At 36.3% G+C, this 72,089-nt stretch overlaps 4 protein-coding genes across 7 annotated transcripts in view; 1 reads left to right on the forward strand and 3 right to left on the reverse strand.

Annotated features, from left to right (window-relative positions):
* The window catches only part of ebi3 (Epstein-Barr virus induced 3), a 5,423-nt gene extending 1,882 nt beyond the window's left edge, over positions 1-3,541 (reverse strand). The window contains 5 exon segments of the mRNA NM_001113508.1: positions 1,100-1,257; positions 1,674-1,852; positions 2,153-2,270; positions 3,057-3,260; positions 3,404-3,541. Of these exon segments, the coding sequence (NP_001106980.1) occupies positions 1,100-1,257; positions 1,674-1,852; positions 2,153-2,270; positions 3,057-3,260; positions 3,404-3,491 (747 nt within the window). The 5' untranslated portion in view covers positions 3,492-3,541.
* A 3,438-nt stretch (positions 3,542-6,979) lies between these two features.
* helz2b (helicase with zinc finger 2b) lies at positions 6,980-44,110 on the reverse strand. Its single transcript, XM_694159.10, has 19 exons — positions 44,019-44,110; positions 35,778-36,335; positions 33,603-33,710; positions 32,961-33,484; positions 27,802-28,452; positions 24,394-25,192; positions 23,601-23,676; positions 16,327-20,392; positions 15,074-15,159; positions 14,551-14,688; positions 14,113-14,268; positions 13,892-14,033; positions 13,599-13,718; positions 13,213-13,405; positions 11,151-11,285; positions 10,858-11,079; positions 10,439-10,595; positions 8,110-8,277; positions 6,980-7,929 (listed from the first exon to the last, which is right to left on the reverse strand). The coding sequence occupies exons 2-19, from the start codon at positions 36,267-36,269 to the stop codon at positions 7,817-7,819; spliced, it is 8,346 nt and encodes a 2,781-aa protein (XP_699251.3). The 5' UTR covers positions 36,270-36,335; positions 44,019-44,110; the 3' UTR covers positions 6,980-7,816.
* Positions 44,111-55,471: 11,361 nt separating this feature from the next.
* On the forward strand, positions 55,472-68,744 carry gbp2 (guanylate binding protein 2). Its single transcript, XM_694125.9, has 11 exons — positions 55,472-55,748; positions 55,885-56,093; positions 56,541-56,668; positions 57,144-57,253; positions 57,548-57,741; positions 58,849-59,091; positions 59,181-59,458; positions 62,033-62,245; positions 62,846-62,948; positions 63,183-63,376; positions 67,602-68,744. Exons 2-11 carry the CDS (start codon positions 55,901-55,903, stop codon positions 67,821-67,823), a joined length of 1,878 nt encoding a protein of 625 aa, XP_699217.3. The 5' UTR covers positions 55,472-55,748; positions 55,885-55,900; the 3' UTR covers positions 67,824-68,744.
* Positions 68,745-71,985: 3,241 nt separating this feature from the next.
* gbp1 (guanylate binding protein 1) overlaps positions 71,986-72,089 on the reverse strand; it is a 13,206-nt gene continuing 13,102 nt past the window's right edge. For all 4 annotated transcript variants that reach the window (XM_073915611.1, XM_005171375.6, XM_073915603.1 and 1 more), the window contains 1 exon segment: positions 71,986-72,089. This exon segment is cut by the window's right edge and continues 592 nt beyond it. The gene's annotated coding sequence lies outside the window, so the exon portion shown is untranslated.

The raw sequence follows: 72,089 nt of genomic DNA on the forward strand, positions 1-72,089 counted from the left end.
GGGTCATGACCGAAAGGACAAGATCTCGGATACAAGCAGCTGAAATTAGTTTCCTTTGCATAGTGGCAGGGCACATCCTTATAGATAGGGTGAGGAGCTCTGTCACCCGGGAGGAGCTCGGAGTAGAGCCGCTGCTCCTTCACATCGAGAGAAGTCAGCTGAGGTGGCTCAAGCATCTGTTTCAGATGCCTCCAGGACGCCTACCTATGGAGGTGTTCCAAGCATGTCCAACTGCGAGGAGGCCTCAGGGAAGACCCAGGACACGCTGGAGGGACTATGTCTTTCGGCTGACCTGGGAACGCCTCGGGATCCTACCGGAGGAGCTGGAGGAAGTGTCTGGGGAGAGGAAAGTCTGGGGTTCTCTACTAAGACTGAGCCCCTGTGACCCTGCCCCGGATAAGCGGATAAAAATGGCATGACATGACACACTAAACTGAACTTCAATTGTGAAAACTGGACTGAAGCAGTTCCTATTTACTAGAACATCTATGTTAAGCTGCTTTGACACAGACTACATTGTAGAAACGGTACATAAATTAAGATGAATTGAATATAGGAATCTAAAATTTTAAGTGGTTGGAAAATAACGGCATTATATAGATAAATCTGACTTTCTGATGCTGCTAGCAAATCTATTCACAACAGGCATTTGCATAATGCATTTTTAGTAAAAGTTGATAACTAGGTGAAGTGTTATTGAAAATCTGTTTATTTTTTCCCCAATTTCTGTTTAACGGAAAGTTTTTTTTACAACACATTTCTAAACAATGGTTTATTCTGTAGATGATCGGAAATAAAAAATATTGCTTAAGGGGGCTACTAATACTGACCTTAAAATTAAAAACTGCTTTTATTCTAGCTGAAATAATACAAATAAGACTTTCTCCAGATGAAAAAATATTACAGGATATACTGTGAAAAAAAGTCCTTGCTCTGTTAAACATTATTTAGGAAGTATTCGAAAAATAAATAAAAAAAATCACAGAAGGACTAATAACATAATAACAGTACATTTGACCTCTTGGCGGTTCTAGTGTTAAAGTTATGATTTTGCTGTCATTTTGGTTTTGCTACTTTAATGTTAACCCATGAAACTCACAGTTCTAGCAGTTTCCGGTTTGCCCCAGTGGAATCTGACTTTGTATCTAAGGAGAAAGTTGACAGGATCTGGCCATGTGTGCGGTGGACTCCACTGCACAGACACCTTCCTGCCTGGCATTATTATCCCGCTGACATTCTCTGGAGGATCAGGTTTCACTACAGACCAACAAAGCACAGGAATTAAAACACTCAATATGAGTGCAAGGCATACGCATCAAGATGTGAACATTGATAAGAGCTTGATAAGAAAAGCATCTCTTTTGTCACTACAATGTTTTCTGTTGTGACACAAACCACCCAAAGCTACTTAATTTATTTAATATGTTTTCATAATGGTGATATGATTAAAAATTCCTTGTATAATGTAGAAAGAAGTTAATATTACAAAAAAAAAAAACAAGTAAATCAGTTGACACTGTAAAAAAGATTGATTACCTTAAACTTGGGGTGAATTGAATTAACCTTTCAAGTCATTTTAATCAAAATGTCAAATGTGTGTTGTCATAATTTATGGATCATATAACTCTGTATGGTGAAAAAAAATGGTAGAAGAGGACTGTACAATTTCTCACCTATTTGCTCAAAAATAAATGGTTGGATTTGTGTTGCGCTACCGAGAGCATTAACCGCTGTGATGTTGATAAGAGTTGGTTCTCTCGCAAATATCTCCAGTTCCTCTAATACACATTGCCTGTCTTGGTCTCCCCATTTCTGGCATTGACGAGCACTTGAAACTGGGTCTGAAAAGTTCCTAAATATAAAAACAGAAAGACATCATTAAGTATTTTGCACTATAATGTTATATTTTAAAAATCCCAAATATGTCCAATGAAATAACTCTGATACTGTAGAAGTAAAAACTCCAAATGGTAGTTCTGTACTTTTAAGAAAGAAAAAAATCATAAACAAAGAAAATTTCAGTAAACACTTTATTAAAAGATATTTTTTTCTCTTATTGTGTAGAACATGAATGAAAGAAGAAACAGTGCAATTGTTGTTTTGGAACCTTTAATGCCAATGAAGAACCTTTAGTTGAGAAATTGTAAGATACCTGTATGTAGCAATATACTGGGTTGGAAGTATTGGGTCTGAAGTCAGTGTCCAAGAACAGATTGCCCTCTTAGGGTAACTTGGAGACCAACAATGCACATGCGGGGGAGATGGGGGATCTGAATAGAGCAAACATTACAGGTGAAATATCCGAGACAATGATTACCACGCTCTTAGAATAAAAGTCTCACCCTCCTTACTCTAGCTCTTATTTCACTAATAGTTTCCTTGCGAGTAGCACTCGTTTGTATTGCGTCTTCATGTTGATTTGCTGTTTACAAGTTGCATTGGACAAAAAGGTCTGCTAAATGACTAAATGTAAAAATAAAGGTTCCAAATTAGACTGTTAGAGGAACCACACTGTACAGAATCTCTAATATTCTTAGTGTGAAGAGAATTTTAATAGTCAAAAGCAGGGGTCATCAATCTCGGTCTTGGAGGGCCGGTGTCCCTGCAGGATTTAGCTCCAACTTGCCTCAACACACCTGCCTGGATGTTTCAAGTATACCTAGTAAGACCTTGATTAGCTTGTCCAGGTGTGTTTGATTAGGGTTGGAGCTAAAATCTGCAGGACACCGGCCCTCCAGGAACAAGTTTGGTGACCCCTGATCTAAAGAATCTTTTGTGATTCCACACAATTCCCTCATGTGGCCCCAACATAAATCCATTAAGTTAACTTAATTGTTTTTACAAATGTAAGTGGATTGAACATAAAATAATTCAGTTGTCCATAAAAAACTCAAGAATTTTGTTGATTCAGCTTATTTTAAATAAGCAATTTGAACAATGCTAAAATTCTTATGTATACATGTTCTATTGGTGTTCTTCATGGAACCTTTAATTATAAAAAAGCTTTGAATTTAACAGTGTGTACACAGAATTATATAAAATGTGCATAAACCTACATCCCAGATGTAGAGATACAGATTGCACCACATCTCCAGTCTGCTTTTGGCAGGTGTAGATGCCTTGGTCCTTCAAACTGGCGTTCTGTATGGAGATAACTGGGCTTGAGACAAGCACTGAGCTGTTAAATCTCCACTCCACCCCTTTTTCCTCTCCGTCAGTGCATGGTATCTTCACAGATGAACCCACTACTACAAACAGGTCTATTAAGGGAGGTGAGGAGGAAAGAGACAGGCTTGAACAGATCCAACACGCTGTGTATGTGTGTACAGTAAGAGAATACGTGTGTAGAGGTGTATGTATGTGCATGAGGGGAAAAAAGTATTTCTGAACAGATAAACCTTACCTCGAACCGCTGGCTGTAAAGCTGCCGTGCCTTGGCAAAAAACTCCACTTGTTATGACCAGTGCTCCAAAAATATATATTAAGCACATTGTTATACTCACAAATACATAGAGGTTCTTTTTAAAAAGAAGAAACTAAAATTGAACGTACTGTAGTCACACACTCATATTTAAAGGAGAACAGAAATGCTCTGTTGTTTGGAGTTTTGTTAATCATTAGTTGGTAAATAAGTTTGCGAAAGAAGGCAGGTCACCGTTTGGCACCATTGGGAAACTAAATACATGGAATTTGAAAAATTCATGTGCACTTTTGACAGTGACACAACAGGATCTAAAAAAAGAAAGGGAATATAAAACAACAAAAACACTTTTGTTGACAATCTAGGCATATGTGCATATGCAAAAAAAACAAATGTAATATTCTGTAATGTATTTTAAAATAAGCATAGATCATGTTGAACTCTACTTACAGACATTAAAAATAATATGTAATCTATAAAACCTGCAATACGTGTTTACTGGACAAAACTACAACATTGGATCGAGTTAAACAAATTTACACCTAAAAGAATGATATTTTTGCTAACTTAATTTATGAGAAGAAATGCACTAAATTAAGTTGAAATTGCTCCTTTTGTTTAGCTGTAACACGTTCAAATAATTTTGTTTTCAGTTGTAATAGGTGCACTCGTTCTAGTCATAATTTCAAAAATGTTTCCATATGATTTTTGAATAAAATGTCCATTCAAAACATTCAAGCCTGGATTATTAGCATTTGGAATTAATTCTGTAAATAGAAAATATTATAGGGTAATTCATTTCGCTGTGGCGACCCCTGATTAATAAAGGGACTAAGCTGATAAGAAAGAAAATGAAAAATATTATAGATGTCAACAGACCAAAAAAAAAAATGTAAACAAATAAATGAATCACTTGATAATAGAATTGAGTCAAAGAGTACAAATTCAATACCTCTGTATTCTATTTGACAACTCAGTGTTTACTGCATGGGTGCACCAACATGGTGCCCATGGGCACCAGGTAGCCCACGAAGATTACATGAGTTGCCCACAGACCTGTTCTAAAAATAGCTCACCATTGCACCACATACCAGTAAGCTGAATCTAGTATTTTTTGAAGCTATTTTTTTAAATCACACCTGCATTGGGTTCAAAATTTGGTAATGACATTAAGGTATATATATATATATATATATATATATATATATATATATATATATATATATATATATATATATATATATATATATAAACTAAAACTATTTCAGACAAATAAAGTGTTGCATATTGATATTTCTGTTTCTTGCCTTGTAAATTGCCATTGTAAATTGCCATTGTTGAGAACTATTGTAAGAAATCATGATCAGTGTCTTTACATAGATGAATATCATTAATCATTAATAATAACAACAAATAATTAAATGTTAATTGAGAAAAATTGTTATTTAAGAAGTGTGTATGTGGTAGCCCTTCACAATAATTGGTATCCAAGAAGTAGCTCTCAGTTTCAAAAAGGTTGGTGACCCCTGGTTTACTACAACTGGGCAAGTGGAAAAAAAAACACAAATACTACTTTAAAAGAGTAAGAAAAACTGACATAACAATTTCATCAATTTGTCAACAGGTCATTATTTTTATGCTTGCATAACAGAAAGAGCACACATTTGCAGTTAATTAAATGGATGCATTCAAAGATATTTTGACGATACAAAATCCTTGGCACATGCTCGATGACACCAGCACTATAAATCAAGGTGCACCTATAATGTTAAGTAGTGACTTATAATCCATAAAATATTTAATGCAGCCCATCAACTATAACTTAAACTAAGGGGAGGGGACAGAGTTTACATAATGCAGGATTCAGTGAGCAGTTTTAGCTACCATGTGGACTGTGATATGATGAGGTCAGAATCCTTCTGTAAACAGCACAATGTGCTTGTTTATTGAGTGTGTGGGACTGTTCATTCCTTCTTGTATTTTCACAATCCTGAGTGAAGACTTAATTCACATAAGCAATGAATGCGCAACATCTTTAAATGAAAACATTTTGAATTTGAGCTCTTTGGACGAGAATGAAAGAAGACTTATGAGTGATAACTGGGAACAATATTAAAATCATTTAGGACTGATAAAGGGAACATAATCAAGTTGTTTTGCGCCTTTACCACCCTCTGTTGTGCCTCTGTTGTGTTGATATCTCCTTTTCTACTGTACTATCTATCTGCATTTGTGTCCTTGTGCATTTTGGAGACTAAATGTTTGAAATTGGTGTTTGGAAAGTTAGTCAATTTTTGCACCACTGTCTGACATCAAATTAAGTCAGCAAAGTACATTTAGTTTTTTAGATATGGCACTTTAATATAAAGACAAACACATTTTCTTACAAGTTTAATTTCAATAATTTGGTACCCATTTCTCCCTATCACTTAAATAAAATTTGACTTGGAAGAGGCTGTAGTAAATATTTAATGTCTTTTTAAGGCTTTATCCATCTGTCTTCTCTTGTGTTCAAACTCCCAATCCCAAATGAGGTAACAAGTATCCACTGCCAGCAAACAAACAGTTTAACTTTGATTGTTGTCTTTGTAAGGGATAAGATGTTATCTATGAGCCTTATACAGAACTTTTAAATGATTAAAGACAGAAGCCTCTGGCTCTTTTGAGGAGCATTTGCTGTAATAGCAGCAGTGCTCAAAACTACATGAATCCGGATTATTATGTTCTTCACATTGATTTGAGTATTGCTTAAATTACTTAATAGTTTAAATCCCAGATTTTTAAAGATGCTTAAGATCTTAAAACCTTCCTGCATGGAAGACGCAAAAAGAGTAAATAAACTGAAGTCATTAGGCGCCATCTTGTGGTTGGTGGGGGTTATTGTTGCTAGATACATATCTTTTTTTCCGACACAGAAGCCTAACTTTCTGCCTAAATTTAAAGCATTTTTTACTTGAATCTTCAGTTATGTGACTCAATATCATTCGCTTTTCCGCCTTTGACGTGACATGCTACAAATGCTAAATCTATTTTGGCGCCAATTTTCTTACCGTGTGCGTGGCCACAGTGAATAGAGTGGTAAGCTACCTTCGGTAAAAAGATAATTAAATTTCTGTTTGCTTTCCCCCCAGAATCGTTACGCAAAACTTTTAAGTCATGTGGATACGAGGTAATGATATTTCCTTTCATCCATTAAATTTCACTCCCGACATTCTACACAATTTTTGTTTGTGTGGGTGTCCCACAGAAAATGATACAGGTATGGTACGAAAGGGGTTTATTGTCTGATATCATTGGCTTTTCGTCCCATTTTTTCTTTGAAATGGATCATCTAAAAAAATTGAGAAATTATCTCTAAATGTAAGTCGTCGTTCATTAGATGAGAGTTGTCTGAAATATTTGGCTAAAAATTCCTGTTCCTCAGCTTGACCTGTTCGTCTATGTTGACTTCTTTGGGTTAGTTATGGAGTGAATGTTTTACTTAATTGGTCAATGAAACAGTTAATAAAATGCAGGTAAGCGCAAGTACATAGATACTAAAACAGACAGACAATAATGTATTTTGCAGCTCAAATGTTTTATTTATTTATAAATGCACACAAATACAAATCGTTGATGATTAAATAAAAGTTCATTTCAACATGAATTTCATATAGCACCTTTAGAAAATAGCTGCTATGTATATTATAAAACACATATTAGGCACCAGCACCAGCCACTGCAACATTAAGGTTGTTTAGACTGCCATAATATGTTTCGTATCCACCTTTTATCCAGATTGGTTTGTGAATGTTTGTAAAACAATAAAAGAATTTTTTAGATCTACTGTATGTCAATTCTCATTTTTGATTTTACATTTTTGCATTACTTTTAACAGGACACACATCAGTATTTTAAAAAAATGCCTGAGCGAAGTCAGCTGTGACTATATGGAACATCAAAAATGTGATGCACTTCTTGCATCAGTTTTGTCACGTAAGTAAAGCTAAATTATTACAAAAGTAAAAATAGTGGTCAGTTTGCCTGAAAAGATTTGTCTGCAGCTTAAACATAGCCTTAAAAAGAGACAATTCAGACAATTTGTGGCTTTGTATTTTGTGGAAATGTATGAATAAAAACAAGCAATCAACAAGACGTCGTATAGTTATACGACGTATAACTATATAGGTAGCAAAATATATGCAATTTCATTTCTCAAGCTGCCATAGTTTAAATTGATTGAAAATTATATTAATGGCTACATTTTCACATATGTTTGTTCATTAAACCAATCGTACCTACATTGAAATAGGGGTGGAATGAAAAAAATTTGCAAAGGATTATTAAAAATACAAATGTAAAAAATATATATTTACACACTGATTGTAAAACGCTTCAAGATAAATCCAACTTGATTTAACGGACCCTGTGTACTGTTATCTGGTCTGCAGTGACCACACAGCCATGACCTGAATAATGTTTCAGTAGTTTCTGCCACGCTGGGCTGCAGTTCAGTACTGCCTGATTACCTAGAGTACAGAATAAATAAAAATTAGTATTTTATAACAGTCAGTAAACATTAAAAGTGACATTATTTTCAATTAAACATTGTGATATTAGGATGCTGATATGTGTATTATTCAGTCATTTATATGAATAAATCATTTGAAAATGTTCCTAGTATAATGTAATGTTCAGGTAAGGATTACCCAGAATGCACAGGCCGACTTGTGCTCTTGTGATGCCCACATTTATCTGGTTTTCATCGCCCACAAAACCAATGTGTTTGGAGAGCCATTCCCTTGAAGGCATAGGTTCAATCTCATCACTGGGACAGGAACGAACTATTGACAGTATCACATACTGCCATTCGCTACCTGCAAGCACATCATCAAAATACAAATAGTCGTCACCTTTTTTAAAGAAAGCAGGTTGAAGATTAACGGAAATAATGATTTAATTGAAAACAATCCCAAACAATGCTTAACTGAAAACTATTCAACAACCTATAACTACAAGATTTTAAGCCCGATTTGCAAATTAACAAGTTCATGTGTGAACTTCTGAATGACGCATTAAAGAGACTCATCGCTGACATCTCGCAGATGCAAATTTAATATCAAGCAGGCTAGATATTTCAGACCAGTTAGCTGACTCAACCCCACGTTTGATTACATTACCAATCAAACTACATTTGATTGGCGTTAAATGTAGCGATGAGCTACAGCCAATGAGAGCAAGTCATAAGCTGACTAGCTATTGTGTTCACACACTCAACAGAAATGTCTGTGATTGGCCAGTATGGTCATTGATGTACTCGCTTCACGCTGTATTTACAGACATAAGAGCAAATTAAATCCGCAACTATCAGCTGAACTATGCAGATATATGAGTGACATGTATATACATATTCATATGAATTATGAGCGATATATGATGCTTTTAGAGCGATTTTAAAAGCTGTGTGTCAGTAATGTCATCACACAAGCAGCCAATAGTGTTCAGCTCTGTATGACGGCTCCGCCCTCAACATTTTATTGGCTGTGATATGAGGTTTGTTGAGTGACAGAGTTGTTGTCATATCTTGTAGTGTGTGACCCCCTCCTGTGTGTCATTTACATAGTGTCGTGTAGTATGAACACATTAAAAGACACAATATCAAATCATGTAGTCTGAAGCAGGTCGCACACCAGAAGCGACGCTCGGCGGCGCGCCTCGCAGCGCCACGCAGCGCCATGTATTTTAGAATTCTAATCATAGGTTTCTATCAGGATACACACACCGGCGCCGCAAGTCGGCGGCTGTCGGCGGCGCCCGGCGACGGCTCAGGACGCAGTTCATTTTTCAGCCGCGTCACAGAGCGCCATCTGATTAGTTTCATGTTAAATATCATTCGAATGTGCGCGTCTGGTGTGCGATACTTTAATCTGTCATGTACGCGCCGTGTCGCGGCGCCGAGCGGCGCTTCTGGTGTGCGACCTGCTTGAGGGTGCTTTCACACCTGTGAATCGATTCAGTTGTTCCGAAACAGAGATTACAATTGTTACATTGTTGCTCTTTGCTTTCGAAGCGGTTCGCTTTCACACTGCAAAGTTTCTAATCGGACCAAAAGAGCTAAAACAAGTCACGTGCGAGTAAACTCTCCTTACATTGGTCAGAGTGTCAGGATTTATTTTGCAGCGTCCCGCTCAGCTGTCAGGAGAGGTGGTGGTTTGGTGGTGATTGACAGGGTGTGCGCGCGTGACGTGTCTGAGGAGAGACGCGGTGGGGAGGGGTGAGAAGGGTGCGCGACAATGCCTATTTGAGGAGAGAGACGTGAGATTACCCGGAGATCATCACTCGTTTGCGGGCATCCGGAGACTTGCGAAACTTCCCGCCCTACTCATAATTCTCTCTTCATTTAGTCGTAAGCCTATTACATGTCCATAAAACACTGTGATATAACCGCGCTCGGATCGCTTTCTCACTGCAATCGAACCGCTCCAGGGTTTGTTTCAATCGAGCCGAGACCACCTCATTCAAGCGATCTCGGAGCGATTACTTTGTCGCGGAACAGAGCGCGATTGCCCTGTTCACATATGCCAAACGAACCGCGCTAACTGGGCAAACGAGATACGTTCCGAAACTAAAGTGTAGGTGTGACAGCACCCTGAATGGCACAGTGATCTGCCAATGTTTAAAGTCATGTTTAAACTAGACATTAACAAAATTAAAAAGGGCATCAGTGGCGTAGTGAAAAATGCAGGGCCCCCCCTGCACGGATTATTGACGGGCCCCCTGGTTAGAAGTCGAGAGGGAGAACCATCTGAAACTGAAGAGCTGAAGGGAGCGATCTTCAATTTGGGTGAGGTTGTAGTTGGAGCTATATGAAACTGAAGAGGGGGGGTATGCGGAGTGGTGGGTGCCATCCGCTACGCCGCTAGAGGGCATACTCATTTACAATTATTTTGCCTACGCTTCAGCCTAACATTTGACCTCTGGTAATAAGCCTCACCAAAGAAAAAAAAACATTTAAACAAAGTTCTTTTTGAGTATGACCTTGGCTCTTTGTAATGGTGGTGACAGTGAATCCCTTCAATTCGAAATCAGACAGTCTCTCTCTGATCTGAGCCACCTGTGCATTATAGGGTGACAGAATGGCAATGTCCTCTGGTCTCACACGGCCCACTGTTACCAGCTGAATACAAATCTCAACCTGTGGGAGAACACAAAAACATCCCTTAAGCACATCTTGGCTTCTAACTCTAATATATCTCTAATATAAGGTGATATGTCAACCAACAAGGGTTAAAATATTTACAGTAACAATTAGGTCAATTTTGAGTTACACAATCACAGATGCCTTTGTGCTTTGCTATAGTGTTTGGTTTATATTTAGGGTATATATATATATATATATATATATATATATATATTTTTTTTTTTTTTTTATAGTATTTTTTTATGCTTTTACTTACCGCTTTCTTAACTTCATCAAAGTTAGCTTTTGAGTTCTCGTTTCCTCGTGCAGTTGAAACAACTAAACCGATTTCTTCTCCACGTATATCTCCAAACAGAATGCGCTTGCTTTGTCTTCTTCCCTCAGTTTCAGCATTTAGCACGCTTGTCCGTTCACGCACAACAGTTTTCAGCATATCGTTATAGTATGCCTCTGATGGGAATTTGCAGATCTCTTCATGCTAAAGGAAGAGTTTAATGTTAAAAATGAGTAGGTACATTTATATGTGAAGCATGAATGTTTGACTTGTACCATTCTGTACTGGGTGTCAAGCATTATTGCTCTGTCCATGTAGCGTTCAAACAGAGAGCGTGTCATGCCTAATCTCCGCACATGGTTATTCTTCACGATCGGGCGCAGCTGTTTGTGATCCCCCAACAGCACAACCTGCAGGATGAGTGTGTGAGACTGTTTAACAAGGAACTGAAAATCCTCATAGATGGTGGTGAATGAAAATTTCAATAGGCAAGATCAGAGAAGTGCACAGTATCAGCACTGCAAAAACAACAAATCTTTCTTAATGTATTTGGTCTTAATTCTAATCCAAATGTCAATTTGTCAATCAAGAAGCATTTCTATAAAATGAAAAATATTATCTTATTATAGTTTTACCTTAAAACAAGCTAAATAATTTGCCAGTGGGGTAAGTAAAATAATCTTATTTTTAAAATAAGATTATTTTAAATAACCAGCTATATAACTAACTAACTGTATAATTTTGCCTATTTTACTGTAAAACCTCATTTAAAAAAGAATTTTCTGAGAATTTTTTTTCTCGCCTAGAAAATGCTTTATGGTTTTTTGATCAGTGTTGCTAACTTAGCGACTTTTCAAATGTTCAAAAAAGCGACTAGCGACAAATCTAGTTTTTTTTTTTTGTGTGTGTGTTACTGGAAATTTTAATAGACTGTCTCTTGTCCGTACTGTACAGTCCCTACTCTTCTTAACGAGCTGCGGGTGATGCCACCGTCCCCTACCCCGCCTCAGAGCACTGACAGGCGGCCCAGTTCTCATACAGCAGCATCTCCCACCTGCAGCCTGACAGCAGATTACCTCTCTGTGTACCGACGGCAAATGATTTAGCACCAGCAGTGTAAAGGTATTTCCTTAGTACTGTCAAACCGATTTGCTTCTCCTTTATTTTAACAATTTAATTTGACCGTTCAATGTTTTCTTGTTCACAAACACAGATATTTTAGTGACAATTTCAGAACTTCTCTGAGTTTATTACGTCTGAGAGATTTCTGCAAAACCACATCTATAATAATATACTGTATTCCAACAGCAATAAATTTAGTTAAATTGGCATGCTTACATAAGCGTAGTACAAATATAAATACCCCTCTATTGATCATAGCCTGTTAAACAAACAGAAATGGCAGAACGTGATGACGTCAGAAATATGCAAATTAACGTATGACGTATTTTATTGACTTTTAGCGACGTTTTGGTCAGAGCTTGACGTCTTTTCATTGAAAATAGTTGACAACAGTGTTTTTGATATTTGAATTAGAAACAAGACAAACACTCTAAATAAGAAAGGCATTTTTTTACTATGAAGAAGTCTCTGGTGTCTGGTATCTTATGTTAGCTGACAAAGTTTGCATTTAGGATTTAAATATTATTTATTATTGCATGACAAAAACTTATTTTAGGTCTTAGGACACATGCCTTTAATTATCATATGCTATATTCTTTATTTTCCTTACTTTGTTGCATTTAAATTTATTTCTTTATAATTATAACCCTCTGGTGCTGCAATAGGTAGCAAGTTCGCCTCACAGCAAGAAGGTCACTAGTTCGAGCCCTAGCTGAGTTAGTTGGCATTCCTGTGTGGAGTTTGCATGTTCTCCTCATATTGGTGTTGGTTTCCTCTGGGTGCTCCGGGTTCCCCCACAAGTCCAACGGCGTGTGCTATAGGTGAATCGGGTAAGCTAAATTGGCTGTAGTGAATGAGCGTGTATGTGTTTGGAAGGGCATCTACTGCGTAAAACATATGCTGGATAAGTTGGCGGTTCATTCTGATGTGGCGACCCCTGATAATTAAAGAGACTAAGCCGAAAAGAAAATGAATGAATGAATTATAACCCTATTATAAATATATGTATAATGTACTTTATAAAATAACTGTATTATGAAATATTATGTACAAAATATATTCAAAATAATTAAATTTTTTCCATTTCTACTGTATTGTTTTCAAAGGTAAGCTGGTAGTATTCTCTCACTATGTCCATCAATATAAATCTGTCCATTTACTATTTAATAATTACCAAACTTGTTTGTTAAAGAAAGAGTCAAGGGTCATGCTGACCTTCTCAGGTTTGAAGCTGACCAATGGGACAAGCGTCTGGGGTTCTGTTGCCATTGCACACTCATCGATGAGGATCTGTCGTGCACTGAGCGTCTTTTTGAGATTTGGGGAGGCAGCAGCCGTGCAGGTACATAGAATAATATCATGCCTTTCCAGTTCATGCAAACGTGCATCGTTTAGCAGCTTCTTATATCTGAGGATACAGATAAGTGTCATGCAGACATACAGTACATTCACATTAAATCACACACTTGTATACTTTACATACTCTTAGATGCCAAAAAATGATTATGGTAATGAAGCTCAAGTTATGTAAAGATGTATTTGATGTTAAGGGTTTGTAAATGGGAGAAAGATTCATTAAAATAACAGAGGCTTCCACTTACTCTTCTATGTCCGTGTCTGTCAGTGAGTAAGGGTCACTCTTAATTCTGTCATCAAAGTCAGTTATTCTTTGAGAATAAAGGTTGTGTCCCATTCGAATTCTGTGATGAAGTGTTATAGCTCTAGAAACAAGACAGTGAAGATTTTAAGTACTGTACAGAACAGATAAACTGGTGATTACTGTTTACATGCCAGATAGGCTGCCATGCAAACAAATTGGATTTTCAAGAATGTATTTTAGCAATAAATCAGCTTGTACATCATCACGACATTAGCTTTGATTCAATGATAGTACCTGAGCTCAGGTTTAGAGCACTCCTGGCGTGATTTGTGTGATAACTGGAGGTTGCTGCCTGGGTAGGGATACTCCTGCATCTCCATCTGTCGACTATACACACGTAGTAGCTTCAGCTTCTCTCCAAACTTGAGCAAGTATTCTGTAAACACAAGTTGTAAATTTAGATTTATAAATACAAATTGCTGCACACAAATTCAAGTTCTTTAAAAGATACTTACCTGCAACTACATCCACAGACTTGTTTGAGGGCCCACAGTACAGAATAACCTCTCTCTTGTCTTTGTCTGTCGGGTCCTTCAGCCTCCAAAGATTCCTAGAGTTCAGCTGAGAGAACCAGTACACGATATATGCTCCTACAACAGTCTTTCCTGTTCCTATAAAGGTCAAACAAAAACAAGACTCCATTCAGTCATATTAACACTTTTTTAGGGGAAATACCATCTGACTATCATAACATAAACTGTGATCATTGATTTGTGATCTTTAAGGATAGTTGGGTTGGATAAATCTCTGCGCCAACAGCACTGACCAGTTGCAACAGACAACAGCGATATGAGTGATAATAACAGTGTTCTGACATACTAAAACAAATGTGTCTCTAGCCATTGGTCCATCTGTTGGTGCAATGTAAAAAAACAATATGCAGAATATATAACCTGGTGGTCCTTGAATGATGGTGAATTTGCCATTCAGAGCTTTTTCCAAAGCTTTAAACTGACTTTCATTCAGATGAGGCAGACCTGCTGGTGCTTCCTCTCTCATGAGCAAATATAGCGGTACATCTTGGTTTGAGCCTGTTGAGTGATAGAGCCAAACGTATCTTAGAACCCAGTTAACCAAAGTATATCACAGCACATTAAAAGTTTTCAAGTATTTTTCAGTGCAGTTTTATCTACTATAAAACTTTTTTTTTAAATGTAGACACATTATCATATTATTTTACAGTACAACATTTCACCCAGAATGTTTCTACTAAACATGTCAAATTAGCATAAAAACATAATCCCATTAAAGCGCTGGTGGAAGTTGAAATTTCCAAAGTCCAAAGCAGCACATAAACCTACATCCTATGCAGTACATAAACACAAAAAAGGCTATTAAACAACACAAACATGTGGGTTAAACCATGTCTTTATGGGCATTTAATAATGATGCAAATATAAACTCTTTATTGCTTACTTTGGTTCACGATCCGGTGTTTTAGTGCAATGTTCTGAACAAGTTCATTCGCTCCTTTTAGATTATTCACTGCACTTTCCTTCCGTCTGAATGAATCAAGCAGAAACAATACACACATCAGTGGAACTGGTTGTCATGTCTTTCAATTTTTATATTGAACAACATATATTTTTAAAGTTAAAGAGGTAGGACACCCAAAAATGGTCATTTACTCATTCTTCATCTGTTGAACTTTCTTCTGTTAAACACAAAAGAAGATATTGTATATTGAAGAAAGCTGGAAACCTGTAACTATTGACCTCAATAGTATTTGTAGTTCCTACAATGGACGTCAGGGGTCACAAGTTTTAGCATTTTTCAAAATATCTTCTTTAGTGTTCAGCAGAATAACTAACTAATAAAGGTGTGGAGTCTAACCACTTAGGCACAATCCCTATTCTATCCCTTAGCCCTTCCCCTTACCTCTACCCCTCGTTTTGCACATCTCCGTAAAGGGGTAGGGGTGTCCCAATTCTCTTTAGCTTTGAAGGCGTAGGGCTAAGGGGAAGGGGTAGATAGCCCTTCGAACTGAGGTTTTTCAGGACCACACTTGAAACCAAGGGGTAAGATATTTTCCCAGAATACACCAGCTAAAATGCTAAAATAAAAAACGCAAAATCTATAGTCCCTAATAATAACTCCTGTATAGCAGTCCCACAACATTCTGACACTCGATGACACTTGAATAGCCTGTCAGAAAAGTCTAGTAGCTGGGAATGGGCTTTTTACAGTGTCTGCTATAATGTTGATGTTGTTTTTGATGTGTTTACATAGATGAATATGGCCACTGTGTAAATGCGCTGTATAGTTAAGATCATATTGCCACATTAGATCATTATAATAACATAATATATGCCTTCAGTGATTTCCTGAAGATAAATACCAAAAAATAGCACAACCGGAATAACTACAGCAGTCGCGATCGCCTGATCTCATGAGATCGCAATGACATCTGATGACATGTACAGGTGCTGTTGTGATGTCCCAATTCTTAGGGCTAAAATTTTAAACCCTTCGCACTCGCTTTTAAGAGCCAATGGGAAGGGGTGGGAGTACAAAAACAGAAATGGGATTGAGCCTTAGTGTTGAGTAAATAGTGAGTACATTTTTATTCTCGGATGAACTATGAAGTAACTAGATTCTGGTGCAATGCTATAAAGTGTTATGAGTAGTTAAATAATACTAAAGAACTGTATAGTTGTTGTGTGACTTACATGTCTGGAAGAAGTTTTGGGATAATCTCCACAGTGAATGTCTCATTCCTTTTAAATTTTGGGATTTTCATGGATGCATATTTTACATTAAAGTTAATGATTTTAAACTTATTCCCACTGTTCTCTGGAGAATCCGAACACAGTGTTGTCACAGCATGGGCCACCCAAGTAAAATATTTTGGATCCAGCTCTGACTGTTCTGCTTGGTTCTGCTCTAGATCTCTCTTTCGGATACAGAGCAGACACCTGCCTAGGTCAAATTCAATTGCCCATTTCTTGATATTCTCTTCAGGTAGAGAGAAGTTTCCAGAGAGTCTGGAATCGTCCCAAGTTATTGCCACATTTTCTATCACAACACAATCACTATCATCCACAGCCGTTGCAGCAGACTCCATTTCACAGAGGGGCCTCCATATCTGCACATATTCCTCTACATTACTGTAGGAACCTTTGGATGGATGGTCTGCAATTCTGGAAAAGCACTTAATAGGATTGTCAGTGTGCTCCACACATATCTCAAAACTTGAACTCAATCTAAATAACTGTACAGTTGGTGCCCAGTAGCCTCTGTCCCTTTCTGAGGTCAGCTGTACCTGGACAGTGTCTCCAACTTTCAGATTAATTTGGAAGTCAGTGTAATGATCCTCTTCAGAAGTAAATGTGCGATCAGGATCCCATCGAGATGTATCAGACAATTCACTGTTCCTGCTGTTATCTTTCACATGTGCTGCCAATACGAGAGACTTTGCCTCATCCCACTTTTCGTCTCTCACAGCCTCAACAATAGCTTGCCAAGTGCTCTGCTGAATCTCTGAAGAGATTTTCATGTTCTGGAGGGGGCTCTGGGTCATGCTCAATCCGTATATACGCTTTTTCCACGTTAGCTTCACATGTTTTGGCTTTTTGATAAATAGTGGTTGATCTTCAAGCTGTAAATTTCTGTACTGAACAGGAAGCTTTTCCGGGAAAGTTCCTTTGTCAAATGGAAATGACAGTTTAAAGCTTTCACTGTCCCGTTTAACAACGGTGACAAAAGCCACTTTGTATGTGCTTTGTTTCTGTAGATTGACTGCTATTTGAAGTGCCTCAACTTTGCTCTCATACTCCTGTGCCCTCTTTTCTCCTCTTTTACACTTTTCACACAGCAGATCAATGTCTGTCTGAGAGTACTCTACAGGACGATTACCGAGAACTGCATGCATGAGCCTCTGAAGAACCACATCAATGTACCGCCGAATGGGTGAAGATGCATGTGTGTAAGAGTCTAGATGTAATGAATAGTGCCCAACTAAAGCTTCTCTGCAGGAGAGAGAACGAATGAAGAAGGCTTTGTTGATGCTGGCACTTAATTGAACAATTGCCGGAACCAATTGAGGATGAATGTCATCTGTAGAAATGAGGTCAGCCATTTTGTAGAAGTCACATGTCAAAGCTGCTGATTCAATCTTTTTCCACACAGATGTCAGAATGATGAAACTTCCACAGTTCTGCCCGTTGTTTGGACCCAGACATTCCTCTAGTACTTGGAGAGAGTCAAACTTTTCATTGTATTTCTTAAGTCTACTCACCAGTCCAGGAGAGGCGTTTGGAAATTGGGTTTCTTGATTAATAATTTGATCACTAGCTCTTTTAAACATCAGTTTCAGCTCCTCCATCATTAACCTGCACTTGCTGTCTTCAGATGATGCAAGATCAGAGGGATTGGAACTGTTCACCTGTCTAGAGAGCCTCTTTGTCCTGTGATCAAGTGCAAAACGACAAACCACAAGGATGCAGTCTTCCAGAGTGCCAAATTTCATCTCTTTTTCCTCAAGTTGGTTGATGATGCTGTCAGCCTCACTGTAGGACAATGCCTTGCATGACCTAATGCGGGAAAGCACCATCTTTTCCTCTACTAGTTTCCCATTTCTCTTTTCTACTTTCAGCATCAAAGAGATGGCACAACGTTTTTTGCCTGGTGCCAAATTCCACATGTCTGATTGTGCACCCAAGTTCTGAATATTGTCCTCAGACACATAGTTAAAAAAGTCTGCCTTGTGAACTCCAATTTCAAAATAACATTCAGACTCACTGACAGAGATGGCATCTCGTAGTTGGCTTGATAAAGGGCTGGAGTTAGCTTCAGGGTTAGGATTATTGTTTAAGTGAACATCTCTAGACCCTGAACAATACACAGTGAAGGTGATTGCATTTTTCAGGTCCATTCGCTGTCTCTCTAAATGAAATGTCAGGTGGGATGAAAAAGGAATGAGTTCCATGTGTTGATTACTAATCTTCTCTAAAGCTTCTGCATTAGGAGAATCCTGGCACCTCAGAGGAGTGCAGGATTTGGTGTCTGTGTACTCTGACAGAAATTTTGACACTTCATGGTTAAACATGATGTTTAACTCTTCAATCATTCGATGTGCTTCTCTCTCCCCTGGCTTCTGGTGTTTATTAGGCTGGGCATAGCTCCAGTCTTCTTTAAGTCGTGTTTTGCGCTGGCTTCTGGCAAAATGGTAAGCCACTCGGACACAGTCCTCCAATGTATCAAATCTTAGTTCACCATCACACTGACATATTATATCCTCAGCCTCATTGTAGGTCAGCTGCCTTTTAGATTTGACCATAGAGAGATCAAAGGTCTTTTTTGTGATGACCCCTGACTGCTTTTCCACTTTAACAATTAAAGAAATTGCTTTCCGATCTTTGCCTGGGAGAAGACTCCAACAGGTGGTGGAGAGATGTTTGGGGAACATAAATGCTGGTTCTTTTCCAGGTGCATAAAAAGTTGCTCCCATATCCTTTGCGAATGCATCAATGGAACTGTCCTTAGACACAAAACTAGCTACATCTGCAACATGAACTCCTATTTCATAGCAGCTTCCAAGATCATTGATGCTGATGGCATCATCTAAGACTTCAGCGTTAGGTGGATCAACAGTAAAGGTTTTTAAACCTGTGAAATCCTTTCTTTTCTTGTCATCAATTCTGATTTCTAAAAGCGTATTCTCTTGCATCAGAGGAGGAGACATTAGTTTGAATTCTGATTTTAAAATCTTAAGACCCTCCTCTAAAGATGTCCCAACTGGTAGAATATCTGTAACTCTACCTAGTGGAAAGGAACAGTGTTCTTTCCAGCCCAATATCTGCACGACAAAAACATAGTTCTGTTTTGTTTGTTCATTAATAGGAACTCCTCCTGTTATTGTCCAATTGCCACTGACACATTTCCACAGAGGAATTAATTTGCGAGCCTCTTTCTTTACCAAAATGCGTATTTTGGTGGTTGTGTGGTCGAGCGGTATCATCATTTTTGGCACCAGGTTTTGGTCAGGATTCAGTTTTTTTCTATTGTAATTTTCATCTTCTAATGAACACACACATTCAGAGGATGTTGGTGATCTATTTGTGAGCCCTAAAACTCTCCCAGTGAGATGCCCTTCATCAGGTCGTCTAATCTCAACCACAACTTCATCACCAGGGAAAGACATGCCAATGTTTTTCCTCCCTTTAATATCAATGCGTTCAGATGGGTTGTCATATGGTATTATATAACCTGACTGATATCCTTCCATCACCAATTCTCCACGTTTGTAGAGAGCAGGCTGATTCCTGACCATCTCCAAAAGGTTTTCTTTTTCAGCGGAAGTGAATATCCGCCTCTTTTGTTCATTGTCATCCTCAGACTTCTGTGCATCAGAATCATAGTTCTCCATCTCTTTTAATATAGCATCAGTTTCAGCTTGGAGGTTTACAACAGTCTCAATCTTTTCAACATTTTCTGTCTTTTGAAACTTTGAAATTTCCAACACTTCTCGCTGTAGGACATCTCTGGTGAAATGATCTGGTTTAATGCTGCCCTTACTGATGCAGTGTTCTATGTAGGCCCTCCAGACTTTTGAACACTTTCCAAAGCAACAAAGAGCACCAGCATCTCCAATTACAACCACTAGCGACTGGGCTCTGGTCAAGGCGGTGTTTAGCGCACGGATGTCATCAAAGAACTCTGGGCAGCTTGAGTCTAACTGAAGAAGTTTGTCTCTTGTGTGGACTGTTGTTATTATGATGACCCTGAACTGTTTTCCTAAGAACACAAAATTTTGAAGAGTAGGTTGTAATTTCACAACAACAAAACATATATAATAATATATTAACAGGAATTTTTATGACTTGAGATCAGGGCTTGACAATAACACCCGCCAACCTGCCAAATGCGGGTAGAATTCAGCTATGGCGAGTTGGACAGCCACTTTGGCTGGTTGAAAAAAAATGTAATTGTAGTTTTCTTAAAAGCAGGATTCGACAATAAGGATGGCCCAATAGTCGTGCAAATGCGATCTTAGAATCAAGAAGCAGCACGACTGACAAAAATAACTGTGTTAGCGCGAACAAAAGAAAGATGAATACCGAATGAGAGAATGATCACAATCGCTAACAGCTGATGTGATGCTCGCGACAGTTTAAAATGCATGCTCACTCCCGTTTTATTGCGTGAAGCAACCGTGCCTAGAAACACAACTGGTGTGATCGGTTCTCTTTTAAATAGACTGGACAAAAAGGTATGCTCATGCGCCCACAGTCTTGCTGCTTTGAAGAGCTCCAGATTTGTTATTTTGTAAGCAGCACCGGTTGCTTCCGCTTTAACCATTCTTTTACCAGATTATTAACTTGACTAACGTTAACCATGTGCGGGTGATCATCCTTTCATTATCACACATGATATGTTTTCTTTAGCTTACAGTGTTTTGTTTTGTTAATATGGTTTAATTGTCATTTATTACAATAACATTGCTTTAATGGGAGATTAACTACCCATTTGTGTGGTCAACAGATTACTGTGCATAGTTTTAGATACATATAATATTATCTACATTATAATATTATTAATATAATTATATTATACATTATATATATATATATATATATATATATTAGGGATGTAACGGTATTGTAAATACCGTCATACCGCAATATTAATTTTTTTCGATATTACCGAAGTCGCATGACTCGGTAAAACTATAGGTCTTCTGAGAAAATTTGCTCAGGCGAATGAAGCGAACGGGAGGTAGCGAAAACTACAATCCCCATCATCCCTTGCGGTCTGTTGTCGCTACAGATCCAGTAATGCGGAAATGGAGTGTGCTGCTAGAAGCGGGGATCAAAAAGAGCTGGAAAACTCTAAGGCCCCTTTTACAAGAGTGCATTTTAGTTTTAAAACGGCGTTGTAGGATGAAAACGATCCGCGTCCACACTCGCGTTTTACCCAGCGTTTCTGAACAGCTCTCCGTCCACACCAAAACGCTGAAAACGCACATCACGTGACCACACACACACTCTCGGGCAAGCGCTCCAGCATTTCTACCCAGATGAGAGCTCTGCTTGTCGGACTGCTCATCAAGCATCTCCCGCTGGATCTGATCTCGCTATATTTGCTAAACGTGATATTTCATTCATCTTGTTGTCTTTATCTAACGACATAGGCCAATTCCCTGACTTTGGTCATTGGAATCTATTAAGTTACTTGTTCACGGGTAACATGTTTTGGTTAAGCGCAAAGATAAGTTAATGATTAATCCAGGTACATTGACTGATCGCTTGCCTTTATTTCCTACAATGTATAAACTTATTGTATGTTATACTTTTATAATTATCAATTATTAAAACTGATATTCAGCAAAAGAGAGGCTGTGTTTCGTATTTTCACTGAAATTGAAAGGAGGCAGTTGTTATCGGCTCCGTTTTGTTATAAATATGCACACAGTGAAGATGACGCTCATGCAGCACGACGCCTCAACATTTCTGCTGTCTAAGTTGGTAATATTAAAATGAAAATAGGCAGTTCCTTATATCATGTTTACATTTTATTGATGAGAAAGTGAAACAACGTAGCCAGGGTGATGTGAATGAATTTATAAAGTACACTGTCCTTTGAAGATTTACCCGTGTCCTCGGTATGTTTTCCATATCAAACTGAGAAGGGGGAGACTGCAGCCTTGATCAAACTTGCGAAGTCTTAACTTACAAGAAGAGGATGCAAGACTGAACTGTGTGTGGGCTACTTAATATTGAGGAAAAGCCCCAATCAGATAGGCGAACGTTTGCAGCCCCGCCTCCGTTTTCAGATGTCTCCGTCTTTCCCCATCCACACTGAGACGGAGCAGCAGCGTTTCAGAATGAAAACGGCCTCTCCAGCGTTTTCAAAAAGCTCCGTTTTCGGCGCTCAAGAAATAAGTCATATCTCTCTTGTCCCAGAAACCTCAGTACCAAATGAGAGGTTTTTTTTTCTGTTGCAGGGGACATTGTAAATGCCCAGAGATACCAGCTTTTACCAGATTATATTTATATGATAATTTTCCTTTAAACCCATCTCTATCTAAGTGAGTAATGGATTAAATGTTGAATGTAATGAGTTTTCAACAATACTAAATTAAAAACTTACATTTTTTTTTACATGGTTTAATTTTTTTTTTGTTATTAAAATTGAAGTTCCTGTTTCAAAGCTTACAGATAGATGGCTAATTTGTATGTCATTGACACTTTTGGCACTTTTTTGGAGTATTTTCATAAGTTTTGTTTTTTCCTGTAAATGATTCAATAAATACCGTACCGTGACATTGATTCCGAGGTATTACCGTACCGTGAAATTCTGATACCGTTACATCCCTAATATATATATATATATATATATATATATATATATATATATATATATATATATATATATATATATATATATATATATATATATATATATAATATTATACATCTAACAAAGAAAACAACTATTTTTTTAAATGTAATTTTTTTTTTTTAAGAAATGTTTTGTTAAACTTAAGGTATAGCATACAGCTATATTTTGCTTGTTTTGACATATTTTAAATTTGTAGCTAAAAAATAATTATTTATTTATGTTTGGTGTGGTCAGAGATCAAATTGGTCAATCCTTAATTCTGAGCTCTGAAAAGTCATGTGAAATAAAAACTAATTGTAATGCGACACTATGAAACCATGACCAATTTGTTTTATGCTCACTGAGCAAGCTCATACACGACACACAAAAAGTGAAACGAGTGAGGCATGTGGACATAACACAAGATCATTGTGCTAAGTCATATTTTCCCAACAACAAAATTGTGGCTAATGAAAATGTCAAGTGGCTAGTAATGTTGCAAATCTTCTAGCCACAGTGATTGGTGATCAAAAAAGTTAATGTCAAGCCCTGCCTGTGATCATTTTGTTCTAATTGAATCAAACAGGTTCAAGCAGACAGTGATGTTTGAACCTCTAAGTACCTTGAATGTTTGCTAAATTCTGAACCGACACTCCATAAAATCCTTTCCTGCGGAGATGTATTCTGATGGCAGCAACCTAAATATCAAAGAGAAAAGATGTCAAATCTGTAGGTAATGACAAAATTTCAGGAAAAGGGTTATTACTTTTGTATCAGTTTTTGTGCTAGTTTCCAGTGCTTGAAGTTTATGCACAAACTTGCAATACTACCATTTTAATTTTTAACGTACGGCCCTAAGCCACATGCTAATGTACTTGTCCGCTCAGATTCAGCATCCCTGTCTGTAAGCAGCAAACTAACTAACTTACTAACCAGCGGTACTAATTAATGAAAATCTTAAATATCTCAAACTATTCCTTGACATCCCACGACTCCTAGAAGGTCCAGGATCATACACGGTAACTCGTAAATTTGGAAAGCAAGAGATAAGGTCTATATTATAAACCATATTATTGAGGTAGACAAGTGCAATTACTTTTTTACCCACTTTAAGCACTGCTTGACACAATTTGAGCTCTTAAACAATCACTAAACTATATTATTTAGTGATTGCAAGTGATTTTTCTATTAAAGATATCGTCCTAAAAAATATTTAAGCAACAGAATCATTCAATCTTAAATTATTTAACACTCTCATACCTAATGCTTGATTAATATTAGCAGCTCATATCACATTGTCATTCATATAGCATTTCACCATACATTACTTGCATAATATAACTGTAATCATTTAGAATCATGACATATTTCTTCATGGTTATGTAAATATTTGTTTTTATCACTAAAAAAAGTACCTGTTGGCCTTCACTTAGAACACAAATCTGCTTTGGGTCTTTATCACCCCATTCCATTGGCCAGTCAGTCAGAAGCACTTGTACCATGTTTACCACACTGTTGACCTCAGCATAATTTAACCATGATGTGGATGTGATGGTGGAACTCAGATGGCATTCTCCTCTGACATGATGAAAAATCAAAGGTTTTAGCCTCGGGTGTGGATGCACATCTCCTCTGGCCTTGATCCCATCACTCACATAGAAGTAAGTGGATACAAAATCCACAATTTCTGTGGTCGAGCGGTAGTTCTCGTTAAAGATTATTCTGCTTTTCTTGGCGATGTTGATGCTCTGATCCTGATAGTAGTGGAAGAGGCGATTGAGCAGGGTGTGTTCTGATCTCTTGTCATCGGTTACAGAGAAAAGTTTTGGAGCCATCTGCATGTGGTCTCCTGCTAAAACCACTCGAGTGTGTTTGTCTGCTAAGCCCAGAGCCATTAGAGCTTCACCTTCCAGCATTTGAGATGCTTCATCAATCAAGATATGAGTAAAGAAACCTTCGGGAAGTTTCAGCTCATGGAGATGTCGGGCTATTGATGTGGTGGTTATAATGATGCGATGCGACTCTAGGTCAGAGCGTGCTGGGAGGATGAACGACTGTCCATCTCGAGAGCAGAGACAGTATTTTCGAGTGATGTCATCAGTTGCTATGATAGCGGACCCTCCCTTGTTTGCCTTTATCCTGAGTAGTTTGAGAGTTGGGTGTCCATTAATTATGTATGGATGGAAGTGCTCTCTTACGTATAAATCTGCAGAGCTAGAGGAAATAAAACACAACATTTATTAATTATACATTCTAAATAGCTGTTTTTTAACACAAAACAGCTTGATACTGATAACATTGGATCTCATTCACTGATAATTGCGTATATTGTCAAGAATCAAAAGTCTGAAGTCTTCTGAATTTCTCAGGCTGAAGCATTTATTGTTACAAGCAGTATGCAACAACGGAGGTGATCTGATTGTTAGTCTGACTGGTTTTACACAGTCCTATACACACTTTTCTCCTCCCTTATAGTTTGACATTTCATACATCATGTCTTATTAATCCACCAATATATACTCAGTATGTTCTGCTGTCTACAGCATGGACATTCATCTTAGTTTCCATGTCCCCAGCTGCATCCTGCTATCCAGAACATTGGCTACTGTATCCCTCAGTCTATAGCCTTAATTGTTCTTTAACCCATAGTTGCCCTGTCGATGACATTTATATGTATGTCTCTGTGTCTTATAAATAATAGCTTCTCTATTTAACTAGGAGATAATAAGAGTGCTCTGGAAGGGGTGTCTATTGGGGCTGCTCGGGAAAGAGGGTCTGTAGGACCTGTAATGATATTCCATCAGACACTCAGAAGAAATCACACATTAAATAGAATACATTTTAGATCCAATATATGCGAATATCAACACATTTTTGCAAGAGTACAAGTATATAGGTATCATAAAGTTTTAGCAGCATAATATGTGGCCAGAGGTATGTATAGCTGTTTTTCATCTTTAAAATGAATGCTACAGGGCGGTATGACGCCGTCGCCGGCTACTGTTGCTTTTCACGCTACTATTGACCGCTTACCTTCGTGTGGACGATTTTTCCGGTGTGACCAGTTTGCCCAGTGGCTCACCTCGTACATGGATGGATTTAGGACGCGAAGCTAAGTTGACCACGGGGGTTGGGTTTGAGTCCAGCGAAGAACGGTTCCAATAAATAAACAACAGCCTGAATATGTGGTGAAATCACAAGGCCACGACTGCTTTTCTTTTTGTGGATTGCTTTTGAAAGCACTATCGGTTAGGTTAGGGGATGGGGTGGGTGGGTCTGTCGGTGAATCAGTCTGTCAACAGCTAGCTGGCCTGGCCGACTGAAGTGTGTATTGCATCCTCTGGTGCATTTATGCAATAAGAGGACGCACAAGAAAAAATTGAGATCATCAAAAAGTAAACATATCGCCATTTGATGCATTTGCAAAAACAAAAACTGCAAGCAGACGTACCTCAGTTACATTTTTCGCTGTCCCCAGAAATGTAGACCTGGTTACAAATCCGTAATGAGCCTTGATTGCACATTCAACCACATTTACATAAGAATGGTGGTGAGCAGTAATGCGTTACTAGTAATACTAATACTCTTAACGCATTACTTTTTAAATATAGTAACTCTGTTATTGTTACAATATTATGCGTTTGTTCATTACTTAGTAAGTTAATTAATTTTGGCTGCAGTCTAGCCCACTTGTTCCTGTTTACAGGGGCGACGCATTGTGGGATTGGTGGATGAAAAATCAACCACCGTAAAATGACGTGTCGTGTATGAGGTGCCAGACTGGACAAAAGTCAAGCGAAAACAGACCGAATATGCGCGAGGTACACCAAGTGTGCTCGCGAGAGAGAGGCTGAATGTGTGCGAGGTAGACCAAGTGTTCGTGAGAGATACCGAAAGACTATTAACATTAATATTATTTAATACTATTACTGATACTACTGTATTTGTTGTTTCAAATAATTAAGCACACGTTTGTTATCTAACAAAATTGCTTAGTTCAGTAGACACAGTGACACATTTCTGTTTAATCACATTGCTGTGTTAATTTTTTTTATTGTTAAACATATTTCTATAGCTGTTCTACAACAGCAGATTTTGCACTTTGAATATACATAGCTTACTTTCCATAAGTTGCTGATATACCACATTTAATTTGTGGTTAATTTTAAAATTCATAGATTTCATTTTTGAGCAGCTGTGATGTTTTTGTTTTGTTTAAAATGTATAAAATTTATGGTTGTCTATAATAGCAGTTTTTTTGGTGCTGAGTTTGACCAAATAGATTCTGAATGATAAGTCAGATTACTTTATTTATTTCATAAAGGTTTTGAGTCTGTTGTATATTGTTGCTAGTTTTCATACTGTGAAGGAACATGTTTAAATGTTAAATACAACAACTTTTATAAGCTGAAGCAACTTTAGTTTTTGCATTTTGTTTCTGAATATATATTACGGTTGTTTATCACCTTGTGATTTTTTTATTTTTGTGCTGCTGGTCTGACTGTAAATTAGTGTTTAAAATTCACTTTTCATTTATTTTGTCTTGTATTTTAGTTGTAAGAATGCAAATTAATTAAAACTGCGAAGCTGATCAACAGTGTATTCTCCATGCAGGACTGAAGTGACGTTATAAGGACATTAATGGGAGCATTAAAATGTTCTTTGGAAAAGTAACTCAAAAATGAATTTTAAAGTAACGCATTACTGAAGAAGAAATTGTGTATATGCATGTTCAGTGAATGAGAACCATTGTCTAGATTTATTTTGTTATTTTGTCATTGTCTAGATTTTTCTTTAAGCTTTATTATGACTTAGAGACTTACCTGTTAGTATATGTACAGATGAGCACTTTGTTTTGAGAACGATGGGCCAGCTCTTTGGCTGCCGAGGCCAGACAGAGTGTTTTCCCAGTGCCAAACGGTCCATATATGAGCAATGGAGCAGCAACTTTGTCGTCCTCACACTTTCCAAGAATGAAGTTTAGTGCAATTTGCTGTTTGTTGTTCAATTGGGACTGTTTGGTTAAATTCACGGGGACACAACAGTTGCTGAAGTCAGGCAGAACATTGTGCAAGTCTGGTAGGCGGTCGATAGCTTGGTGTATCTGACAGAATGACAGTCTATTCAACTGAAACTGAACCTCCATTTCACATGTGGTTTCTTTTCGCAGCTCTAGTTCAGACACACACTGTGTAGAGAGCTCGAGACTAAGGTGACCCTCACCAACAGTCTCTTTCATCACAAATGCTTCATAAACATGGTTTCTGTGCTTTGCTGACATGCTAGCCTTTGTTGATTTGCAGTTCACCAAAGCCATCTGCACCCCTCGTTTAAGTACTACTCCTTCAGGAGAGTCCGGCGTGAGCGAGCAGGACACCTTTAGATTGGCAAAGAGCTTTCCTGGAGCAGCGTAAAACAGTGACATGGCATCACTCAAATGGTTAGAGAGAGACACAGTCCCACAAACATTTAACCTGCAAGTTTGGGAAAAGAAGAAAACCAGAGTAATGATGAGAATATAGATTAAAGGTCATCTAAATTTACAAAACTGAGAAAATTTGCATGTTTAATAAAAAAATTTGAGACAAGTACTGATAAATAATTGACCAAATTCTAATATGGTAAGTGTAGATGTATGGCATATTTGTCAGGATTCTGCCACCTCGATCTTGTTAATTCTTGTTTTGGTGGCAGAGTCCGGACTCTAGTCCTGTCTTGTCTACTATGTTGTGCTCGGTTTAAGTTTTCTCAGGTCGAACACTCATATTTCTCATAATTGTCTATCTTTGTCACTGTATGAGTGCCTTCTTGGCTGTGCTTGTGAACGATAAGTGTTTTTATTTATTGTATGCTCGTGGCATTCTGTTTGTGTTGCTGTTGCGTTTAGCATGTGGTTCATGTTTACATGCTTTAGTGTTGTGTTTCAAGTGAACACGCGTTCTCTCATTAGCTGCGTGTTCTAGTCCTGTTTTTTACATGGCTTGTGTTGTTCTTTGTGTCATGTGCTCCCCTGTCTATCGTCTTGTCCCACCCACCTTGTCCCATTATATTATTTATCACTATGTTCACCTGCCTGCTTGTCAGTTTATTGGTTCACTTTCCCTATTTATTCTTTCAGTGTGTTCTGTTCTGTGCTTGTCTGTCGTTGTTGGTCTCCTTTGTGTCTGTCATACCAAACCCTGCCAAGTCAAGTCAGTTTGTCTTAGTGCTGTTTTCCCCCCACCATGGGGTTATTTGTTTTTGTTTGCCTTTTATGTAATAAAGTCCTTCATATTCTGCATTTGGGTCCTCGCCTCCTCTCCCTCACCCCAAACCGTGACAATGTTCCTAAAATTAAGTATATGGTTTATTTACTTTTGTGGTACATTTTATTGCTTTTATGGCTACCCATAGGCAAGTAAAAAGTTAAGGAACACAGGCTCATTGTGAAAACGTACCCCATATACATTTTTGGAGAGTGCAAATTATGTAGCCAGAGTTATGCATTTCATCTTTAAAACGAACGCTACAGGGCGGTATGACACCAGTGTGAAGGTGTTACCAGTTTGCCCAGTAGCTCGCCCTATACATCAGCAGACTTGAGACGCAGAAAAGACTTGACTGTGACGACGGGGTATGACGACGGAGTCTGGCGAAGAACGGTTCCAGAAAGCAGGTAAAACAAAAGTAAAAGGCAAAAAATAAAAAAAACAAGTAATTAACAGCGTGAGAATGTGGTAAAATCTGAAAACGGCCATGAGGGCTTTTCTTTTTCTGGATTGCTTTTCAAAACACTGTTGGTTGAGTTTAGGGAAGGGGTGATCAGCTTTTGAAAAGGGAGTTTTGTCCTGGGAATGGGGAGGTTGGGGGGATCGGTCGGTCAGTGTATTTATGACAGCAGAACAGCAGGCGCAAATAGCACTCGCAAGAGATATTTGAGATCTAAAAAAAGCGTACACACCGGTCTCCAGTGGATTCGTGAAAAACAAAAAATGCTAAAAATTTATCTCCTGGGATATATCTCCAGAAATGTATATAGGGGTACATATTATTTATTCAAAAAGGCGACAACACCAAAGCTCAAAAACTGCATATTTATTAAGTTAAAAAGCTGACAGTTGAACACACTTTGTGACAGCCTTTTTAATTGAATACATTTGCATTTTTGGAGCTTTAGTGTTGCTGCCTTTTTGCATTTTAGCTAAGCACTAAGATAAAAGTGGTGTGCTTGCTTTTGTACATTTTTATATATATGGGTATGTATCAATAATGAGCATTGGTTGGAATCACACTAATGCTGAAAAAATATTAAAATGTGATAGTTTCTATGCAATATATTTTATATATGTAAGGCCCCTAAGAATCTGAATCAATCACACAGCAAGCATAGTTGACAGCTCTTCAAGTTCAAAAGAGTGACAACAATGTTTCCACAGAGTGTTCATAATGGATTGCTTATTCTTTCAGTTTGAATGTTGGTAGCAGCCTATTCATCCTCCTTTCCTTTCAGCAATGTTTTCATCTTTTACCACTTTATCATTTTTCTATGCATAAAAACACCCCTGCCCGTGTTTCATTCATGGAAAGTGCAATTAGAAAATAATGCCTTTTAGTTTTCAATGAGTTAGCTTTCAGTTATCTTTACACTCAACTCAGTGGTTATACCTACTGTAGCTAGTACGAGTTCAAATTCCAAAATTAGAGATTTGAGATAAGGAATAAGTATATTATGAAACAATCTTTGCATAAGTGGACACTATAACAATGTTTCTATGGGTCACTGTGACTCATTTGTATGCGCATGATCTAGCGTCTGCTACAGAAAGTATATCAGTGGGTGTGGCTGATAATATGACACAAGATAAATTACACTCCCTTAATGATGGTGTGGTCCTGTAGATATCAAAAGGTTTCTGGGCAGAGATCAGCTCTAAACAGTGTTTATAATTATATATTAGGTCTCTGGTACCATATAAGGACATGACCTCCCTTAGAATTAAAGAACCAGTCATTATAATAGAATGCACCTTTTTTTTGCCGTGAACGCCATTTCAAACGTATTTATTCCTCGCCATTTTTAAACTATACATTACATCAAGATACACTGATTGTATGACCTTTTACAGAGCTATTTGCTTGAATATACTGTTAAAGTGGATCAACAATGCTTTTAAATTTTTCCTAATGCAAGAATGGGGGTTGTTTAATAGTTTTAAGACAACTTTGATGAAAGGTTTTGAACCACTTCAAATGTTAAATACTGTATATTGAGTAAATGTGTATATTACTAACAACATAATCTTTCAGTTTAATAATAATCATAATTTTTTATTTATTTATTTTCTTTTCGGCTTAGTCTCTTTATTAATCAGGGGTCACCACAGAGGAATGAATCACCAACTAGGGTTGGGCGATGTCCACCAATTTGGCATCGTACGATGTCTAATGTGAAACATCGCGATGGACGATGGCATCGTCTTAATATGAAAAGTGAGGGGGTTTGACAGAGTGCGCGCGACGTGTCTGAAGAGCGAGGAAGGATCCGGGGGTGAGAAGGGTGCGCGACTTTTTTGAGGAAGGGGTCCGGGAAGGAGGCGCGCAATTTCCAGGGGATTATCACTCATTTGGGAAAATTATAAGGGCGGTGGGGGGTGTTGCGGATTTAACATAAGGCAAATTTTTTGCTAATTTTTACTATTGATTATTGGTAAAAAAATAAAAATTTAATTTATTTTTCCTATACAAAAGGTGACCTTAATGCTTATGCAATCTTATCTCGAATGCAAACATTAGTTTGTTCAAACTGTTTTACCATTTGTTGAGCTTTATTATTCTTAGTTATTTAGAATTAATTAGTCAAAACCCTTGGACATTTACTGTATAAGGTGAAATTGGTCCCACTTAATATTAAGTAGCCTTGGTAGGTATTTGCATACAAAAATTAAATGCAGTGTACTTATTGTATTCAAATTGTATTGCACAACACTTATGGTGCTATCAAAGTCCCTTTAAGGCAAGTCATTTCACTCAGTGACCAGCTTTAAAAAGCCTCTCAGGCAGTATGCTAGTGCATTCTGCTTGAATGGGGAAACTTCAAACTCACCAAGCTTATGATTACATTACATATTTGGAATCACAGATAAAATTACACAACAATCGTCTCACAAGTTTCATTTCTTACCATTCGAATCAAACAAAACCTGCATTTTTTCAGGTTACCTGAGCTAATGCGCATGCACACTTGAAAGGAACAAGATCACGACAACAAGCTCATTTATTCACAACATGATCTTGATGGCGGATCTCCTCCAAAAATGACAGCGACTCTTTGTTTACAAGTCTGTGGGCGTTTGAGTAGTTGATGTCATATGATGTGCGTTTGACAGGATGGACTGTACCTCGTGTTAGTTTCATACAGATTAAAAAACCAGAAATCTTTTGTTTTTGTCACTTGGTTCATTTAAAAGTAAATATTTCAGGCTTTATTTAGATATATATCTTATGTCTGTGAAGCAAGTATTCACTAAGATTCCAGTGTGTTTGTTGACCACATAAATTGTTGTAAAAACACACGTCTAGTCCAAGCTTCTCCCCCAGAGAATTGTCAGTCTATGATTGGCTCCTGTACTAGTAGGCAGGGCTTCATTCGTCATATTGACCATTACAGATTTCCCCATTCAAAACTATACGAGTGACGCATCTTGTGTATTCTATAGTCTTTGGTGCTATTGAGGTGGGATACAGGTAAGCTCAATGACAGATTTGGTGGTATGGGTAGGTTTATTGGTGGTTTAAGGTGTAAGGGATGGATCAACAATGTAATTTTAACAATGAATATTAACCTATAACATAACTTAAACCCACACCTCAACTTTAGCATAGCATTGATGCACAATTTATGTTTAACTGGTTTTGGGAATACATCCACAAAAATAAAGAAAATATAGTAAATTTACACCACAGCATACATTTCAAGTGCACTATTTCTACAAGCTGTCTATACCTGCTAATGAGCTCCTCCTCTGCAATTTCCTCCCTGAACAGGAAGTGGTGAGCCCTCTCTCTGTAGTTTTCCCGATGAAGTGGCAAACTATGATCTGCATGTGGATTGAACTGCAGGTTCAGTTGAGGTGGTTTGTATTTACTGAGCAACTGCTCGTCCTCCTCCTTTCTGGCGAAGAAGGGCACGATAACCCTGTTTCCCCTGTTCCAGCGCTCATTGGAAAGAATCTCAGCACATTCACTCTCTTCTGCCTCTTCAGGCTGGACAAGGAACTGCTGTCCAACCCTCACCTTCAGTTTCCTGAGCAGAACTGGTCGCATGTCAAAATCAAACACCAGCCATTGTTCGTACACACCAGGGTGGAAAGACAGGAAAGACACACTCAGCTGGTAGGTGGACTGAGAGGAACGAAGCTCGTGGCCTGCAATGTGTGTGATTGGGGGGATGGTGTTTCTTAAACTATCACTCAAAGAGAAAACAGCACCATTTTCCACTTTTAGTAGAGCTACGTGAGCCAAGGATCTCTAGACATGCACATACACACACACACACAAAACAAACTAGGTTATTATTAGTGTGTTATTAAAATAAGTTTAATATTAGCTGAATGTAAGCTTATGCAGGTTAGCGTGTGTTTCTGACCTCAGTGGTGATTGTGAATTTCCATCTGATTTCATTGTCCTCTTGTAAACAGTCCATACTGAGATTCTCATCGTGTGTAACACGCACATCATCTACATGCTCAGAGATCTGCAAATACACACGTGTCTAAGATTTACTTGGAAAAAACTTATGTCAAGTTTCATCACATTTCACAATCCACGTAGTGTTTATAGATAACCCTGGCATAATTCATAAGCTGACGCATTATACTGTATAAAATTCACTCCCAGTGTAATTTTTAATATACTACGATACATGTCACATCTATTTATAATATTATGATATGTACATCAAAACAATTTGAATTAGTATGCTATTTTCTGTTCTGATTTGACCACCCTTGTCTGAACACACCTCTTGACTATTCAAGGAGGATTGCAGACTCAAAAGCACACACCCGCAGGTATGAATGGCTAGCACTTTTGCATATTTAAAATATCTCAAGCTTTGCTTACAAAATTAGGTTCCAAAGTTTGAGAGAACAGATGTGTGTAAAATTCTACATCTAACCTGCATCTTCATATGTGATCCTGGACCACAAATATGTTGCACTGGTGTATTTCTGCCAATAGCCAAAAAAATACATTATATGGGCCAAAATTATAGTTAAAATGATATATTTCTTTGTTCATGCAAAAATCATGTAAACATTAAGTAAATATCATGGCCCATGAAGACTATTTTTTAATTTCACACTGTAAATATATCAAAACTCACATTTGCTTAGTAATATGCATTGCTAAGCACTTTATTTATACAACTTTAAAGGCAATATTCTCAGTATTTAGATTTTTTTTGAACCCTCAGTTTGAGATTTTGAAATAGTTGTATCTCAGCCAAATTGGATCCTATCCTAACAAAGTATTTGTCAATGGAAAGCATATTCATTCAGTTTTTAATTAAATGAAATAAAAAAGACAATTATGACTGGTTTTGTGATGCTGAGAGCCACATACCATTCATAACCTTGGGGTATGACTGTAAAGTGTATGGAAGCAGCTGTGATTTAGACCAATACACAAACACTCTTAAAAGTTCCTGTATTGAGTCCAGAGTTTTATCAATGAAAACTGCACATTAAAAAGCGATACCCTGTGCTTTAATAAGAGAAGCCAAGGGGAAAACAAATCATTAGTAACTGAGGACTTTTGATTGAGAATGTGTTGGTTTAATGATGAAGGGGCTCATACATTTGAAGTCAGAATTATTAGCCCTCCTGAATTATTAGCCTCCCTGTATTTTTTCCCACATTTTCTGTTCATTAAAGATTTTTTTTCAACACATTTCTAAACATAGTAGCTTGATCTGTAAACAATCGGGGAAAAATTGCTTAAGAGGCATAATAATTGCTTAATATTTAACTTAAAATGTTTTTTTGATAAATTAAAGCTTCTTTTACTCTAGCTTAAATAAAACAAATAAGGCTTTCTCCAGAAGAAAAAAATATTATAGGAAATACTATTAAAAAATATAAAAATTCTGTGCACTGTTAAACGTAATTTGGAAAATGTTTGGAATAAGAACTACTGTCACACAACCAGCGATCGCTTTCCAGAGATCGCTGGTTCTCACACAAACTCTCAAAACTACATTTCCGCATTTCCCAAGACTACATTTTCATACATGCACTGCTCCCAAACACGCACGCCTGTTCACTCATCTATCCTGATTGCAATCACCAGCTGAACCTTGTCACAGACTGATATCAGACTTGTTTGCATCTTTGTGACATTACAACGCGTTTCCCTGTCTTGTTTTTTCCGTGTTAGACCTAAGCCTTGTCAACCTTGTTCTCTAGTTTAGCCGCCTGCCTTTCGACCTTTTGCCTGTATATCGTTTATGATTCTGGACTGTCTATAGATACCCGTTTGCACCTGATGACCACTGCTTGCCTGACATTGAATAAACCTGCATATTGGCTCTTACCTTCTGTTGTGAGTGTCACTCCCCCCAGTCGTTACAACTACAAAGTCACAGAAGGGCTAATAATTGACTTCCACTGTAACTCAAGTTTTGCCAGCCGAGACTCAAATCAGCGACCTTCTTGCTGTGAGGCAACAGTGCTAACCACTGAGCCACCGTGTCATTTTTCTAAGATAACATGGACATATGTATTCTGTGCAGTCATCTAGTGCAGGATTTCAGTATACTCACAACAAGAATCTCGTTGCTGCTGCTTCTGTATTCTTTCAGAAGTTTTTCCTGGTATGAAGAAAGCTCCTGAAAACTCGGCTGAGCTTCTTTCTTGCCCTCAGCCTGTCGCTTTCTCTGAGTAATCAGATGAATTATTGTTCTGTGATCAAGATTTGTGTGTTTTTGCAAGTTCCACACCGCAGCCTCTTCTGGACTGCTGGCAAACGTGCATCTGTCTCGATGTATACGGCACCCCACATCCTCCTGAAAATACCAGCAAACCTCGTATCGTTGCGGCCGTGGGTGAGTGGGCCGCTGGAACACACGGCTCCATCTGGAACCTCTGACCTTTGCTCTGGCTAGCAGGACATCATGAGAGCAACGGTGAGGTGTTGCAATGATGGTGTAGGAAATGTGAGAGTGTTTTTCAGTACAGCCATTACAAACAGCTCTCAGCTCATACATCTGCATGAACTGCTGCAGCTGAGCATCTCTCGAGTGTGATGTCGACATTTCTACGGATTCAAGACATAACGCACAACGTCTTGTTCAGCTGGCACATACTGCTGTCAACTTAACCTAATGGGAGGAAAGAGAAGAACACGGCTCATTAAATGCCCCTTTCCTGCTCCACATAGGAATATGTAAATACCATTTACAAGTCAATATGTAAATACCATTCAAATGCATAAGAGCATAAAAACACACTGAAAAAATAGTGTTTAGACAGCTATAGGAAAGTTTTAAAAACAAATCATGATTTTGACAGGATTTATTAAATGGCACAAACGTTTGACAAAGTATCTACACTAAAATATGCTGTAAAATTTACAAGTGCACTGTAAATGAATGAATAGTGTAAATGTGCTGTAAAACTAAGCTTGTAAATTTAGCCAGTAATACTGAAAAATTGCCATTAGTACTGTCAATTTTGAGCGGCACAGTGGGCAGTGGGTGGAGCTGTTGCCTCACAGCAAGAAGATCGTTGAGTCGAGCCTTGGCTGGGTTTAATTGGCATTTCTGTGAGGAGTTTTCCCCGTGTTGGCGTGGGTTTCCCCCACAAGTCCAAAGACATATACACTATATATAGCACTATATATAGCACTATAGGTGAATTGGGTAGGCTAAATTGGCAATAGTGTATGTGTGAATGAGAGTGTATGGGTGTTTCCCAGTGATGGGTCGCAGCTGGAAGGCATCTGCTGCGTAAAACATAAACTAGATAAGTTGGTGGGTAATTCTGCTGTGGCGAACCCTGGTTAATAAAGGGACTAAGCTGAAAAGAAAAGGAATGATTGTCAATTTTACAGCAATTTCAGTGTATGTTTAAATCCAAAGATATGATATAGACTGCTATAAAACTGAAATATTACATAAAACATTCGTGCATAAATCACCATTGTTATCCAATGAGTCAAAGAAAACAAAAATCTCAAAGTCCTGAAAAACTGGTGTCAGACATCAAAAAGAAAAATGGAATTTGCTGCATTTGGGAAGCCTTCATGAGCCATATCACTTATCTAATAAATTACAGCGTCTCAGAAGACAAAACACAACTAATGCCTTGAAGACTGGTTTTAGAGGTGAGAGACAGTTCTGGGTGGCAATATACCAAACCACTTTGATAACAGACTTTGACCAAACCAGCTTTTCAGATGTTGTGCAATGTGGTCAGACCACTGATCTGTCCTTTAATGCCATCCCATTCTGCTCCAGTTTCTGTCAGAAAAGCTGATTGGCATTGCGCTGTATAAATTAGCTACATGTGCATGTAAAAACAAAATCATGACCTTTTGATCCACATACTGGAATTTATTTGGTAAATTTGTTTCCATTGTCATTTTTCTTATCAACTAAACAGTTTATCCTACTCAGTTATGTGCACAAAAAATAGTAGGATAAACTGTTTAATTTTTTTTTATTATGCATATTTTGGTGTTTAATTTTTATGTGTCTATATTTTCTATGTGATAGTACAAAATGTAAATACAAATAGTTTGATTGACACTGTAGCTGCCGTCAGAAGCAATTCTTATATATTACACTCTATAAACATAAACTTTACATTAAAAAAGTCAATAAATAGTTAAAATGTTCAGAGTAATCATTAGAATAAATAAGTAATGTATATTTGTTGTTAATGAATGTTAATTCATTTAAAGTTATTTAACTAAAACTATAAGGGGGAGAGGGGAACCTTTTCTTTTTATGTTTTGCTTGGGAATTATTTCATTGTTGCAATCAAGATATTCTTCCGATGCACTACAAGTAGTTCAGCCAAAGTTGCTGTGCTAAAACACGGCTTTAAGGTTTAAGAAGTGCAAAGAAGTTTGTTTAAGAGAAACTGCAACCCTTCAAGTTTATTCCTCTTGAGTTAGAGAGGCCAATGAGGTATGTGTCGTATGGTGTTAACGTATGTGAACATGTATGATTATGTGTCCATATATGTAATGTATAATTAGCCAATTAAGTGTATTTCTTTACATGTTGAATGTGCACTTTATCTTTTGGTTGTATGTATGTTGTTCATTACGTGCAACATCACCTTTAAAGGGTTAATTGAAGTTTATGTATTTCTTTTCGTAGTTCTGACGGCAATATTGGGACATAAAGGAGTGCAAGGCTAGAATGTACAAGACATACTACAGACTCGTGTCCGAATAAATGTCAGTTAAAATCAAGATCGACTTGAGCCTTTGTTTCATCTCGAGGGGAGTAACAGACACTGTTCTAGTGACACCGTTTAATCAAGCAGCAGATCCCTTTGGGGCTATTTCCCGTTGGCACAATTAATAGCAGTGCATCAAGTGAGTATATTTTGTTTACGACCAGTGTGTTGTTGTTTTTTTCCATCACTGCACTCTATCACCCAGATAGATTTGAGCTTTAGATCTCTTATGCCCATAGCTGCTGCCAATGCACAGAAATGGTGGTGTGATACTACAATGCAGCTTGAAAAAACAGCATAGAATATGAAAATTGATAGAAAAGAATGTGTGTGAGGTGTTAATCTTTAGTTATCTCAGAACCGAGAACATACTGATAAAAGGCACAGTGACTTTTAGTGAAAATAATGTAAGTCCAGAAACAATGGACCCAATGGTTGGTTTAATAATATTAACTTTAAAAATAAAGTCTGTTATTTAGTTTTTCTGGGTAGTTTATTTTGATTAATGGACAAGGCTAAAGCCAAATGGAAAAATGACAAGATACATTCATAAGGAAAAAGAGAAGATGAAAATAAGTATGGTAGGGGACAGGCTGCCAAAAAATGCATTGCTGTGGTCAGCAACACCTCATGTGCAGGCATGCATTTGCTGTAGGCAATTAATTGTTAGAGTGAACGCACAGCATGTCAATGTTTATTACACAGCTCTTTGAAATACTTGATTCTAATTGGTCAATCACAACATTCCAAGGAATAAAAACCTGTAAACAACCGGTAAAACTAATATCACAAGCTCTCCCGTGGAACTATGAATCATCTCGACCGTGAATATATTAGGAGATTCTTATCTCACGCACCATCTTTTAAAACTTAAGGTGCTTTCACACCTGTAGTACGTTTCCTTTAGCCTGAACCTGGGTTAAAAATGATACAGTGTAGCACTTTCAGCCGCTTTGGTTCTATTTCACACCAGACCGACTTCTATATTCTGAACCAGTTTAAACGAACCAAGAAGCAGTCATGTTACAACATCCACATCAATCGTTGGCTAGACAAATTTTTGAACTTCATTTAAATTGGTTAGAATGAATGCACAGCAAACTCATTTCGAGCAGGTCTCTGCATGCTTGTTTGGTCCACTTTGGTGCGCACCAGAGAAAGATTGCTGCTTTCACATCTGCCCGAACAAACCACACCAAAAAGGCAAACAAACTCTGACATGCTTTAATCAAAGTAAATAAGGCAGGTGTATGAATAATGTAAAGTAAAGCAGGTAAACCCTGAATAATAATACAATTAGATTAGTGCAGACTGCATCCAGCCATTTCTTCAGCAAGATTTACATTTAATTTAACAGTTTGTAAATTCTTATAGCTCAGATCAATGTTTTTGTGTCTAATTGTTTACTTTTGTGGCAAGTATCTGATTATTAAGCAGGACAATGCACACATTTTGTTTTTGCAAAAAAAAAAAAAAGAAAAACCTATAGTGTTTGGCTGATAACTAAAAAATGGACTGCATTAAAAAAACAACTAAGGATTTTCTGTTGTTAATATGTTCTGTATGCTGTTGTTCGCATGTTGAAATTAATCAGTATTTTAAACTACAATATTTAAAGTGTCAGAAACAAAACAAAATTATTTGTTTTATTTTGGGTAGAAAAAAAGCAGTTTTAATTTTTTTACAAAATATTTTAAGGTCAAAATTATTAGCCCCTTTAAGATATATTTTTTCAGGAAGGCTAATAATTCTGAATTCATTTACATTTAGTCATTTAGCAGACACTTTTATCCAAAGCGACTTACAAATGAGGACAAGGAAGCAATTTACACAACTATAACAGCAACAATGAATAAGTGCTATAGGCAAGTTTCAGGTCTGTAAAGTCTAAGAAGGAAAGTACTAGTAATTTGTTTTTGTTTTTTTTTGTTTTTTTGTTTTTTTTTTAGTACAGTTAGTGGTATATCCAGAGAGGCAATTGCAGATTAGGAAGTGAAGTGGTGACTAAATAGTTGAGTTTTTAGTCGTTTCTTGAAAACAGCGAGTGACTCTGCCGTTCTGATGCAGTTAGGGAGTTCATTCCACCAACTGGGCAGATTGAGCGTGAGCGTTCGGGAAAGTGATTTCTTCCCTCTTTGGGATGGAACCACGAGGCGACGTTCATTCACAGAACGCAAGTTTCTGGAGGGCACATAAATCTGCAGAAGTGAGAGCAGATAAGAAGGAGCAAAGCCAGAAGTCGCTTTGTAGGCAAACATCAGAGCTTTGAATTTGATGCGTAGGGTTAGGGAATTCAACTGTATATATAATTATTATTATATTTATTATTATCATGTAGAGTGGGTTACTTTAATAAAATAATTTAATGTGTGCTTTAAATGTAATATATGTTTGTCAATAGGCGGTACTTTTGTTAAAACCTCTTTTTTAATTGCATTAAAGGGAAGCACAAATCTTAGCCTTACCCTGAGGTTTGTTCACCCTCTACCCTGTCTGTATAAATTTAAAGCTTGCATTTATATACTGGCTCTTCGTTGTTCGACTGGTGCTCTACCGTCTACACCCTAATTGCACAACCATTTAATATGTGAATTTTAGAATTAAAATAATATAGCCCACTTTGCAGCTTTCTTTTAAGTTATAGTAGAACTATATAAAAATAGCCTAACCTAGACAGACTGTTTTGACTTCTGACGTTTTGTAATATAGCTAATTTTGATGAATTAGCTATAACTTTCTGTGTTTTCTTTTTTTATGCTGTTATGCGCGCATTATATTTCACACACATATGCAAGGTGACTGAGAATGAAATTAAAGCACAAAAGATACTGGGCCATTAATAGCTTAAAAAGTTATTTTTTTAAAACTATTATAATTTGAAGGAGAACAAAGAAAATGTTAAAAATTGAACTGAAACTAAATTATTAAAAGTAAACTTCATTTAATAATTAAAAAAACAATTTATGTTCTGCTGCAAAATTATTTTAATTATGATTTAGTAATCTGCTAGAGGTAGGTCAATGTCTTTGTATGCTTTTAATGAAGTAGCATTTAACTTAGGAGCTTTATTAATTCTAATAAGTCTTTATTTCTTTAATTTTACTTTCCAAAATGAATCCTCATTGCACTTAACCAGTTTACAACGATAATAAAACTTGTTAAAAAGTTTGTAATGTTTAATGGAGGAATTATAATTCTTTGTTTCATTATTTCATCTTCATTTACAAGTAGCAGGGTATTTACAGCTACTGTATATTTCTGTCCATCCCTTTGTGTCCCCATAGTCGCAAACAGCTGTTACACCTGAAAAATAAAGGGATTTTTAGTGCTGCAGCGGCGCTATACACGGCAGGAATGGTCCTTTTGAAGTGTCACCCACTGTAGATGTTTATTATCCTTTACTTATCGCTTTGCAATAAATTTGATGGCATTTACGAAGATGGTTTTACCAGAAATGGAAATTCTGACAGGCTTTACACATTTTCAATTTGATATCCATATAGGGAAATGAGGATCGAAAAATGTTTGATTCTCCATGTTTTTTGCAAGATCTTATTTTGTGTTCAGCAGAAAAAAGAAACTAATATTAGTTTAGAACAACATGATGAACAGATGAACTTTCCTTTAGCAACATCCAAAGTAAAGCCTCAAAAATCAGTTTGTGTGTGTGTGTGTGTGTGTGTGTGTGTGTGTGTGTGTGTGTGTGTGTGCGTGTGTGTGTGTGTGTGTGTGTGTGTGTGTGTGTGTGTGTGTTTGTTTGTCTGTTTGGCATTTTATAGGTAATTTCTCAATTTAATCTTGAAAATGAAAAAATGATTTATTTAAATGCATTGTTTATTTTGTCATATAACCTATTAATAGTTCTGATAGCTCTTTTTTTATTGTTAGGATAGAATGAAAATTTAGAACATAAATTTAGAACAGAATGAAAAAAGTTCCCTCGGTGATACTCAAAGTTTTCAAACAGCAGAAAGACAAATGTTCTGTAATCCTCGGCTACAGCTGTTTTCAAGGTTGTGATAAAGAATGAGCAGTGGTGTGCAGTACAAGCTGATATTCTCAAACACAGAAGACAAAACAAAAGCTTATTTTCCTTTTTGTTCTCACAAAACCTAGCAACCAGATTTAAACAGAACAGCTTTTGGGCCTTCAGACAGATACTACATTTGTTAACCACAAACGTCTGTGCGTGAAGGTTTTTCCTTTGTGCTTTTGATAAACAGTTGTATGTTTATTTTATGTCAATGTGACCCAAAGTGAAAAGTTCTTCAAATCATGCGCAGATTATTTTAGGACAGAATATAATGACAATGTCTACAAATACAAACTGTGTGCCAAATGAATATATGTAAAGTCCATTTGTAAATACTACACATAACAAGCACATATACACAGGGATTAGTTTCACTGCGTATTTACACAGAAGTCATGTATCAAAGCACAAAGGCCGTTGCTGAGCAGCCATGCTTTATAAGCTAATGACTTAGACTAGTTGAATAAACAATGATTTTATTTGATTTATTTTACAGTGCCTGACACTGCTGTCATATGTCCTAATGTCATGCTGTAAAGCTTGCAGACATTTTTTTTGTGGCTCCAGGAAATCTACCAGTTCAACAGCTTTTGAGCACTCCACATCACTTGCAAGTCATTAAACAGCTTATGAAAAAATGTCTCGACATCTTTCCGCATATATTTCTACACTGTAAGACAGGCGGTTGTTTGTTTTCTTTGGAGGAAACTACAGTGTTGCAGCAGCGAGTCACTTAAAATAGAAACACAACATAAACTCCAACCATTCACACACAAAAAAACAATGTCACATACAGATTAGGTAGACCTATTCATCAGATTAATAACCACTATGAAAAAAAACTTAGAATCGGGTATGTTCTGATAGCATTAATTGAAGTTATTTTTGTAATGGATGATCAAAATTCATTGAAAATAATTGAGCTTAAGATAAAGCCAGTCTATGATAGATTTCAGTGGGCTCAATTTGACTTTACAATTATAACCTTATAACTGCTCTTAGACTATTCTACCGGTTTCTATTCGACAATGTGAAATTTCTAACATAGGCTATAATACAGAAAGAAAACATTGACTCAATAAAATAGCCTACTTACAATAAGTATTAGAGGAATACAAGCTGGCAGCAGGTGCCGACTTATTTATTAGCCTAATAATAATCCTCCTCCCTCTGCTGTCAACCATCAGGGGGGAAAGTAATGCTCCTACAAAACAGCTAAATTAGTAGGCTAGTATGTTGTTATTATTACGAATATTGTAGTGTATAGCTGTAAATTAAAGACTAGCTAACATTGCACTTGCACCCAATGACCAAGAGTGTAGCCTACTGCAATATTTCACTTTAATTCACCAAACCAAATCTGGTACCTGACATAAGTTACACAAAAAGACTATTAACCATATACATGAACTTAATAAAAACAATTACGGTGATATCTTTAAGAAATTTGTAAAATTTAAATGCGCTAATGTAAAAAACAAGAGCGCGCGCGTAATAAAACCGAAAATACAACCGTCTTTTGAACACAGATTAAAATATACTTATATCCATTTGAACCCACCTTTGCATCTTCGAGGAGGGAGGCGGGAGGTCACCTGCACGCTAAACTAAGTCCATGAAGTGTACACAGCGAAAACCTAATGTAAATCTCTTGCATTCTCACTACCCACGGGCGTTTTTATGAGTTTCGTTTTCCTAGTAGTGTGGGCGAAACACCGGCCAGTTATGCCCTTCCCCTTTTCTGTTTGAACAACGACATACAGTAGTAGGGTAGTTGTGGTGCTTGTGGTTGTAATAAACAAGCCTCATGTCTTCAAAAAACGATTCCTGGGTCATGTGTTCCGATGCCACGGGATATTTTTGTTGCAGTGGGCAATGAAGACTCCAACTGCGTTCTGGCGTGTGAGATCTCACGTGTAACTCACACTTCATTTTCTATTCTATAGCTTACAATGTTTTTTTTAATTTTTCTTATAGACCATTTAGAGGGATGTAAACAATAACAATGGTTCTAATGTATTCTCTATTTTAACATTTTATTTTCAATAGCTTTTCAATAATCCAAAAAGTTCCATTTATATTGATAAATAATGTTATAACAGGGCCATTCTTCAACTACGGGCACTTTAGCCTTGTGAAGTTAAGTAAAAAAAAGTGTTCAAAATTAACGTAAAACAGCCTTATAAGTTTAAAAAATTGTCTAGTTTTAAGATCTGTAAAGAGGACAAACTTAGATAAGAAATTAAGCATTTTTTCCATCATGAACTGAACAAATGTCAATTCCACCACATCTCAATCTGCTTATTTCAAAATGAAATCAATTGTGGCAGTCAAACATGGTCTAAGATCATGTTTTGTATCTTGTTTAACCAATCTTTCCACAATATATATAATAAATATACATTTGTCAATGAAATAAATTAGTTGGTTGCTGAATAGTACACCTATCACACTTTAAAATGTAATATTAATTTGGTTAAGAGCTTATTAGAAAATAAATAAACTTAATTTGTATATTAAACAGAGCATGAATTTATACATTGTGAATACACTTTTAATGTGTGATGAGAACTTTTTTTTTTTTATGTGTGTGGTGATGGAAATGACAGTGGTGGAAATGACATTTCAACAGTTTATTGTGAAAAAAATGAAAAATAGCTTCACTGATTAGCTTTGATTTGATACTATATTTATATGTATACAAAACACTCTTATTTACCTTCATTTTGTTTGGTTTTTAAAAACATCTTTAAAGGTAAAACATGTTTGGAAATAATGTAGAATAAATGTATTTCCTTATCAAGCAATATTTACCTAGATTTTTTTTTCAAATGTTTTTGATTAAAAAAAAATGTAATTCCCTACATCTTGAACATGTTCTCAGATGGCACTATTCATTTTCATAGAAAACACCTAAATAATCTTTCACACAAACATTACAGTGTTGTGGTGGAAATTACACTGATACTGTGCGACAATTATATTTTGTATAAAAATAACATTGATAATAGTCTCACAATAATAATGATAAAATATGTAAATTATTTCACTAGTGCTTAATTAAGATACATTAATAGATAACAGATAAATAATATTTTAAAATTATATTTTCACTGTTGAAGTTTAAAACTTTGGGTGTGCGACAAAGTGAAAACAGTGATTTTGACACCTAAAAGGAGATTGAATAATATGAAAAAAATGTAATAGAAAGGTAGTAAAAAATTAAAGTAGGTTTTATTGTTAGTTTGACAATGAAAGAGGAATTTCTAAAAAATTATATATTTTTGGATATCCGATCAAAGGACATAAAAGTGCCTATACTTGAAGAATTAGCCAACAGCTGTTTTAACTTTAAGATGATTAAATTGCCTCTTGTTATGAAATAGTTTGACAACAAGCAGGAAATGTTCTAGCCCAAAGACATCACCTTATTGAAATGGTCTAGCAAGATATCTGCCAAAAGTCCCAGCACAGATGCTTTGTGGCAAACTAGTCATCATTGCGCCTCAAAATGGGATTACTCTGTTTTGCTTCGTTCTTTTGTTATCAAGAGATATTGAAGGCCATGCTGTTAGGAAGTAAACATTTCTAATTCTCGCTGACCTTGTTCCTCTTTTTATTTGCAGGGATGAACTTTTGACACATTTTGGGTGTTAATATTGTTACAGCTTTAAATTCTGTTTGGTGAGGGAAATGTGAGGATAATAATATAGTATATTATTCCCTAATAAAACTAGGTTTGAGTGACCTGCACTTCTAGAGTCTGTGACATTCTTGGTTCCAGCTGCTTTACTCCCATCTAGATTGCAATTATTGTGCATTGTGTCCAGACTTTTAGTATTCACTTTATATTTTCTTCTTCTATATTTACTTATATATTTATTTATTTTTTCAATTGGTTTATTATTTATTTATCTTCATCTTGATTCATCTTTAAATACTTATTGAAGGCCTCAGGAAACAGGGAGAGGTGGGAGGGAGGGATGGTGCTTAAAATGGGGTATGTTTGATTTGAGAGTTCTGCAGTTTTCTTGTTATTGTTGTTGCTATATATTTGATGGCACTTCTTTTCTGATAGGATTTCTGTTTTTCATATGCATTTATATGTTTGAAGTGGTGTAGAGTATGGAGTTCCATAGTAAAGTAACAAATTACAAATACTCAAATTACTGGGGTAGTTTTTCTCAGAAATTGTAATTTATTAAGTAGTTTAAAAAATATGTACTTTTACTTTTCCTTGAGTACATTTTTAGTGCTGTATTGGTACTTTTACTCCACTACTTTCCCTCAACCTGTAGTCACTACTTTATTTTTTCTTTTCAATGGGGATTAGATAAATCAGTCCTGTGATTTCTGTCCAATCAAATCACACATAAAAAAAATCACCTCGTAATTAACTACCGTAGGACATGAGCTATATATAATTGCAACAAAAGGTTTTGAAGCATTAAAAGTGTTGAGACACTGTTTAGATGTGTCACTGATGAGAAGAAGATGACAGATGTTTACTGTATGAAGACCGAAATGGCCATAAACACCCAGCAGGCACAGGATGTCAACATGACGTCAGATTGATGTTGTACCATTAACATTGTGGGGACGTTGCTTTTTGTTTGGAAATGAAAATCGGGCCCACATCTAAACCCAACATTAGGCTGACATCAATGTTTAACGTCCAACCTAAAATCAACCAAATATCAATGATGTTACAGCTTGACATTATCACTATGACATCTATCAGATGTTGGATTTTGGTTGTCATACCTGAAAAAAATAAATGTCAGCATTTGACTTTAATTGGTGTGAGATGTTGGTTTAACATCAGTTTGTTTAAGATGTTGGCTCGATGTTAAATTTTGGTCACTTTTTAACAACTAAAATCAACCAAATATCAAAGTCATTTTGTGCCATTATTGGACATCAAAATAAGGTTGTCCTTAGACACTGGCTACACATTGAATTTTGGTCACCTGAAATCACAACCTAAATCCAACCTAATATTAATGTTGTATGATGTTGTGTGCCTGCTGGGCAGTAACTAAATGCACTACAGAATGTTACGTTTACAAACATCCACAAAATGTAATTGCATCAGCTTTTTACAGAGTAATACTCACTACTCTTGAGTAATTTTGAAAGGTCTACTTTTTACTAATATTCACAACAGATACTCAGTACTCTACTTGCACTAAATTGTTAAGCAAGTATTGGTACTTTTACTTAAGTATGATTTTCAGTACTTGTTACACCACTGTATGTTTGTATATTATCTGGGGAAAAAATGCAATAAAAATATATACGTTAAGTAAAAATATACATTACTGTTTGTTTTGGTTATTTAGAGGATTTCAATATTATGAAAAAAATGATCTGTACTATCCATATTAATTATCTATACTGTACAGATGTTTGTGAGTTATTGTTCATCTTTTAAAACTAAGGTCTGAAATAGATCATTTGATGTTAACGCAAGAGCAGGAGTGAACATGAGAAACTGAAATATGGTCTGTATTTTTGCTTGCACATACATACATACATACAGTATACCTACAGTAAATCTCACATTTCCATGAGAAAGTCATATGACAAAAAATCTAATCTACATTTAAAAATAAAAAGGGTATTGAGGGTATGAGAGTTGTAGGGTATATTAAAATCATAAACAGGAAAAAATACAAGGAAACAGATGAGATTTAGGTACAGTGTATCATAATACTCTGAAAACATTACTCAAGATAAGGTAGACGAGTCCTGTTGAGAAATTCTTAGTGTCTTTATAAGTGATTGTTATTGATATACAGTATGTATGTGTATCTGCTTCATATATATTTTATTTGGTTTCTTTATTACTTTATGCTGCTTCATACTTTATAATAAGTATGTGCTGTCATATACTTTGTACTATCATCTTATACGTATCTTATATGTGGTTGTCTTGCAAGTATCATTGCCAGCTCCCACAGATCTCATTTAATCATCATTACTATATATCAATTACACAAAGAAACTGTTATTAAGCGGCGACTCACACTTGCAGAGACATTCTGAGCAGCGCAGCCATGAAGCAGAAGAACAAACATGGCTATAGAAAAGACCCACGAGAAGCTGTATGCCTGGGGGCTACGAGAAAACAATAGAAAACAGCAGCACAAAAAAATACATTCACTGCTAATTACAGATATAAGTCTATTTTTTGATGAGGGAAGCAGGATGCAGCTGGGAATATTAGGACTAAGATTGATGGACAAAACTACAGACAGTGGGAAATACACATTTGATATTGTTGGGTTGAACTATATAGAAGGTTAATGAAAGTAAAAATAGGGATTATTAAGAAATTATAAATAATATGTCAAACTTTAGGGCCGACATGGTGGCTCAGTGGTTGGGGCTGTCGCCTAAAAGTAAGAAGGTCACTTGTTCGAGTCCCAGCTGTGGCAGTTGGCATTTCTGTGTGGAGTTTGCATGTTCTTCTGTGGGTTTCCTCCGGGTGCTCCGGTTTCCCCCACAGTCCAAAGACATGTGTAATAGGTGAATTGAAAAATAATTAAACCCAATACTGGGTCGCAGCTGGAAAGGCATTCGCTGTGTAAAACATATACTGAATAAGTTCATTTCACTGTGGCGACCCCTGATGAATAAAGGGACTAAGCTGAGGGAAAATGAATGAATGTCAATCTCTAAACGAGAAGAAAAGTGTGTGTTAAGTTCTGACCTCTGGCCTCTATTGTTGCATGCTTCTTGTAACAATAATTGCTTCAGCTTGAGCAATCGTGAAGACTTCTGACTTCTTGACTTCGTTAATTTTTATACATTTGGAAAATTATTTTTGAGAACTAGGACAATTTTCTACAACAGTCCAGATAAGTAAAACAAGAAAATGGAGTGGAAAAGAGAGCAGATTCCGACCTAGGTCGGCTGTCAAGCGCTGCTGTTGAACTTTTTTGTTGAACTGCTGTGACTTTTTTTGTCACTTAAAAGATCTTTATTATGTAGTTAAGAATGGACAAGGCAAATTTCTCCACAACTGTGGAGGAAAACTAATTTCTAGAGATCTTACATCAATATTTTATTTACTTATGTTGCTCTTATGCTTATGAAACTTGCATGTTAGTGTGTCTTTTATCTTATGATATGGTTTGGGGCCCACAGAATAAAATATGGGTGACAGATGGGTGACAGGGGTTTATGCAAGACAAATGCGACAACTGAGGACTGATGTCTGTGACCTCAAAGGTCAAGTATGAGCATAAATATGGGAGCCTTATAGTGAGAGATGATGTATCACAATATTTAATTATTTTCTTGTCTTGAGTGGGAAAGTACAGCAGTTGTGTTATGTAACCTTGAAAACTTGAGAACAGATATAAGCAGGAGGAAGCCCTACCTATTTTTCTCACAGTCTGCAGCAACATGTGTTTTTGTATGAATCTCCTCTAGAAACTCACCTAGCAAAATTTCTCTGGCCCAGATGTGGCCCACACCATCAGCTTTTGCTTGGCCCACATGCCACAATCAATTACGTTACATGATTGGACCAAGTCTGGGTTCTATACAAGGGCCAAACATGAACCATATCTGGTAGGTAGTGCAGGTAGGGTAAAAGTGTCTGTTGTAAATATTACTCAAAGTATGAGTAAAAAGTAGGCCTTTCAAAAGTACTCAAGAGTTGTGAGTGAGTGCATTTACATGTAATTTGTGGATGTGTGTAAACGTAACATTCTGTAGTGCGTTTAGTTATTGCACAGCAGGCACACAGCATCATAAGACGTTAATATTAGGTCATGATGTCGGGTGGCCAAAATTCAATGTCAAGCCAGTGTCTAAGAACAACCTTATTTCGATGTTAGGTAACGACGTCAAATAACGTTGAATTTTGGTTGATTTTAGGTTGTTAGAAAGTGACCAAAATCCAACATCGAGCCATTATTTTAACCAACGTCATATTGATGTCAAATACTGCCATTCATTTAAGTATGGCAACCAAAATCCGACATCTGATAGACGTCATAGTGGTAATGTCCACACAACATCATGCTGTAACATCATTAGACATGGATGTTTGGTTGATTTTAGGTTGGACATTGGACACTGACGTAGGCCTGATGTTGGGTTCTGATGTCAGCCCAATTTTCACATCCAAACAAAATGCAATGTCCCGACAAATTTGAGGTACAACGTTAATCTGATGTCATGTTGACGTCTTGTGCCTGCAGAGTGTTTAAGGGCATTTCGGTCATCATACAGTAAACATCTGTTTTTTTTCTGTTTTATGTCAATGTCTGTTAAGATATTAGACATCTTCTTGGACACTTTTAATGGATCTAAACAGTTTGCTGCATTTATAAATTGCACATGTCTTTAGGTAGTTCATTAAAAGGCGATTTACCTTCTACAGTATGTGTGATTTGATTGGACAGGAATCACAGGACTGATTTTTCTAATCCCCATAGACAAGAAAAAATAAAGTAGTGACAGGCTGAGGGAAAGTAGTGGAGTAAAAGTACCAATACAGCACTAAAAATGTACTTAAGGAAAAGTAAAAGTACATATTTTTAAAACTATTTAGTAAATTACAATTTCTGAGAAAAACTACTCAATTGTAGAAGTTTGAGTATTTGTAATTTGTTACATCACACCACTGGCCTGAGGGTGAATAAATTAATAGCATATTTGAATTTTTGAGTGAACTATTCCTTTAACCTGGGGCGTCTCCTAATAATGTCTTGCCAACTATTAACCGTCAATCAGACCAGCCAAAAAGTTTCACATGCCAAAGAAAAGTCTGTATTGCAACACACAACAAAGTGAGACATCAGCTGGTGGTCTGATCTTTCTCCTCTAAGTCAGTCATATTACTTATAAGTTGTGGCCATTCTCTGATATTCTAATCAATCAGCCTCTCCATTTTACCATTATCTAAGCTCTGCTGATGTTCTCATTTTGTGACAAACACTTTTGTTTTATTTTGTCTACTTTGAAAAACTTAACCTAAGTTTAAAAAAAGCATAGATCATGACGAACGTTGAAAGTGTTAATAAGCAAGGCTAATTGACGTCTGGCTCAAAAGATAAAGATTTTTAGGGACTTTCAAACATTTTGAGTACCATAAAAAATCCACTAGACTCAAAAGCAGACAATGCCTCCATGGCTAAAAGAACACAGCATGTTTGTTACAACACCTGGCAAGGACAAAAGAACTAATTACATAATTTTTAATTAAATCTGTAATATGAGGGGTTCTTCATAAGAGAAATTCAGCAGCCCTTTTAATGTTACTGGCAGGGCCAGATTTATAGGCATTCTAAGCATGTGCATATGCTCCAATGTTTAGCGGATGGCCCAGTTTGTGAGGAGAAATAAAATATTTAAATTATTATTCTTATTACTTTAAAAACACTGTAAGACAATCACTATATTAAATAACAAAATATTCAGTTCATTTTGTGCGGCGCAAGATTATGTACTTTTTTATGTCACACAAACACAAAAGGCTAAATCTGGCTCTAGTTACTGGCATAGAAAATTAGTGTGTGATTGCTTTAGCACTTTACTCTTCGAACAGCCACTAATGCAATCTTTGGTAAGTGTTGCTACATTTTGATATAAAACACATATAAATGTTATGCCTGCATGGGAAGTAAATGTTAGTCATAATTAGTTAAATTTTTTTATTCTTTTTCTGAACTTGAAAACCTGTATCCATTAACTTCCATTGTTATTTTATTTATTTAAATTTTTTTTTTTTTGAATGTCGATGCTTACAGGTTTTCGAGTTTCTTCAAAGACAAAAGTGTTCATAATTAATAATAGTTTATAACCACTTAAAGGTGAGTAAATATGGCATAAATTTCCGTGATTGCGTAAACTATCCCTATACGTTTATAGACAGAAATCTGCTTTTTTCTCTGCTGCAATCTTGTATTCATTCTGAACTAGTTTCTCTTACCACTGAACACTTCTCTACCAGCAAACTGCATCCCTTTTGAACATTCAGTCAGGATAGAAAGAAAGAGAAATCACTATTCTTCCTAAAAACAAAAAGCCATACTGGTTTATAAAACTGAGAAGTCAAATGTTATGTTGCAAAGTATGGTAACCCATATTCAAATGTGTGCTCTCTATTTCAGTTGTGGCAATGAGGGTGGATTGTGCTGGTTAGGGCTGCACAGTACATCATTTCATCATCGATATTGCAGTGTGCACATCCGCAATAGTCACATCGCAGCATGGTCAATGTTTAAATCTGACCTGGAGCCACAATTCAGATTTATGGAGTCACTGCAGACAAAGTCTAACTATAATGGTGTAAATATTTATCATTTGCATGTATCTTTAAGACCTGTGACTATGTGCGCAACACACAAAATATATATTTTGAAGAATTCTGGTAGCTGGCACCTATTGTTTCCATGGTTATTTTATTACTATGGAAGTCGATGCAACCAACATTCTTCAAAATGTCTTCTTTTGTGTTCAACTCATAAATGTTTAAAATCTCATGTGGGAGAATGAAAGATGAGGTCACTTTCACTTTTGGGTGAACTATGCATCTTTAATAAATATTTAAATTCGAATGTGCTTCTATCAACCACTTGTTCCAGTTTTACAGGTAATAATTAACAAGCCACAGTGATAATAATCATAAATATCTATATGAGCATTGTTGTTTTCTGACATTGTGAAACAGGCAATAGTCATTATATTCGTGTCATTTATTCACTCAATTTAATCAGAATTATGGGATAATTCATAAGTATTGAGCGTATAACTATATACCAAACTGAGGACAAGCAGGAGTTGTCAACTACTTTATTATTTTTAGTTTAAAGTACTGAATGTTTTGTGCAAGAAAATCAATAATGTTAGTGACTTGGCGATAAGCAATTGGTATTGATTTTCATTTGTTTTATTGTTTAACTCATGGCCTGCGTTTATTACAGTGTGCAGGGCGGCTATTCTTAAAATCACTTTGTCCTTTATTTCCAAAGCTGCTTTTTTCCTTTCTTTGAACTGTTCTAATCATAAACGCTTAACTCTGTGTTTTCCTCCATTAAAAATCGAAAAACCTGTTTCAAAAAATCGCACTGTCAGAGAATACTGTAGGGGGGAAAGGTTCTGGTCTGCAAAGTATTTTCTTAAAAAAAAATTGAGAAAAGTTTTAAAAGATAACAAAGTGAGATCTTTAGGCAAAGCAGCTTATTGTTTCAGCATCAGTAACAACAGATACAGGTTGTTCAAGTGTCTTTGGGGATGCTCTTGCCAGCACTTTTTATAACCTTTTTCTCTAATGGATGTCATGTACATCACATACATCATATCCCTTTGTTTCTACCAAATGTCTCTTTATGCGGGTCATTGAAATTTTATTTGTGTTTTTACCGCACCTGTGGTGGATACAATCTGTGTTTACCCCACTTGTGACAGTTGTAGTGATGCCAGCAAGTTCAAGTCCAGTCGATGGTAACATAGAAATTTTGGTCGATCTCGGAAGTGTCCGTCTACTCATTCAGCACCTCATGATGGATCACAGTTGTATCCTCATAGAGTCGCACATGAAACAGAACATAAGTGCCCTTATGACCTTACTCCCATACATCTGTTCTCATTGTGGTACTTCATCCTGCTCTCTTAATCCTTTTTAAATCCCTGACTGCATTTGCACAAAGAGACTTTTTATATCACAAAGCTCATGGAAATGATAATAATGTATATTATTGATGATAATTATGCACACAAGAATGACAATAATAATGCCATAGGTATGGGGTAATAATAAAGTACATAAATACATAATAGTTATAATAATAATGTCACTCAAATAAGCATATGCAGTGCTCATCCTATATAAGTACATCCTTCACACATCTCTCTTTTAAATGAATATTTTTAATAGGAAGTTATGCAATATTATATTTGTGCATATTCATTATATTAGTCAGTACCGAAGCCAAATCTAGAGCTTATCTAATAAAATAACTTAAGATAATGGTCCAAAAACTAGTACACCCAAATTAATGTTATAGAAAAATATTAAATACAAATTTTAAAAAGATAAAAAATGAATACAATAAAAAAATTGTTGAAATGTTGTTGGTTGTAGGCTACTTGTTTCATTCATTTATTTTCTTTTTTAACTTAGTTCCTTTATTAATCTGAGGTTGCCACAGCGGAATGAACCGACAACTTATATGTTTTACATATGTTTTATAACATATGCGAACATATGTTTTATGCAGCGGATGCCCTTTCAATTTATATTTGTAATATTTTGCTTGAATTTAATTGTTTTATCTTTCAATTTCTAAATATGTTTGGTCACTAAAATATTATTTTAATGAATCTATCTGTTTAATAAATCTGTTTTCTCTAAATGCACCAGAATACATTGCCTATTCACTGAGAAATGGATAAAAATAATAATTTTCAAAATGTGGTGTACTCATTTATTCTGAGCACTCTAAACGAGTTATAAATTCACCAGAAATTTAACAACATGCGATGAATTCCCAATCAAGAACTATTGAACAGGTGAATTAACTTGCTCACATAAATGTTTGTAAAACAGAAAAAAAAACATTTGCAATATTTTATTTATTTTTATTTATTTTTATTTTATTTTATTATTCAACTGTTTTGACCAGCAGGTGTCCTCCAAAGCACACCCAAGTGTTGTAAACGGTTGTTCGAAGCTTCATGAAAAGTCTTCATAATAAAAGCTTATGAATCCGTTTCTGCTATCACTGAGTACTACCTTAATGCATTCGTGGATATTTTTCAAAAATTAGACTCCCTTTATAAAGAAGTGTAAGGTTTGAAACATTTTTCTTAGTTGTACTTTAAACTCTAAACAAATTGTATTTGCATTTATATTTAGTTATTTAGCAGAGGATTAATAACAACAATTGCAATTGATTGCAATTACTATTAAAGATATGTGATATCTAGATTTGCTAACCCTGACAAAGCAAAACTGCTGTGATTATAGTGAAAAGGGTAAGGCGTTTGCTTTTCAGTGTTCAGCCCACCCAGAGTCTGTTTTAGGCGATATGGGGTGATTTCTGGGAAACAACTGCGTCTAAGGTAAAGGATGGGCTGCTAGGCTAGCATACTGTACTTTCACTTTCACTCCTGTAGCTCCTTATGAAGCAAAAAATAACAGTCAGGGTGGAGCTTTTGACCAGCGTGTCGGATCAATTCAGACTCTGGGAAGGTTATTTTGCAGTTGTATACAACAAAAGCTTTTCTTTGCTGCTTCTTTGCTCTTTGTTGACTCATCTACCTGAATAAGGTAATATTCACGTAGCTTATTGTTTACTATATGACATCAATAACTTTTAATGTTGTTGCTTGATTTTTTTTTTTTTTTTTTTTCGGTGTTTTGTTTACTTGTTTTTGACGGTGATTTGTTTCTTGGTTATTGCTAGATATTAGTTTTAAGTTATGGCTTTTGGTCGGCACATGTCTGCTCCGGTGTGTCTCATCGAAAATGACGAATTTGGGAAGCTGTGTGTGAAGAAAGAGGCAAAAGACATTCTGGATGAGATCAATGAGCCGGTGGTGGTGGTGTCTGTGGTGGGACTCTACCGTACGGGAAAGTCTTACCTTATGAACCGCCTGGCAGGAAAACAATCTGGTGAGAGCTCCATGCTAAACAATACACTGGATGTAGCCTAAACTGCTTATAGACTACATGCTAGCTGAGAATGAGGACAGTGATTATGACAGAAACGCATGTAAACAATTAAAACATAAGTAATATCGTTTAAATGTTAAGATTAAAGCGACTAATTCTCCTTACTGAGCTTGTAACCTATTCTTAGATGCATTAAAAAGCAGTTTGAATACACCTTAAATTGAATTACTGTTTTTAAAAATACATTTATTTTACTTTTTTTGTGGAGCATAAAGTAAACAATTGCAGTGTGACCTAACATATAACTAATATAATATAAAAACAACAGGAAAGAGAAAATATTAATGATATTTAGAAAATCTGTATTACTCAATTTAAATACAAATTGCATAACAAAAATATTATAATATTCTTATTTTGTTAGTAATTATTGTGATTGTGTCTCAGGCTTTGCTCTCGGCAGCACCATTGAGTCAAAGACCAAAGGCATCTGGATGTGGTGTGTCCCTCACCCGGATAAAAAAGGACACACTCTGGTGCTGCTGGACACAGAGGGACTGGGTGATGTGGACAAGGTGTGTATGAAAATGTATGAAAATCACAGGGCGGAACCCATAGCAACGTTATCTCTATAGCAAGAAAATCTACCATGTGCTTGTGCTTTCACTTTCCCTGCATTAATTACAAGGAACAAGGAAAAACACTGCACTTAAGGGGATAGTTCAACCAGAAATAAAAATGTACGCTCCCTTATTAAAACCTATTGGTTCTTTTCTTTTGTTAAACACAAAAGAAGATAGTTTGAAGAAAGCTGGAAATCTGTAACCCTTGACTTACAGATTATTTGTTTTTTCTACTATAGAAGTCAATGGTTACAGGTTTTCAACTTCCTTTTAATGTTTTTCTTTTAGTGTTCAACAGAATAAAGAAACTCAATGGTTTGGAACCATTTGAGAGAATTAATAGTGAGAAATTTTCATTTTTTTGTGAACTATCCATTTATCTTGATCCTACCTAACTTTTTTAATCTTACATTTATCAATATTTCAGGGGGATGAGAAGCATGACACATGGATCTTCTGTCTGGCTGTTCTTCTCAGCAGCGCTCTGGTCTACAACAGTTTAGGGGTCATTGATAACATGGCACTGGAAAAGCTGCAGTATCCTTCCCACACACACACACACACACACACACGTATATATATATATATATATATATATATATATATATATATATATATATATATATATATATATATATATATATATATATATATATTTCAAGTCAGAATTATTAGTTAATTTTTTTATATTTAAGATATTTTTAATAAGAAAAAAAATTAAAGGGGCACTAATAATTCTGACTCCAACTGTATATATACATTTATTTATTTAATTTATATAATAAACAGAACAGCACTAGTGTTATTCCTCCTGAACAGGGCTGAATGTAGTTACGTCACAGAGCTGACAGAGAACATCCGTGTGAAGTCAGAAGGTAATCAAGATGAAGATGAATCAGAAGAATTCATGCGTGTTTTCCCATCATTTGTCTGGGCTGTTCGTGACTTTACTCTGGAGTTGAAAATGGACGACAAACCAATAACATCAGACGAGTATCTGGAGAGCGCACTGAAGCTTAAAAAAGGTGAGATAAGGAGTTGACAATAAACACATAAACCACATACTCAAATACTAACAGGCAAAAACACCATTACAGTTAATTTTGAAAAAAAAATTTAGACCAATTTGAAGTAGAAATTAACTCATTTGAATTAGTTTACAGTATATAATAGCTAGAGTGGATATCTGTTGGATCATTTGAGAAATGTTTCCAAACAAGTTTTCTAAAAATGAACCCCTTTGTTCTGTGAACAATGACTGTCATGTTTCAAACTCAACCACTGGTGAAAACAACATTACGACTAGTGCCTGTTAACATACAGATGGCCTACTTACAGTTGTCCCTGCATATTAAAATAGTATTTTGACCACAATGATTTTACATACAACACATGTCAGAATTTCTTCAGTGTATAACATTGTGTGCATTATAGACTAAAAAGTAGTAGTCATAATGTGATATATACATATATATACAGTTGAAGTCAGAATTATAAAGCCCCCCTGTTTATTTTTTCCACAATTTTTGTTTAACTGAGCGATTTTCCTAACACATTTCTAATCATGATAGTTTTATTAACTCATTTCTAATTACTGATTTATTTTATATTTGTTATGATGACAGTAAATTATATTGTACTAGATATTTTTCAAGACACTTCTATACAGCTTAAAGTGACATTTAAAGGCGTAACTAGGTTAATTAGGTTAACTAGGCAGGTTAGGGTCATTAGGCAAGTTATTGTATAATGATAGTTTGTTCTGCAGACTATTGAAAAAAATATAGCTTGAAGGGTCTAATCATTTTAAACTTACGATGGTCTTTAAAAAAATTGGGGCTGATTTTATTCTAGCTGAAATAAAGCACATAAGAGTTTCTCCAAAAGAAAAAATATTATCAGAGATACTGTAAGAATGTCCTTGCTCTATTAAACATAATTTGGGAAATAATAATAAAAAAAATCTAAGGGGGGCTATTAATTCTGACTTCCACTTCACCACTTCATATATATGTGTATATATATATGTATGTGTGTGTGTGTATGTGTGTGTGTGTGTGTGTGTGTGTGTGTGTGTATGTATATGTATATCTTATTCCATTATTGTTTCATTCATTATGATCTTAATTTAGGTCACTCACCTCAGATAGCGCAGTATAACCTGCCACGCCGCTGTTTGCGTGAGTTTTTTGCGCCGAGGAAGTGCTTTGTATTTCCTCGACCTGCCAGTACACAAGACATGAAAAGAATGGAGGATCTGACTGAGGGAGAGCTGGATTCAGAGTTCCTTCAGCAAGCAAACACTTTCTGCAGTTACATTTACGATAGTACAGAGCCAAAAACTGTCAAAGGAGGACGTACAATTACAGGAACAGGTACCCATAAAAAAAATTAAAAAAACGTTTTTGTGAACACATTGATCAATAGACAAATGGCTGAACTGTAGAGTTGTGTTTCCTGATAGCTCTAGGAAATCTTGCTGAGGTTTACGTCGAGGCGATCCGCAGTGGGAAAGTTCCTTGTCTGGAAAATGCAGTAGTGTCTCTGGCTAAGATCCAGAATGTTCGTGCAGTTGAACAAGCTCTGCAGATTTACATGACAGAGATGCTCAGCATGGCTCAGCTTCCACTGGACCCAGAAGAGCTGTCCAGCATCCACACATTAGCAGAGAAGAAAGCCATCGAAGAGTTCATCAACATGTCCTTCAATGATAATGACCAGATCTACCAGCAAGAGCTCATGGTACAGTATCTGCTGAAACACCATGGAGAGATAAAAAAAAAAAATGACAATGACATGAAGCTTAAAGGGCACCTATTTTACCTCCTTTACAAGATGTAAGATAAGCCTTTGTTGACTCCAGAATGTGTCTGTAGAGTTTCAGCTCAAAATACCCATCAGATTATTTTTTATATAATGTAGATTCTGGCCATTTTTCTGTCTCGAGTACAGTGTAGTTGTTTTGTAGCCTGTGGCTTTAAATGCAAATGAGCTGCTTCTCTCCACCCACCGCTCCGACGTGCATCTCTGCTTCTCATGCGTTATGTCAGATAAACAGCCGTCAGTGATAGAAACAGGCATGGATGAAGCTGAAATACAGCTCACTAGTCAAAAATACCAAGTAAGTTTATTTGATGTATTTGTGGTGGAATTTATTCAAACCTTTCTGAAACGATGAGTCTCACACAAATGTCGTTTGTAGTACACACACAAACACATATATGCGCATATACTGACACCATGCAGCGGTGGTGATTATAGCGGTTAAGAATTACACAGCGATTTTACTCTCTATATTAAAAACATGCTCTGTTTTAAAAAATTTTAATCCTATAAAATTAATTATTGAAGCGCAGCTGATCACAGAGAGTAGTAGCAAATGTTTAAATCCCAGTTTCTTTGCACAAAATGTTCTGAGTACATGTGTATACATGTTATTATGGAGACATAGGGCTCTATTTTGACGGTCCATGCGCAGAGCGCAAACGCAGGGCGCAAATGCTTTCAGGGCGTGTCAGGACGCGTTTTTGCTAATTTAAGGACGGGAAATCTGCCTTGCGTTCTAAAAGGGTTGAGTTTATTTTCTTAATGAGTTATAGGTGTGTTTTGAGAATAAACCAATTAGAGTCTCATCTCCCATTCCCTTTAAGAGTCAGCTGCGTCGCGCCAAGAGTGCATTCGCTATTTACAGGACGCAAAGTAAGTCTAAGTGGAAAAAAATGAGCATTTCACAAGCAAACAGTTAACAGTTTTTTAACAGAAAACTGTTAAACAGAGCATCTACTGCGTGAGAATGAGAGATAATGAAACTACTTTCACTTTCGCTCTTGGATAGGGAAACCTTTATGCACAGACATCAATTAGTCTATAAATAAATACTTTTGTTTGTTAAGCGCAAATATTTGTTTCAAAACTATTTCTAAATTCAGTTCTAATTTCCAGCAAACGAATAAATGAATAATAATAACAAAGTGTGCTCAAAAACCTGAGTTATATCCTAAAACACATGCTGTGCCCCATATGGTCTAAAACCTGACAGGTGGGCAAATCTAAGCTTGTTTTTAATAAAACAAATATAAATATGGATATAATAAATAATACTGCTAATAATAATAACATTATACAAAAGCAAATTGTTATGAATGAACTGAAAAAGCCTCCTGAGATGAAGAAGACATAAAAGCAGTGGTTTTTCATATTTATGTAGGCTAGAAATTAATTTGTTTTGTAATATTTTAATCCTTTATATTTATATTCTATATCTATTCTTATTATATACTATATATATATCCTTAATATTTACATTTTTTCATATGTAAAGATGTTTAATAAGCAGTGTGTAAGCGAGGCGCAACTCTGCGCTGGAGTTTAGACCAGGTTAGTTTTGGTCTAATTAAAAATCTATTATAGATTCTCAATCAATTCGGTGAGCAGTGTAACCTCATTCCTATAACGTTGCCTTGGGCCACAAAATCTCTGAGTTTTGGGTCTTATTTTAACATCAGGTAATAAAAAAAAAAGAGACTTGTGTTTATATCACTTCAATATGACAGTAGACACACTATACATACACACAATTCTGTCCAAACAGCTTTCAAAAGATGATTTTCATCTTAGGTGCCCTTTAACTGGATAATGAAATTGGATCTTGATTAAAATTGCATAGAGCATTAAGCTAGGTCCCATACGGAAATCTGATATATTTACATAAACATATATGTATGTATTTTATGTACCTCATTTTTTGCATTATTTTGTAGTATAGTTTGTACATTTTGCATTTTATATATGTAAAATCCAAACATGAACTTGTACGTTATATGTGTAATTTGCATATATTGCCATATATCAGAGTTTTATTTAGGATTTGCTCTTTAGTGTTTGCACTTTCAGCAGTGAAAATTAAGCCACAATGAACTGAACTAAACTGAACTTCAGCTCTGAAAACTGGACTTATGCAGTTTCAATATACTAGAACTTCTATGATACGCTGCTTTGGCACAGACTACATTGCTAAAGTGCTATAGAAATAAACATGAATTGAATTAAATTGATGCATTCAACATTTAATACATTTACTGTAAATAAATGTTCCAGGCTTACATGCTGAAAAACAGTCCTAAAACACAGAATTAATATTCAGAGACTGCCTATATAGGTTTCCTTAAAGTTTGAACCCCAGAACTTTTTGTGTAAAGTGCAGTTTCAGAAAAATGCATGCATGACTGAATAATTTTAAAAGCTTAAGAAAGGTTTTTGTAAATTAAAAACAAAAACAGTTTTGCTCACTCATTCTCGTTGCTTCCTGTAATTTAGGGGAAGATTCATAATGAATATCAGGATCTGTGCCAGCAGAATCATCAAGCATCTCTCATGCAGTGTCAGGAGGTTCTGGAGGATGTGTTTGATCCACTGGAAATGAACATTTCTAATGGATCATACCTGAGGCCTGGAGGATACAGAGAGTACAGAGCCTTGCTCGCACAGCTGACAAGTTCTTACAGAGCAAGAACAAAGTCACAGATAATGGTAGAGTTTACACATGCATGCTCTGCTTGTGGTTTATTGGACTAGATGGTCACAACACTAATCAGTCTTCTTCATGCTGATAAACAGTGATGAAACTCAAACAGTTTCTTGTTCATATTCTATCTCTCAGTTGTTAGTAAATTATGCTATATTTCTGTCTTTTATGTGTTCTATTATGCATGATTTGTTGGGTTAGGGTTATGATTTGTCCACCCAAAGAAAATATTTTGAATAATGCTGATTGCTGGGACCCATTGACTTCCCTATTAAGAAAAAATACTATAAAAGTTTGTAAAGGGTGTCGCCAACCAGCATTCTTTAAAAAAATGTAGTATTATCACTAAGTATGGCACACAATAACCGTTTATAAAGTTTTAAATATAGGTATTTAAGTTGCAGAAACTCATCGATTTACTTCATTAATCTACTAGAGTCGTATGGATTACTTTTATGATAGGTGGATGCACTTTTTTTAGAATCAAAAGCTTGAGCACTATTAACTGTCATTACAAAGATAAGAGCCAAGATAATATTTAATACTGTAAACTATTCCTGTAAAAAATAATACAAATTTAATGATTTATATGATTTTTTTTGCAGAGTGAGGAAGTGTTGTGTATGTTTTTGAAAGGAAAGGAAGATGTTGGGAATATGATTCTACAGGCTGATGAATCTCTCAGTGCAGCAGAGCAGGAGAAAGAGGGTACAATTTAACACATCTTAACACTTTTCTATAACTCAAGACCTTCAGTGACAGTGACTTCAATCAGAGCACTGAGTAATGCAGATTTATTACTGGAGTAGCTCTTTCATTACTAAATACCAGTGTCTATGCGAAATATGTGGTAGCGATCGGCATTCCTTCACAGATACTGTATGTCTAGATGTTGGGTCAGAATGAGTGTGCATACTGAACTATCTCTCTTTCTGTAAACAGTGCAGATGTTAAAGAATGAAATACTGCAACAGCGGCAAAGAGGCCTGGAGGAGCAGAACCGCTTGCAGGAGCAGGCCTTTAAAGACATGGAGAGAACACACCAGGAGCATGTGAATCAGATCGTTCATCAGATGGAGAGAGAGCAGGAGAGAATCAGGAGAGACAATGAGCGGGTCCTGGAGGCCAAACTCAAGGTAAAAACTGGACATCGGAAAACTTTCGCTATATTTTATTTCCATGTTACTGTGCATTTGTTAATTTTGAAGCTAAGTAATAAACACTAACAACATGCACTTACAGTGCATCCGGAAAGTATTCATAGCTCTTCGCTTTTTCCACATTTTTTTATGTTACAGCCTTATTCCAAAATTTATTAAATTCATTTATTTCCTCAAAATTCTACACACAATACCCTATAATGACAATTTGAAAAAAGAGTTTTTTAAAATGTTGCAAATTTATTAAAAATAAAAAACCAGAAAAATCACATGTACATAAATATTTACAGCCTTTGCTCAATACTTTGTTGATGCACCTTTGGCAGTAATTACAGCCTCAAGTCTTTTTGAATATGATGCCACAAGCTTGGCACACCTGTCTTTGGGAATTTTTGCCTATTCCTCTTTGCTGTACCTCTCAAGCTATGACAAGTTGGATGGGAAGCGACGGTGTACAGCCATTTTCAGATCTCTCCAGAGATGTTCAATACGATTTAGGTCTGGGCTCTGGCTGGGCCACTCAAGGACATTCACCGAGTTGTTGTGAAAAGCCACTCCATTGATATTTTGGCGGTTTGCTTTGGGTCATTGTCCTGCTGGAAGATGAACCGTTGCCCCAGTCTGAGGTCAAGAGCACTCTGAAACAGGTTTTCATTAAGGATGTCTCTGTACATTGCTGCATTCATCTTTCCCTCTATCCTGACTAGTCTTCTAGTTACTGCTGCTGAAAAACATCCTCCTACAGCATGATGCGGTGCCCGGTTTTCTCCAAACATAACGCCTGGCATTCACTCCAAAGAGTTCAATTTTAGTCTCATCAGGCCAAAGAATTTTGTTTCTTATGGTCTGAGAGTCCTTCAGATGCCTTTTGGCAAATTCCAGGCGGGGAGTGGCTTGCGTCTGGCCACTCTACCATACAAGCCTGGTGGATTGCTGCACAGATGGTTGTCCTTCTGTTAGGTTCTCCTCTCTCCACAGAAGAATGCTGGAGCTCAGACAGAGTGACCATCAGGTTATTGATCACCTCCTTGACTAAGACCTCTCCCCCGATCACTGATCCGCTTAGATATCCGGCCAGCTATAAAAAGAGTCCTGGTGGTTCCAAATATCTACCACTTACGAATGATAGAGGTCACTGTGCTCATTGGAATTTTGAGAGCAGCTGAGATTTTTCTGTAACTTCCCCAGCCTTGTGCCTTGAGACAATCCTGTCTTGGAGGTCTGCAGACAATTTCTTTGTCTTCATGCTTGGTTTGTGCTTTGACATGCACTGTCAACCCTGGGACCTTATATGGACAGGTGTAAGCCTTTTCCAATCATGTCCAATCAACTCAATTCATCACAGGTGAACTCCAATGGAGTGGCTGAAATATCTCAAGAATGATCAGGGGAAACAGAATGTACCTGAGCCCAATTTAGAGCTTCACGGCAAAGGTTGTGAATACTGATGTACATGTGATTTTTTTCAGGTTTTTTTATTTTTTATAAATTTGCAACAATTTCAAAACATCTTTTTTCACATTGTCATTATGGGGTTTTGTGTGTAGAATTTTGAGGAAATAAATTTAATCCATTTTGGATTAAGGCTGGAACATTAGAAAATTTGTAAAAAGTGAAGCTCTGTGAATACTTACTGGATGCACTGTATACTATATGTACTATAACGTTAGGATTCATGTTAAAGGTTATTGAAATCAATAAGCATAATTTACTGTTGTTACTATTGTTAGTGCATGTCACATAGACTGTAAAATAAAGTATTACTGAAAATGTTGCATTTAAAGTGATAGCCATATAAGGCCTTGTACAATGCTACAGGGTTTTGGTTTAAAGCTTTTATAGAACACTCATTGAAATACTCATCAGAAAAACCCTGAGCCCCTACTTATAAAACATGTTATCTTATAAAATTTTAGAGTTCCTAAAAGCTGTAAAGGTTGTCAGCTAAAAGGTTTTTAGCTCAATACTAAGAAAAAGGGGGAAGTCTCAAAGGGTTAGTTCAAGCAAAAATTTAGATTCCGTCATCAGTTACTCAACCTTCACTTCTCACAAACCTGTTTGAGTTTCTTTGTGTTGTTGAACACAAAAGAAGACATTTGATTTCCATTTTTCAGTCAACGGGTGCCTGCAACCAGCATTCTTCAAAATGTCTTTTGTGTTCAGCAGAAGATAGAAACTCCTAAAGAATTTAAATGAATGAATGATGCGGTACTTTTAAGTTTTGGGTTAACTTTGTCTTTAAGCTAAGAAGAAGGCCGGGGTTGACATCATTGCTTTGGATGATGTCAGCATGGTCGCTAACTATGCACACATCACATTCTTTGCATTTTGAAAAGTATGTTCTTTCAAGAGTTCACATTAATATTTGGCATGCTTTCCATTTGAGAACATCCTTGAGACCGGAGCTCCCTTCCGTCTAAAAGGCAAGAGGGAGTTTGAGCTTAGGAAGGTCTGTAAAACTCCCCTGCTTGTAAACATGATGAGATATAGCTGGCTAAAAGTTTGTCTTAAGATGCTACTTTTGAGTAGTCAATTTACTTATGGTGTATGTCTTTGAACGGTGGGAGGAAACCAGGACCCCGGGGAAAACCCACGCGAACATGGGGAGAAAATGCAAACTCCACACAGAAACACCGACTGGCCTGGTGAGGGGCCGAACCAGCGGTGTTATTGCTGTGAGGCAACAGTGCTAACCACTGGGCCGTTGTGCCGCCCTGTCAAGACAACGGAGGAGTAGGGGTGGAAGGGGGGACGAAGTCGAAGATAATTGGAATGGAAAACTCTGGTTATTTAAAGTGTGTCAGTAATCATCTGATTTGTGCAATATACGGAGCTGATGCAAAACCAGCAGTGTTCAATCATAAGCAACGTGATCCTCTCGAAATTAGTTTATAAATAAACCACACTTGATTTTAATTGGTTGTCAGCCAATGCCATTTTAGGATAGTTAGTAGTTAGTTAATGACTTGGTTAACTAACTTAGTAACTTAATGACTTAGTTCAGACTCTTAGTTTGTCCTCTTCACTACTCCTAATGTTTCCCTGATTTAGGGAGCTAAAGCACTTTGGAAAGTACTTAGAGAGCAAAAAGTTAGGAGTACTAACATTAGTTCTGATCTGCAATGTAAGAGCTACCGTTAAGATGTTTTTTAAAACTGTCCCTGTGTATTACTGGGGTGTTATTACAAGACTTTTATTACTTAAAAACAAATTATATTATAATCAGTTTCAATGTAGTTTTATATATGAGTAATATCAATTAGTAGCAGTGCGATATGGCTGTATAACAGCACTGGTGGGAGGTGTGCGTCCTTAATGTCCCACCAGTGATGATATACAGCCAAATCTCACTGCTATGAGTGCGATATTGAGTTTGTACAACAGTTTGACAGCATAATCGTGTGTGAATAACAAAGAAAATCAAACACGGAGAGTTTCAAGAACCCTTTTGTATTTCTTCCATCGTTCATTAACATCTGCAGCTGATGTCAGAACAGCAGAAGCCATTACCAATTCACCAATGTCACTTCAGAACTAGTGTTTGAATGATTCTCTAGCGTAATGTCTAAAGTGATGACAAAGCAGGTCATTTTTGCTCACATTTTAGGATTATAAAGCTGAACGGCATTAAATGCCATCAGTCTACAGAGATTTCTCAGTATTTCTCTGTAGCAATCGGGATATCACAATAATATGCCCGAAAAAGCCAAAGCAAGCACTACTAGTTTCTGTGGTATAAATACAGCACTACAAAATACAAAAGAGAGAGCTCGACTTAGAATGTCACTTACCTGACTTATAATAATTTGTTCAGCTGTTGGTTGAAACCTACTTTGTACGGTGTCCTCTGCTTGTTGCTGTATGTGGGCGGAGTAATACACAAGGGTACTGTTGTGTAAATATATATAAATTGTTCCTGGACTAATTAAGGGTTAAATGACCCTACAAGTTGAATACTGTAAATATCAAAATATAATGAACAGCAAAACACTAAACTAATGTATTTAATTTACTATTACTAATGACAGATAGTAGGTTTTATTTTACCTTTCCAGAAAATGCACAGAAATATAAAAACAACAACAACAAAAATCACAGATTGACTTGATTTGAGAGTTTCTTGATTAGATGTCAAATCGTATTGTCATGTATTTACAAACTTGTGTTTTTGAGGGTTACTGAATTGCTGCTTGTGTTGCAGGAAAGGGAGGCTCTTCTAAAGCAGGGCTTCGAGGAAGAGGCTTCCCGAATGCAGAAAGAGATTAACAGTCTGAAAACAGACATGAGTAAACAGGAGGAGTCTAAGCCCTCGACTATGAGAAAGGTTTTAGACGGCATCGGCACTGCAGCCACGTTGTTTTTGCCGGGCTTCATTCCTAAAGCAGCTGGTATTGGTTTATCTTTCTTATCAAGGCTGTTTTGAAAATCTGTTATTTACACTCGCTCTCCTAAACATAGATATAGTTTTTCCAAGACAACTTGAATTCTTTAATAGTTACATATATATACATTTATAGGTGCTGTACTCGCAGATACTATTACATTAATAGCCCAGTAATACAGTATTATCCAAGCAAGTAGGACATTTTGTTATGAATTATGACCAAGGATGTTATTAATATGATTTCAAACTGATATGCATCATTCGTTGAATCCCAGTGTAAATCATCCTGGAACCTGTGGCTGTGTTGTGTTGAGATTATAACACTGGGTGATTATACAGTTTGCTGATTTAAAAAAAAAAAGCTATGTACTGTGTATTGTACTTTTCTTTGTTTATTTAACACTAAATGTTCTTCAACACAGTTTAGAGCAGGGGTGGGCAATCTCGGTCCTGGAGGGCCGGTGTCCTGCACAGTTTAGCTCCAACCCTATTCAAACACACCTCCCTATAGAGTTCAAGTGATCTTGAAGACACTGATTAGTTTGTTCAGGTGTGTTTGACTAGTGTTGGAACAAAACTCTGCAGGGACACCGGCCCTCGAGGATCAAGTTTGTCCATCCCTTGTTTAGAGCATGTTTACTTTCTGTTTGCTTGTGATCAGATAGACGAGAAATGTTCAATCATGCACTGATCATTTTGTTGAGATTAATGATGTCATAATAAACAATGTGGAGTTTCCTTTGTCTGAAAAGTAATAATAATAATAATAATATATGTGAATAAAATCACAGTTTTTGTTAGTTTTTGTGATATATGAAATGTTTAGTTTGATTTAGACTCCCTGTGTTTTGTACAACACAGCATTATAATCAAGTTCGTTAAGTCTTCATATGTAATCCTGGAATACAAATGTCACATGGGTGTTTTATTTTCCAATAAAATACACTGTATGAATCAAAATGATTTTTCTTTTTTGCAATGATCATTACAAGACACAAGACACATACAAGACATGACACTCGTATAGTTTTGAATGGAGAAAAGTGATGATGGTCAAAATAATGTCAATATTGTGAATGAAGCTCTGCCTACTAGTACTATGTTTCTCTGAGTGGGACTCGGACCAGACGTGTGCTTATACAACAGTTTATCTATTTTATGTTTGTTATCAACAAACATACTGGAATCTCGGCGAATACTTGCTACACAGACATAAAAAATATAAAGCTTTACTTAAGTGAACCAAGTGCAATTGAAGACAGAGGTTTTCTGGTTTTGTAATCTGTATGAAATGAACGTGAGGTACAGTCCATCCTTTCATTCATCACATGACAGCAGCAACTATAGTTGAGTATGCTAAAACTCCCACAAACTTGTAAACAAAGAGTCGCTGTCTTTTATGGAGGAGATTCACTATCAAGACCAAGTTGTGAATTACTTCAGATGAACAGTGCGATCTGATGAAGCATTATTCAGAGGATAATAATGTGTAATGGCCATAAATGAGGTTGGTGGTATCTTGTTCTTTTCGAGTGTGCATTAGCTTGGGCACCGTGAAAATATAAAAATTTTGTTTGAATCGAACATTTAGAAACAACTTATGAGATGATTGTTGTTTAATTTTATTGGTGATTCTAAATATATAATGTAATCGTGAGCTTGGCAAACAATTTTGGAGAGTTTGATGTTTTCCATTCAGACAGAATGCCCAAGCTTACTGCTCGAGAGCCGTTTCGAAGATGGCTGCCTAGTGAAATGACTTGCCTAAAGGGACTTTGGCCTTCATGGAGCATCGTTTGCAAACCACCTACTGTAAATACATCATACATTTAAAGTTGCCCAAATTAAATATTTCGTGTTTTTTTTTTTATTAACCCTCAGATTCCAGATTTTCAATAGTTGTATCTCGGACATACAGTACATGCAGCAAAAATAATAATGCAGAATTCTCAGTTTCCCAAAATTAACTGTTTAACAGCCTTAAAATGAGAAAACTTGGTCGTAACCATTTAAAGACCCTTTTTGTTACAATGGAAGATTTTACAAACGTGCTAGGCACTGCTAAAGAGCCTAATAATTACAATGTGAAATTTTTTACTTGGTATTTTTAATAGCCATTATGAGAACAATAAACAAATTACCTACATTTTGAAAAAAGAATCTTTGGCTGTGGTGCTTCCTCTCCCATATTTCAATAGAAGATTTACAGACTTACATTTAGTGTGTTTTACATCTATTTTTAACAGTCTTTGAAATGGTCAATTTGAAACAGAGACCTGCACAGGACAGAGATTTCTGAATTTTTCAGTTCAGTTAGGTTTTATCCCGATTCTGCAAAAATATATTATTTTCTCCAGCTCCCTCCCACAGTATTAAAGTTGTCCCGTATCCGCCCGCAAAAACCCACAGGTAAACATATATGGTTTTATTTTCACTGCTTGTTCCCCCGCTATGTTTTTTCTTTCACTTATTGCTTCTCATTTGAATTTAAATGAAAAAGGAACAGAAAATAAACAAATGTTTTATTTTATTTGACTTTATTTAAAGGGAATAAAGAACAGATATGAAAAATTAGCTTTTCTGAACATTGAAATATATAAGAGCAAAATTCTCTGACATTAAATATCCTACAGTAAATAGACCTTTTAAAATATCAGGATATTTCAAAAACCTGTGAAAATGTACTTTCTGGTTTGACTTCCAAATCAATTTCATGGATTTGCAGTTGTAAGAATTGAGATATTACAAATATTTTGATGTCTTTGACAATTCAAACATGAGCTGAAAGCAGAGACAAATTGACTCTACAACCCAGCAGGTGGGAATGCGGGAAAGAACCAGTTCCCCCTACATTTACATTTGAATCCGCTGAAACTTGACTTCAACCACCCCAACTCACACATTTGGTCATTTTAAAGTGTGAATGTTCTAAATTAACCCAAGTGACTTTATCTATCATGTTTGATATCATTTGAAATGTCTCAGTGCGACTGGTATAATGGTCTCATTCCCTCAGAAATAGACATAATCAAAACAATAAATATATAACTTCAGGGACCTTTTGAACCACTGTGAAGGGTGTGCCTTTACTATAGGCAGCACCAAATGCAAATGCCTTTTGTTATGTACACACCCCTTTCCTTGAGGGGATTCTTGGATTACTTAAGGTAAGGTTTGAGAAATGTGTGATTCTGCTTACCCAGATCAGCCCGTAACATGGAGCTTACGCTCCATGTTATGTATTTTGAAGTCAGGTATGCATCTTTTAATCTTGGATTTGTCTTTGATAATTTGATGTTTTATATTGATCGTTTATGAATTGACAATGAATTGGCATAATACATATTTACCTGACTAATAAATTGTTATGTTTTGAATTATTCAAACAGTCCTCGTGTTATTATCACTGGTAAATGTTGTTTTCCATAGCACTACAAGCCACTGTACAGGTTAGTAACGGGCTAAAACACGTTAGACGGAGCAGCGTGGCACGCTATACGATGTTGTTAGAGATCCGACTTACACATTGGCATTAATTCAAGTATACTTAGACTGTAAAAGGCCAACAATGGGTTTTCTATTTAGAACAACAAAATATTGTTAAAACTAATTTAAATGTGGGTATTTAGGCCTTCATCTACAAACTTATAATCCTGTGCGATTATTGTTAAAATACTTTGTCTTGATTTAGTAGATAGCAGATCTATGGGGACCACATAAAAAATCTCCTAAACTAAGTCGGGTTCTGCCTTTTTAGGAGAGTGGTTAATCGCCTCTGTTTAATGACAAAGACTGACAAGCTTGTATTAAGAGATTGTATACCAGGCCGGTTCAAGACTCGAGATGCTATCGGAATCTGAATAAATGAGAATAAGGTATAATAACAAATCGAAAGAATATTCAATCATAATCCAAAATAATGTGAAAGGAAACAAAATAACTTTATCAATGTTTTATAATTGGAGTCAGATAAAACCAGGATAAATATATTAATATTCTAAACCACCTCATACTAAAATTGGAGTCAGATATGAGTTAAGTTTAATATAAATCAACATTGTGCACTGGAAAGACCGAACATGCAGTGAACCTTCATCCACCAGTGGAAACCATCATTGGACCAACTGGCTGGACCCTACACAGTGTACATTACATCAATTCTTTTGTCTTGATCAAAGAAAATAAACTTGTGACAACAGAATTTTTTTTTATTAATGAATTTATTAAAATGAACATAATGCTTGAATCCATACATATAATATGGCAGAATGTGCAATCAAGGTGCAATTAAGGGCTATGAAATAA

The sequence above is a fragment of the Danio rerio genome, chromosome 2 (assembly GCF_049306965.1).
Source record: "Danio rerio strain Tuebingen ecotype United States chromosome 2, GRCz12tu, whole genome shotgun sequence".
Classification (NCBI taxonomy): Eukaryota; Metazoa; Chordata; class Actinopteri; order Cypriniformes; family Danionidae; genus Danio; species Danio rerio.

Bases quoted from the DNA above. Each gene is read 5' to 3' on its own strand.
- helz2b (XM_694159.10), bottom strand. From the start codon at position 36,269: ATGTCGACATCACACTCGAGAGATGCTCAGCTGCAGCAGTTCATGCAG. The intron at 33,485-33,602 runs GTCAGAAACACA...GTGCATGTCTAG, and splicing joins AATTCACAATCACCACTGAG to AGATCCTTGGCTCACGTAGC. The intron at 15,160-16,326 runs GTAAGTCACACA...TGATTCATTCAG, and splicing joins CCAAAACTTCTTCCAGACAT to ACGGAAGGAAAGTGCAGTGA.
- gbp2 (XM_694125.9), top strand. From the start codon at position 55,901: ATGGCTTTTGGTCGGCACATGTCTGCTCCGGTGTGTCTCATCGAAAAT. The intron at 57,254-57,547 runs GTATCCTTCCCA...GGCTGAATGTAG, and splicing joins ATGGCACTGGAAAAGCTGCA to TTACGTCACAGAGCTGACAG. The intron at 59,092-59,180 runs GTACCCATAAAA...GTTTCCTGATAG, and splicing joins ACGTACAATTACAGGAACAG to CTCTAGGAAATCTTGCTGAG.